The sequence below is a fragment of the Macrosteles quadrilineatus genome, unplaced genomic scaffold (assembly GCF_028750875.1).
Source record: "Macrosteles quadrilineatus isolate MER2022 unplaced genomic scaffold, UCM_ALF_1.0 Scaffold_3__2_contigs__length_128488019, whole genome shotgun sequence".
Taxonomy (NCBI): Eukaryota; Metazoa; Arthropoda; class Insecta; order Hemiptera; family Cicadellidae; genus Macrosteles; species Macrosteles quadrilineatus.
The window spans coordinates 118,813,034-118,885,122 of NW_026542596.1; the positions used below are offsets into that span (position 1 = coordinate 118,813,034).

The 72,089-nt window shown below is 34.3% G+C and overlaps 1 protein-coding gene across 2 annotated transcripts; it reads right to left on the reverse strand.

Annotated features, from left to right (window-relative positions):
• Positions 1-3,554: 3,554 nt before the first annotated feature.
• On the reverse strand, positions 3,555-54,663 carry LOC128991105 (zinc finger CCCH domain-containing protein 13-like). Of its 2 annotated transcripts, none has more exons than XM_054413834.1 (13): positions 54,531-54,663; positions 39,371-39,538; positions 38,428-38,538; positions 38,173-38,283; positions 37,527-37,726; positions 32,712-32,924; positions 18,668-18,778; positions 16,817-16,997; positions 11,282-11,395; positions 10,844-10,998; positions 10,236-10,438; positions 9,437-9,623; positions 3,555-4,049 (listed from the first exon to the last, which is right to left on the reverse strand). In XM_054413834.1, exons 2-13 carry the CDS (start codon positions 39,529-39,531, stop codon positions 4,030-4,032), a joined length of 1,767 nt encoding a protein of 588 aa, XP_054269809.1. In that variant the 5' UTR covers positions 39,532-39,538; positions 54,531-54,663; the 3' UTR covers positions 3,555-4,029. The 2 variants fall into 2 exon arrangements, with proteins under 2 accessions (XP_054269809.1, XP_054269810.1); XM_054413835.1 differs by lacking the exon at positions 32,712-32,924 and adding an exon at positions 35,738-35,785.
• Positions 54,664-72,089: the final 17,426 nt, after the last annotated feature.

Consider the following 72,089-nt stretch of genomic DNA (forward strand, 5'->3'; position numbering starts at 1 on the left):
CTTACCACATAACAAATTTAATCAAAGTCGGACCTAAGGTGTAGTCTGTGGAGCCACACACACATACATATCACTCCAACCTCAAGGGATGTTTCCAAACATCAATACATGATCCAGACTTTTGGAAATTTTGGTTTTCCAATCAAGTAACAGAAAAATCGGATTAAAACAATGGCTCAAACGGTTTTGAAATTTAAAATTTTATAGTCCTCTTAACCTTGAAAAAATTGCACAACGCCCAACGGTTTGAATTGTAAAATTACTTTCTCCCCCTATACATAGTATATGGAGAAAGTATTGTTTTGGTCAAAATGTTTGTTTTGAGTGGATATCCGTTTTGGATCCCCTGAACTGAACTCGAAAAGTAGTTTTCAAAATGATGTATGGGTGTGTGGATGTGTATACTATAGAGCTACAGACCACACCTGTTGTCTGATTTTGATTAAATTTGGTATGTAGGTACCAATCCATGGTATCTCCAGGAGTTTTTAAAATAATTTTGATTTTTAATGGTGATTTTTTTCTCTTAAAACCCATAAAATGACAGAAAAAAATCGGATTTTATAAAAGTGGCCCGAGATTTAGTATGTTATAGTCCTTACAATTCTGAACAAAATAATACAAACTATAAAAAAAATTGATTTTTGAAAAAAAAGTTAGTACGTTACATTCCTTTTAATTTTGAACAAAATGCTTAAAGTCCCATTTCTGTAAAAAAATACAGTTCAAAAGTTATTCTAACAAAAAAAAAATATTCCAATTTTTGTATTTACCTTTAAAAATAGTTTGTTGATACTATTTGTTTTAAAATAAGAATTTAGCCAGATTGTGTCCAGTACAACACTCTTTAACCCAGGCACTCATTGGATGAATCAATTACAATTTTTGCCCAAAAAGTATGCAAGTGAAGAGTAAACAAGAGTATCACAAGGTGAAAGTGTGATGGTAATTAATTAATGTAAACATCAAGCCGCGGACAGCTGAACCTCTGAGAGATAAGTGTCTGGCTCATGGCTCCTGCTGATAGTGAGCGTGAGCCGTGTACCATACATGCCACTGGCACGTGCTTCTACAGTATTATGACTTTCCAGCACGATCAATCAAACATCCAGTTTATTTAACTACTTTCATCTCCTATACTTAAGTGTTATTTTCGTCAAAATCTTTTGTTTGAATTTTGGGTCCCCCCCATGAACTCAACAAAGTGATGTCTTTATGTGTGTGAGTGTGGATGTGTACAAAGCTACAGAAAACACTCTTAGGTCATTTTGGAAAAAAATGATATATGCGTACTCAATGGTACTACGTACACGGTACATCCAGGAGTTTTTAATTTTAAATGGCGATTTTCCATAAAATAACAGAAACATACAATTTTTACAAAAACGGCTTGAACTTAGGAGGATTTTGGAACTTAGTATGTATATGGTCCTTTTAATTTTAAACAAAGTGGTACAGCTCTCAAATCTGTGTAAATTGTGGTTCAAAAGTTGTTGCAACTTTTGGGTTTTTCCCATAAAATATCATATAGTCATCCCTACTGCTTATAAAGAAGGGTCGGGAGAAAATATCTGTCAGAATGCTGAACTGTTTATTACTCTCCTCCTATACATGGTAGTCCTATGGTAATAGTGATGGACAAGACCCGAAACTTTGAGATTTTTTATCTCAAAGCTTCTGGCCGGATTGAAATACTAATGAGATATTTTCAAAACAAGATTAAACAAAATTTTTTTTAACATTTTCAAAATTTAATTTTTTTTTTCAACTTTTAAAATAAAAAAAAAAGTTTGCGAAGGCATTTATATTTAATTATTTATTCTTTACACGGAAATATTGCTTCAATTGTTTTAAAAATTTTTTGACATAGCAAATGAAAAGTTTTGTTAGTGTAAGCAGTGCGAGAATTGTTTTACTACTGTAAACATAGCCAAAATAAGTCACTCCAAAATCATTCTAAAAATAAGACAAGACTTTAAATTTTCAAAGTTGAACTATATACTAACTGATATCTCCTATGCCGAAGAATTATTTTTAAACAGTTAGGCCTTATTAATATTTTTTTATATACTGGTGTTTTTATTTATGTTTTTTAATAAAAGATTTTAAATATTTTTGTCTATTTTTTTAAGTTTTTAAAACTTGTAAAATATTTCTGAACTTAAAAAGTAGATATTAATTTTTTTTTTACTTTTTATTTAAACTCGACAAGAAAAAAAATCCTGTCCCGCCGGGATTAAAAAAGTCTCGTCTCGAAGTGAAAAATCTAGTCTCGTCCATCACTATTATGCAATATGGTAAAAGTTTTCGTCTAAATGTTCAAGTCCGACTTTTGGATCCCACTGAATCCAACAGTGATTTTGGAAGTGATGAATTTTGCTGAAAGTTTGAAAATAAGGGATTAGGCCAAAGCTTCCTGGCATCATAGGCCTAAATGATAGTCAACTTCAGAGGGTTTGATATTGCATCATTAAACCTAAAATTCTGCAAAGACGATGTATTAACAGTTATCGCTATAAATTATGAAGTCTTTATGATTGTAATATAACGTAGAAAGTAGTAGCGGAGGAGCAAAGGCATAATTAAAGATAGTTTTCCTGAAAAGGAACAAATCAGAATAAACAATCAGATCAAAACAAGGGGGACAGGGAGATATTATAATAAACCAATATTACAGAATCTTTTTAATGTACACAATCACATTATAAAAATGGTTGGTTCCTTTAGGAATAAGTTCTTAGATGGTAAAATTACAAAATCAAACCAAAATGATACCACTTCCAAAAAAACTTCATTTTTGAATTTTGGTAACAAAAAATTACAGCTTGAACAACTATTAAACCTTAACTTATAATAGTCAACATATACAGACAAAAACAACATTTTTGTTCCATAATAAAAAAAAAAACATTAAATAAAAAAACAACAAATAAATATATTCTAGGAACAAAATGAGGAAATGTTCAATGTGAAGATTATTTAAATATTAAATATTGTTTTCACAATGCAACTCAGAATAAAAAAATAACAAAAATTTTTTTAATATTAAATAGCTGTTTTAATAAACAAAAGTACATTTGAGTGAGATGAACTACAGCAATAATCGCAAGGAATAAACAGAAAAACAAACTTATCTTGAATATGAAGAACAAGGATAACCTTATGACGGCTTACATTGTTTCATTAAAATAATCATTAAATAAAATGCACACAACTATTTTATGCATTTTGCAGATTTGATGAATTGCGTATCGAGCATAGTAATTTTGTCGTTTGAATAAAAACAAGCTACTTATTTATATATTATCCCTGCATTTCCTGTTAAAATACACGTCAAAAATTTATTTCCCAATATTGGGGCGAAGATTTTTTTTTTAAATTCAAGAAGGGTCAGCACAAATTTACAAGTATGAAAATAATGGTTTTGCATAACACGTCATTTAAGGGTCAATATTAACAGTAGCTTATTTTTATCAAGGATTACATCACACAAAGTATTGATCTATTCTAACAGCATTAGAAAACTTCAAATGTTCACAAAAAACATACAAGCATTTTATAAAACAAGACTATTATAATAAAACAACGTACCATGAATATCATTTAGGCGATTCCCAGGGTAAAATCTTAATAATATAATTTAATTAAACAATCGGAAGCCTAATATTAAACAGATTCTGTTTATAAACAATTAACAGTTATGGAACAATTTGTTTACCTTTTTTCTGTTTTTTTTTTATTTTTGTTTTTTAACATAATTTAAGAACATATAGATGGATAAAACAGCTATCCAAATAGTGTTGCAAAGGTTAATTTTCAACCTTCATAATCATAAACTATATATTTTTATATATTGTATATTTTTTTGTCCAGAGCATTTGGAATATTTAGGTTTGTCAGTCTGTCAGCATTGACTCTTTTAACAGCAACTTATTTTGTTTTATATAGTATTTAACAATTTGTTAAGTGATGATAGAAAATGATTTAACCACCGTTGCTGTTGCTAGACGAATGTGGTCCGACCCTACTTCAGTAGGGAGGGAAAAAGCCTGCAAAAGTAAATTAACAATGAAAATATTTTGTTAGCAGATGTTGGACAGTGTTTAATCATAAATAAAAGTTTAAATTTGTTGATAATTGCCTGTAGAGTGTGTAAATGTAAAAGGGTTGCCTGTAAATGAGGGTCTTGTGAGCTCCTGTTGCATCCAAGCAAGCCCCAGCAAGCATACATTAAATAGACCTTAAGATCGTGATGCTACTTTTTTGGTAGTTAGGGTATGCACTGAATGTTTACACTGGGCCCCGCACCACTCAAAAAATAGCTCTGTGGTCTTAGTTTTGATCTATCTCGCTAGGCTGCAACAGTGCACTGAGACCTTAATTTAAGGACAAGACTAATATGTTGATGATTACCATGGCCACTATTGATCGTCCTCTGATCGGGGGTCTTATGTGATATTTTTAATTCATGATGCGACTTTTAGAATACCATATTATAGATGTTTATTTGTTCTCAATGGAAACAAACAGAAAATCCTCAGTTTTGATATTTACATTTACTTAGTAAAAAAAAAAAATAAAGTTATAAATTTAGTTGATTTAATTAATCTAAAGAGAAATTAAAAGAAACAGTGGCTTTAAAGAACCACATTATCTTCATGTATTCTGCCGTCGCAAAGCACGGATTAAGTCTGTCTTCTAGTTTTATAAACTCATTACCAACATAGGTCATGCACATGTGGCTGTGTATAAAAAATGTCATCGTAGACCAATATCGCTGATAAAATACAGCAAGATTTTATTTAGAAAGAATATTTATGGAAGCCCTAACACTTTTAATAAATCATATTCTTTGTAAACAAAAAAGAAGTTAGATTTTAAGTTAAAATTGTAAATAGGTATCGAGTTAAAAATGAATAAATAGGTAGGCCTTGTTTGTTTAATTGTTCATTTTGACTTAAGTGTAGCTAGCGAACCGTTTGAAAAACCGTTAGGAAAAGATTGGCAAATTTAAAATTAGCTTGACATTTGAATCAATCGTTGAAAGATATTAGAAGGTTAAAAATGGAGACAAAAGTTACAATATTTTTTTTATCAGAAGCTGTTATAGGCCTCATAGTAAATATTTTTGTGTAGAAAGTGTTGTTGTTAGTATTACCTATTATAACATATACAGGATTAGTAAAAAGTGTGGAGACCCCCTGTTATTTTTTTTTTTTTTGGCGGCCTCTTTTAACCTTACATTTGCCCGTCCACATAGACTAACTGCCTGTGCGTGGAACGTATCCAGAAAAGCAAGGGGCGAGTCGGTACAGTACGAAGGTGATCTGTACTGATAAAATGTTAACAGCAGTGACCAGGATCCGAACCCTCGACCTTGCTGTCTTGGGCTCGAAGTCTGTGACGCTACAGACTGAGCCACCGACTCACCAATTTAAAGAATTCACATGGGCCTTCACTTTGATTATATTATGTTGATGGGTTTTTTGAAAGCAAGCAACTCTTCCAGTAAAATAAGAAAAGGTTAAAATAAAAGATGATCTAGATGATCTTTGAAATTTGTCGAATAGTTTTAAGACCAATTTTGGTGAAGTATACTGATTACAGCAACTACCGTTTAATATATAAATACCCCCGCCCAGGGCAAATGTCTCCGCATACCAGGTCACCTAGATACCACTTATACCACTCACTAGATACCATTCTTTTGTGTCCAACCTCAAATCGAACCCTGACTACAGCACTAGGCCTAATAAGAGAGTATAGATGGAGTGAACAGTCTCGTAAAAAAAAATGAATAAATATGAATTGTTCATTTTGACTTAAGTGTAGCTAGCGAACCGTTTGAAAAACCGTTAGGAAAAGATTGGCAAATTTAAAATTAGCTTGCATTTGAATCAATCGTTGAAAGATAATAGAAGGTTAAAAATGGAGACAAAAGTTACAATATTTTTTTTATCAAGAGCTGTTATAGGCCTCATAGTAAATATTTTTGTGTAGAAAGTGTTGTTGTTAGTATTACCTATTATAACATATACAGGGTTAGTAAAAAGTGTGGAGACCCCCTGTTATTTTTTTAATGGCCCATATAATAGAAAAACTAAACTTGGCACACCTTTATGGCATGTTATGAAGCACTTTTTGGGGATAACCGCCACTTGGTGTACATCTCCAAAATGGGGGATTTTGGGGGAAACTCAAAAATTTCAAATACAGTAGAAAGACCAATTGAGTGACCCCTCATTTTAAAGGTCCTGATAAAAGAAAACCAACATCGCAAATTAGAGGTATCTATCTCAATCCAGTAAAAAATGGCAGCCAATTGAAATTCTCAGAAGTTAAATTTAACTTACAGCTTTCCAAGTCTGGAGACCCCCTGTAAATTTTGTAACGGCTCACACTAGGAAAACTAAACTCTACACACCTTTTTGGCATGTTATGAAGTACTTTTTAAGCCTAATAGCCACTTGTTTCCCAAACCCAAAATGGGGGATTTTGGGGGAAAATACAAAATTTTAATGATAAGCCCCATCGAGTGTCCCCTCATTTTGAAGATCCTGGTAAAAGAGGACTTACAACGCAAACTAGAGGTTTCTATCTCAATCCAGTAAATCATGGAAACTTATTGAAATCTTTAGAAATCAGAAATAGCTTGCAATTTTATATTCAATTGGATGCCATATTTTACTGTGTTAAGATAGAGGCCTCTAGTTTGCGTTGTTAGTTTTCTTTTATTATGGCCTTCAAAATGAGGGGGCTTAACATTCACTCGACGGGACTTAACATTTACAATTTTTAAGTTTCCCCCAAAAATCCCCCATTTTGGGTTTGGGAACCAAGTGGCTATTAGGCTTAAAAAGTACTTCATAACATGCCAAAAAGGTGTGTAGAGTTTAATTTTCCTAGTGTGAGCCGTTACAAAATTTACAGGGGGTCTCCAGACTTGGAAAGCTGTAAGTTAAATTTAACTTCTGAGAATTTCAATTGGCTGCCATATTTTACTGGATTGAGATAGAGACCTCTAATTTGCGTTGTTGGTTTTCTTTTACTAGGACCTTCAAAATGAGTTCACTTGATTGGTCTTTATATTTGAAATTTTTGAGTTTCCCCCGAAATCCCCCATTTTGGGGTTGTACACCAAGTGGCGGTTATGCCCAAAAAGTACTTCATAACATGCCATAAAGGTGTGCCGAGTTTAGTTTTTCTAGTATGGGACATTAAAACAATAACAGGGGGTCTCCACACTTTTTACTAACCCTGTATAATAGATATTGATGGACAGATTGCAAGTTAATACTGACAAAATATTACTACAGCAGAACCTCGATAAGAAGTCAACCTTGTAACAATCTTAAATAACCATGAGACACTTGTTATTGAGGTTTTACTGATAAAAAAATGGTTGAAATTGTATTCTTCATGCTGGCTATAAAGTCAAGAAAAGTTTAGAGGACACATAAGAAGTTCTGCATCCCTTGGAAAATCTGTGTCCGGCTTTGATAAATAGAAAAAGAAAAGGATATAAAACTGACCAAGAAAACCAATATTTCACTTGAAAATAAAAAAAAACAAACAAAAAACTTACATCTATCAGCTTCAAGAAAACTTCATTTGTCAATAAATGTTGTACCTAACGAATAATACAATATCATACCGGTAAAAAATAGGTAAAAGAAATTAACGAGTTAAATTTTTCTAATTGAGAAACCAATAAAAGACTTTTAGCTTTTTGACTTTCTATACTCATTTAAAGAATATCAAAACAAATTGAATAAAAATTAAAATGAACATTAAAATTCTTAAAAAAAAATATTAGTGATCCAAACAGAGGGAAGAAGAGAACGGTTCAAATGAGTAACTCTAGGGGGATTCTGTAAAGAAGAAAATATAACTTATTCCTAACATAAGAGCAAGTAACAAATACTGGCTCAAAAAAGTAAAAGTTATGTTAATGACCAAAAACTTGATCATGGGTACCAAAGTCCACATAGGTACCAGCAATGGGCATACAACTCATTTAGGTACAATAGATTACCTTTAAGCTACGATTAATTTAATTTAAATGGTCATCAGAATGATCATATTCATACCAGCAATTTAAGTAAGTGACCATTATTATTTAGAAATCAAATTATCAGGATTTGTAAAGACCTGAAACAAGATAGTTTATTCTTTTTGTTCTGAAAAAGTGGAACATAGACTTTTAACACTTTTACCAAAACACCAGTCTGACAGGCCCACGGGAATTTTCACAAACATGTTGGCAACACTGTTTACTTGGGGGATTCCATTCCCCAATACCTTCCCCCCTTTTCCTCCCCTACCTGTTGATATATTGTTTGTTCATTTTGCGTGAGTGCCGTGACCTTGACAGGTTGTCTGTTCATAACATGCCCATCTCAGAAGCCCAGTGTTAGTGTATATTAAAGCTGGGTCTCATAGGCCAAGGGGTTCGGTTTGTGTGTGGGGTTCATTATTTTCCAATGGGGTCTCACAGACCGAGGTTTTAGGTTAGTGTCAGCCTGGGTAGTGTTTTGGTATTAGTGTTAAAAAAGAATTTAGCTTTATCCAATCAATTTATGAATCTTAAAAAAAGGACAATTAAAAGGAATCAACTTTAAAATACCCACCTGTCATTTATGGTGTAAACCAGGATTCCAAGATGGAATAAGACGAAACCACAAGAGGAAGCCGATTTTGATTATTCATAGTTTAGTTGGGATCATTTCTAACATTATTAGCCTTGATTGTTTAGGCAACAAGTAAAATAAATGGCAGCAGGAAACCTCTTGGCCATTTAGTAAAACTTATTACTACATCTGGAATCCCAAGTTCCACTATGGGTTTAAGTCTTTTTCACTGATAAACCAATCAATTTTTGTAGTAATGACACACAATTTCAAATCCATGTGTAAACACCAGAGTAGATAAAATAATAATAAATTAAAACTGAAATCCTTAAAAATTAAAAGGCTAAGAGAAATTATATTTATTGTATCAAAACAAACGTTGACACTTAACATGCATTTTTTCTACCTTAGTCAGTAACTAAGAAAAAGAAACTGTAAAATATTGATCAGTAGACTTAATTTACAGAAATTCCAACACAAGACAATCTAAGATTATATATTTGGTAAACGTGCATAACATGTCATAAAGTTTAAACCTCATTGAATACAAACAGAATTTCAGTTTGTAAAATTCCCCCCCCCCCCATTCCTCCACAGAAAATAACAGAACACAAGGCAGTATTGAAAATAACTGACTTTAAAACTAATAAATTAAAATACAATAAAGAAGAAAATCAAAAATCCGTCATTATGGTTAAGTGGCTTAAAACTAAAAAATCACCAAGGTCCATAAATCATAACAGATGTTGAAGAGCGTTGTTGTTGCGAGGCGATTGCTCAGTCGGTGTATTAGTATGCTGACTTACGTGGAGGAAATCCCCGCGGGATGAACGGTCCGCCGCGCGGGAGTCGAGGAACCATCACTGCACCTCGGAACCCTCGACTCATGCCTCGAACGATTCCTCCTCGACCTCGCATGATCGGAGGAACCCCTCGACGCATGGGCATGCCTCTTCCTCTTACCGGAGGAGGAATAAACTCCTTTGGTTCATACTGCAATCATTGTGATATTGGGGTAAATAAGTGTATTGTTAGAAAAAAACCAGGCTTACATCCAACCAGAAACATGAAACCCTAAAAACTTACTTTAAGGTTTAGTTTAATTCAAGGCTAGGCCAGGATTTTGATCTTGACGAACAGAAGACACATATCAAACAAACAATATTTAGTCTCCTGGTAGACTTTTTCAAGTTTAAAAAAGATTTCACAAAATCCTTTCTATTCCATTTTGTGTGAACTCTCTCTGCCTACACATGAAAAAGTCAGCTTAAGTAAGAAATATTGTGTGTTTTATGTGTCTTCTGTCCGTGTGTTCTATAGGCTACATGTAATTCAACAATCCTTTTAATTTACAAATCTAAAATCCTTATTTTATACATTAAATATGAGTATTTTTCACTGTCACTGACATAGAACCAAATAAGAAAATAGTTTTCCCATTTGGATAAACATATTTTATAAAATCCTTAAAAGTTAGACACAAATGCCCATGTCAGATTCTTAACCTCAAAGTTATACCTTCAGATTTAAAATGCATGTTTTTTTACATCTTAACCATCCCACTGGCAAAAAAAAAAAAAAAAAAAATTATTTACATACACTTACAGTCTTATAAAACTTCTTAGGCTCGTACTCTCCCTTAGGTGGACGACGGGAGTCTTCGTAGTGGTTGTCCGAGTGTTCCCGAGGTTCACGTTCACGACTGTGACGACGTCTGCCTTCTCTCTCCCTCCCCTCTCTGTCTCTTTCCCTGTCCCTCTCCCAAGCCTCTCTTCGATCCCGAGACCCCTCGTGTCTTTCTGACGATGCTGTTGATCACAATATCAATCAAACTCTACACTATACGTTTGTTGGATTAGAAGATTAGAGGTTTTTAAATATTTTGAAAAAAAAACATTTATTTAATTAAATTAATTAGAAAAAGTTAGGCAGCAGAGGACTACATAGATCTTATCCTATGATTGAGATTATTTCAGATATAAAGACAACATAGTATATATAGTATTAACTCTATTAACCGTCACCCTCAGGACCGGAAGTGTGACGGTTAAACGAATAGATGGATAACAGATATCCTGTTATAAATAACAGACATCCTGTTATTAATCTATACAGTAGTTTAAAAATGCATTTTTCAATAGGATTTGTTTTAGTTTTCAAATTAAAACTGGATAAAATTTCTGTTAGATGGCAATACTGATTCAGTCCCTTACCAGGTCTTCTACGTTCTCTAGGTGGAGAAGAGTGATGTGGTCTCCCATGTCTTTCACCTCTCTCTCTGTCACTCTCGTACCTTCTCTCTCGCTCTCTCTCGTCTACACGAGGATGAGGATCACTGCGCTTCTCATTGATACGACTTCTTAGATCACTGTGGTCAAATAAACACATTTCAGCAAACCATAAGGAGAAATTGGAACCTAATGTGTACAATTGAAAATTCCACTTTCAGTACTGTAATAAAATATACTATTTCTAATTTCATTGTACCTGTCAACTAGCCAACATGTTATTTTACCTTTATAAAACGAAGGCTTGTCGATACCACTTTGATTTGTCAAAATTATACGGCATTTTTAGTTCTCTACATCACCTCTAGATTAACTAGAACTTTAAAAACTTGTTAACAACTTATGATAGTTATAGTACGGTACCTTTCTCTCTGATCTCTTTCATAGCTCAGTCTTCTTTCAGGTGAATACCTGCGTTCTTCTTTTTTCCTTACAACAAAATCTGCTCGTTTAACATCTTCTCTACTACCACCTCTCCTGTAAATAAAACATCAAGAATAAGATATCAATTGTTTTTAAACACAGTTGGTTCTAGTACTTTATTTTAGACAATGAGTCTGCCATTAAGAAATTTGTAAGGGTAGTTTCTGCACCATCAACCCTATGTTGGAAAAAAAACGTTTTTCTTCACAATAGGCTAATCCTTTAAATAAGCTTTTGTATTTATATACAGGACGTGCTTGAACAATTTTTGTTGTAAAGCAAAATAATAACTCAAGCAAAACAGGACAAAAAAGGGAAAGTTAACTGTAACAAACTGACAACAAATAGATAGACCAATTTACATAAGGATAAGAAATCCTTGCAACCTGTTGTTCTTCGTTATTACACATTTTTGTCTCCAGCTGATTATGTAAGACTAGATTAGGTTAGTTTAGTTTTGGAATCTGATTACATAATTTAAATCACAATGACAAAATATCTGAATAAATTGATGTTCCTACTACACACCATCTAGTCCAGCTTTGTCAAACCAAATTTGAAATCTTTAAACATCCATATTTAATTTAAATGTAGTTTTGTTTTGAGTCAAATAATTTAATCATAACTTTTAGTTTTAAAGATACAATAGTTTAACCTCAGACCGGCCTCGGTTTATCTGGCCACTTCTCAGACAGGGTGTCCACCAGGCCAACCAGAAAAAATTCATGAGTGAAAAAAAATTCCAGGTAGTTCAGGTTGTACTTTTCATACTAAAATTTCCAACATGTTTTGCGCCAACCCCGCAATGCTGTTTTAGCGCTATCACAGCTCGCTATTTTAGCTATCAGAAAGAGCATTTTCAGTTAAGAAAAAAAAAATTATGATTGCTGTAATATTGCCTGACAAAAGTATTCAATTTTTATATATTACTGATTAAATAATCCAAAAATTAAAAACTAATCCTTAAACCTGCAATTTATTAATAACTTCCTAAAAATAGTGATATGTCGATACCAAAATTTATCGAATCTCTGTACAAAAACTTGAAAAATAGATTCTTAAAACTGATCATTTCAATTTTACCAAATTTTTTGAAGGATTACTACACCAACCTCTGGCTTTATTTACTTTCATATACTATAATTTTGGAGTAATGGGTTGTTTTCCAAGTGGCCTACACAAATAATAATTTAGAAATAACAAAAACTGCACGTAGCCAATTTAGGTTTTAAACCCTTCTAAACACATTAAATACATACCATGTTAAAGGAAGATGAAGATATTACAAAAAATATTTCCAAACTTGAGGCTATATTGTAATCATCTAACACAGTCGTAGAGACAATCAATCAATCAATCAATCAAATATTCTTTATTCACAAAGTTTAGACAATATGTCTTGAATAGCGTCATTAAACTAACATAAACAAAAAATTATAAACTAAACAATTAAAATCATTCACAAAGGATTTATACAGTAAAACTAAAAATGAGTGCTATAACTTAAAAAAAAAACACAAAATCTTAGAAGCTTATGTCAGAGTAAAACTAGGTAGTATCTGGAATTCAAATGGTCGTTTTGAGATTACAATTTAAAAATTCTTTGATGGAATAAAATGGGTTTCTTATCAACAAGTCTTTTAGTGTATTATTTTCTTTTTTAAGTGAAATTGGTAATTTTTGAAGAAATTTTAAGCCTGCATATGAAGGTTTTTTGGTAGGCTATAGAATTCTAAATTATGTCTAGGAAGGTTAATTTGAAAGCGTTTGTTATATTTACTTGCAGTGGATAATAAATTAAATTGTTTTGCGTAAATTATTGTCTCATAAATATACAAACTGTAAACTGGTAATACACCCAATTCATCCATTCATACACCATTCATCGTTTTCTGCAATAACTGAAAAATCCTGAATATCTCACTCAGTAACAGAAACAACTTCACCATTGTCTTCCGTGGTCGTGAAAAATTCCAGATATTGTTCAGCAATAACGGAAACATTATAATCGTCTCCCGCGATCACAATAAAGTTATCATAATCTTCCTCGATCGTAGCTTAATTAAAATAATTTCCCGTCATCATCATTGTCAAGCAATATTTTTGGACATCATCATTGTTTCCCGCAGTCACGGAAACGTCGTCATCGTCTCCCGCGGTCACGGAAACATCATCGTCATCTTCCGCGATAACGGAAACATCGTTGTCGTCTCCCGCGGTCATTGAAACATCATTGTCTTCACCCACGATCACGGAAACGTCATCGTCGTCTCCCGCGGTCACGGGAACGTCATCGTCATCTCCCGCGGTCACGGACACGTCATCGTCGTTTCCCGTGGTCACGGAAATGTCAACGTCGTCTCCCGTGGCAACGGGAACGTCATCGTCGTCTCCCGCGGTCACGGAAATATCATCGTTGTCTCCCATGGTCACGGAAACGCCATCATCGTCTCCTGCGGTCACGGAAACGTCATCGTCGTCTCCCGCGGTCACGGAAACGTCATCGTCATCTCCCGCGGTCACGGACACGTCATCGTCGTTTCCCGTGGTCACGGAAATGTCAACGTCGTCTCCCGTGGCCACGGGAACGTCATCGTCGTCTCCCGCGGTCACGGAAATATCATCGTTGTCTCCCATGGTCACGGAAACGCCATCATCGTCTCCTGCGGTCACGGAAACGTCATCGTCGTCTCCCGCGGTCACGGAAACGTCATCGTCATCTCCCGTGGTCACGGAAATGTCAACGTCGTCTCCCGTGGCCACGGGAACGTCATCGTCGTCTCCCGCGGTCACGGAAATATCATCGTTGTCTCCCATGGTCACGGAAACGCCATCATCGTCTCCTGCGGTCACGGAAACGTCATCGTCGTCTCCCGCGGTCACGGAAACGTCATCGTCATCTCCCGCGGTCACGGAAACGTCATCATCTCCCGCGGTCATGGAAACGTCATCGTCATCTCCCGCGGTCATGGAAACGTCATCGTCATCTCCCACGGTCACGGATACGTCATCGTTGTCTCCCACGGTCACGGGAACGTAATCGTCATCTCCCGCGGTCACGGAAACGTCATCGTCGTTTCCCGTGGTCACGGAAATGACAACGTCGTCTCCCGCGGTCACGGAAACGTCGTCGTCGTCTCCCGCGGTCACGGAAACGTCGTCGTCGTCTCCCGCGGTCAAGGAAACGTCGTCGTCGTCTCCCGCGGTCACGGAAACGTCTTCGTCGTCTCCCGCGGTCACGGATACGTCATCGTCGTCTCCCGCGGTCACGGATACGTCATCGTCGTCTCTCGCGGTAACGGCTAAAAATTTCCGGTTAAATACAAAATTCACACGTAATTACCGGTTTTTACCCAGTTCAAAAAAATCACGCATGATTCCCGATTTTCCCGGTCGGTTGACACCTTTTCGGATGTTATTACTTCTCAATTAAGCTACTGTCAGGGAAATAAATATGTGCACTCGAGTTTGAGCCTAAATTTCTCTGAGATTAATTATCCGATCTATTTGAAACAAATACTAAATATAAGCTTGTTTAAATACATTTTACGTGGTAACAATAAAAAAATTCTGTTTACCAGACAAATTTTTATAGTTGAAAGATCCTAAAAAGTACCGGGTTTTAAGAAACTCTGCACTAACACTGAAGTTTAAAATTTAACTGTAAGCAAACCACTCAGCCAATCCTTCTGAAATTTTTATGGCTTTTTGGTAGGTTTATTGTTAACATTTCCATGCATTTTAAAATTTTTACTTACAAGTGTTTTTATGCTGCAGTTAATTTTAAAAACGTATGCTGACAATGTAATAAGACGCTAAAAATGTCGTTCAAAGTACCATCGTGTTTGTTGTGACCCAAGAAATAACACCAATATGACAGATTTATAATGGGAACAAATGTGTTTTTAAAACAGATTTATATTTGTAAACAAAAATTTCTCCCGCCACTCGCAGCAGGCTGCCTGGTGTTTATACGATATTTCCCAGCCGGGTGGGAGCGCGTGCGAATCTGCAACGTTGCCGATGTGTACCTGGCCACCACACTGACATTGCTTCGGTATTCACTCAAGGCAAACTACTGTGAAAATCATTCTATCATCTGTATTTTACCATCGGAAAAATTCCGGCGAGGAGGCATTTTCGAATAGATGTTACCAGTGTAAAAATCTAAGACGAACTGGTTAGCTTGGTTAGTCATCTCTCATAGCGACCATAGTTCAAGAAAGAGGGGGAGCTTATGTGTACATTCCATTACTCACCGGATGTTCCAGCTTAACACAACACACTGCCCGGAAAGGGTGATGACTGCTACAATTTCTACTTTCAGTGGTTTATTTAAAAGTGGAAAATTAAAGAAACCATTAAATAAATACTGGAGGAAAATATTTACCTGGCATTTAGCTGTTTTTTTAACAAGCTCAATCAACACAAAAGAAATTCGCTTGGTATTCGTAATACAAAGTAGATTTTTCCTACCACCATAGTTAACTTATTATAATGTACTAGGTGGTTACTGTCAAGGCTTAGCCAACGCTAATTCATCGACGGAAAGTTAGGTGAAGTGGAAGAAGTGAAGTTGGCTTTTATTCTTGGACTGTTAGGTACCTCCTCTTTTATATGGTTGTGCACCTTCATTGGCAACAAATAATGCAAATTTCATAGCAATGTGGCATTTCCAAAAAGCAAAAAATACTGTAAATTGGCTGTTACGTAAATATTGACGTTTACATGCATTGTTAAACAACGTATCTTATAAAAGGATGATGTGATCTAGTTTAAAAGGAATATGACCTTTCTGTCATGACAGTAGCTGCTTAAATAGTATTTACTCTTTGTGCCTTTTTTACAGACAAAATGTTGTGTTATTTTCAATATGTTAACAACCCAGTGGGCCATGGTCCGTAATACAGGCCACTGCAAATAATTTGTCAAGATAGGTTTCCATAGGTACCATTTTGGGCAAGGTTTCTGTGTTTGGATGCCTAATGCACTAAGAGCACAATGAACTTCTTCTGCAAATTAATAATCTGTTGGTTCAGAGAAATATAAGCCAAATTATAAGTGTCACAATCCAAGTGCATTTATTTCCCCGACAGTAGTTAGATGATTGTAGGCTTAGCATGGGAAAATGTTTTGTTTTGTACAGTGTATAACCTGACTTGACACGGCTCCATTCGGAAGACCGAGTATTCAGTTAGATGATTATTTCCAGTGCGGTTCGTACAGTACAATAATTGTTTCGTTTTGTAGAAAAAACAATGAGCAAGAAAGTTCAGCAAAACATTACAGACAATATTAAGGTTTAATATGACAGAGGCTTAAAACACTACTTTTAACACCATTTATTGACTACACATATTATATATTAATTCAGCCTACTGCTTTTCAATAGGTTGGTTTGTTTGGGCAAACTGTAGTCCGGCCAGTGGCTCGGTCTTGTGGAGGCCAACAAGAGTTAAGAGACCTCTAACTTACCGTTCTCTGTGTTTGTCCACATATTCGTCTCTGTGAGGTGAGCGATGCCTGGCTTCGTAGGGACTGTGGCCGCGTTCTCTCTCATTATAGTATGGCCTACGACTGTCCTCGTAGTGACTTGGACCTGGGGCAGGGGAGTATCTAGGAGGCGGCCTCTCCCGGGAGTGGCCCCTGTCATGACCTGTCCAACAAAGTCAACAATTTACTGGGGTTTACTGGTACAGTCTAACCTTGATATAACGAACCTCGATACAACGAATTCCTTGATATAACGATTTTTTTTAAATCCCCTAGAACCCTCCATAAGACACAATGTATATTTTACCATAACACCGACCTTGATTTAACGAATTTTTCGTGATTTTGACTAAAATAAGACACCTCAATATAGCGAATTTATCATTGTCAGAACCTCTACATTGCGAATTTCACCTCTGCATAACGAATTGTCTACGTCTTTCCCTCGATATAACAAATCCCCCACCCCATTATTGTTTTTGAAAAATCTGTTTCTTTATCAAATGAAATGGAAAGGTGACGTCATCGCTTGCGCTAACATTCGTCTGCTCCGTTTTACACATCTCTGTCTGCTGTCGCTGCGCGCGCTAGTTGCAACTGAGAACTGATTTCATTCACTGAGGACTGATGACGACGTAATGTTTAGTAAGCTGAGATTGGGCGAGAAGTAACTATGGTGAATTGTACAATTTTTGGATAAAGAGAAACCTAAGAAAGAATATAAAAACAAAACCAAAGAGAAAGAATAGCAACATCGTTATTTTAACATTCCTTTTTCGAGTGTTTTTATTATCTTTAAGTTGGCTATTGATTATACACTTTTATAATGACTTATCTAATAATTTACTGTATTGTTTTCAATACGACTTGTTTCTACTAGCAACACCAATGCTATAGTAAATGATAATTATTGACATTCCTCTGTTGTGATAAATCAGTACCGGTACTGTACTGTAAGTAGCCTACCGGCCTATCACGAGCAGTAGCTTACAAAACTTTCTACATACTACTGTTTTGTTTTGTTCTTTACATGGTTAATGACTACGCAATACAGTGTTTTGCTAGGTTTTAGGAGGGTTAGAACAAGCTGTGATTTTAAACTTACAGTTTCTTAACCTGTACCAAGGTCAATGCCATCATTGTCATGATTGCGCAATCTTCAAGATCTCTCCCCTTTATTATGCCGGATAATTTAGGTTCTACTGTACAATGTAAACACTGTACTGTAAAGTATTGTAGCCTATGCTACTTTAATTGTAGATGTATAAAACACGGGTCACACTAGGCTGGCATCAGCGGCGAATTGAAAGAAGCCGCGACTGTAAGCTTAATGTGACCACAAAATTCACAGCTGATACTGAGCTGGCTCAGCCTGGATTGGTGAACCGGTGATGCTGGTGCCAGCTGCTGATCACCAGCGGCTGGCGAACAGCCTAGTGTGACCCGTGCTTAATCCCGACCTATATTGACCGACGCTGGTTCTGAACCTCGACTTAGCGAAAATCCTGCAAACATAACCTCTATATAACGAACCTCGTTTTAACGAAATCCTTGATATAACGAATATTCAGATCGGTCCCTTCAGATTCGTTATACTAAGGTTGGACTGTACCAGGCCAACGGTTGGCCCTAGAGATTAGTTTTGCCTATGCAACAATATGCAATTGAAGTTATGTCCTGGTTCTAACCTAACCTAACCCAAGATTTGTCCATAATAACATTTAAACCTAAATAAACAAGTAGCGATTTATATATTTAAAACAAGTTAACTACACTTTCTTTTAGCCTTTTTACTCCAAATAAATATATATGGATACGTTTGCTTTAAATTACCTGAACCTCGGGAATTGTCAATTGCCACGATCCTTTGGTATTCTTCAGTATTGGACTTGTCCTTACTGGCAGCGACATCACCTCTTCTAAACAAGGGCCGAGACCCTTCACCTATATTAGGGAAATGACCAACTTTAGTGGAACACTCAAGAAGTTAATATTCATATAAAATTATTTCTAAATTTGAAATATTCAATTAAAAATGCAAACTTTCCTTCAAATTCAATGATTGTCTTCAAACAAAATGAATTTATCTAAAGTTAAAGTTAAATTATTTTTTAGAAGCAGAATCTTGTCAGAGCTTTGAGTAAAAAGTTTAGAAAAATGTTTTTACTAATTAATTTTATTATTAACACATAATGAAACTTTTGGTTTACTTCAATTTTACTATACTTACCTGAAATGATAGTTTATAAATGTATTAAGTAGCAAATGCAGCGTTTAGTGCCAATATTTTATTCTCATAGCTGTGTAGAAGATATTTTACACATGGTTCTGGTTGACTTGGGTTTTTGTGATGTGAATCGGTCAAGTCTTTACTGTGTATGCAATATAAGAACAAGTATTTGAGTAAAGCCATACAATAAAGTAGGGAAAATCAGGACTATACAAAGCATAGGAACAAGATTATAAAATAATAGCTTCAAAGATTGAAGGAAGAAACAATAGAGAAGTTATAAAGAGAACCATTAAGTGTATACATATTGATAGAAATACAGAATTCAAAGAAAGTCAATTACTTTTAAAGAAGCATAGAGTTGAAGAGCTTAGGGACTAGACATGAATTAATGAAAAAATATTGAGGAAAACTAAATACAGACATAGGTAAAATAAGCAAAGAAGTACAAGAAATGTAAAAAAGAACATGAAGAGTAGAAAGTAAAGTTTGTGAAATATCACAGGATAAAAAAATAAAAGCTTTTGGAAAGTGGAGGCTTTTATAGAGCAAGAAGAGAGGGGAAAAGTCAGAAATATCTGAACACAGAAACATTTTTGAAATTTTAATGTAATAGCAAATTGAAATTTTTTTAAGGATTGAAAATCCCCCAGACACTGCATTTGCTCCTTGCCATTTACTTCCTCTTCAGCCGTAGAGACAACTAACAAAGATGTAATAACTGTCTGTAATATTACCTGCTACTGACTGGACAATCTTTGAGCACTACCCAACGTTCGGAGGAAAGGCCACTCCTGGAATCGGCAACAAGAAAACCATACTCTGTGTCGATTAATGTCATCATTACTGTCAATGGTGGTGGTGAAACAACACTATGTACATTCTAAAACATATCACTTAGTTCTAAAGTACAAACTAATAACCCTTACCATCAAAAAACCAAACAGAACTAAAAGTAACTTAATAGTAAAAGTAACTATTTCAGAGAAAGGAATTATTAATGGCTGAGTCATCTTTCTAGGATTAGGGATGTATTGGGTCAAGAAAAGATTAAGCTTAACTATTTTAATCAATAATTTTTAAACATTGTCCATAGCGTACTGATATAGTTAGTTTTAATATTGATTTTAGAGGTCAAATTAAGTAGAATAAGCAAAACACTTCACCACCAAATTTCAGATGGAATTTTCTAAATCTAAATAAAGGGAACTTGAAAACTAGTATGCCCCACTCTTTTGCTCTTAAAACTGAAGTAGACACCTAGTTGTCTATAAACAATAATTTATTGTAATAGCATCACAAAAATAATATAACGGGTGAAAAAAACAATGGGTTAGAGTATGCAAATAGAGAAAGAGAAGTATTTGGGTGATCATTTTTAAGTTCTTGGTGAAATAAAAAAAATGTAAGGACTTTTTTATACAAATGTAGTGGTATTAAACATAAAGTTAAACTAAGTGTTAAAATTTAATTCTTACTAGTAGAAATAAATAAATAAGGATTTTAAACTAAATTTTAAACCATTTTTTTATTTTCTGCCAAATTTGTTATTTAGAAAAACATTCAAAATGTTTGGGTTAGTGATTAGAAGTAGTAGACAAGAGACAAAAATGTTAGAGACAAAATGTTTAGAGATTAAAAGGATGACACGAAATTAAAAATTTCATTCAAATTAAATTAAAATTTTCATTAAAATGATTTCATGAATTGAAATTATCAGCGTTAAAAAAGTTTTTATTTGACAACACAAAACTTTATATCATCAAAATCATAGAATATCAGCTATCAACTTGTCTGATTTTAACTAGTACTTTAGGGAATAGTTCTTGAAATTAACATGATTCATTGTTGATAATCATATGAATTAGTCTTATTAAATTATCTGAGACATTAACCAATCACCTACAGAAATTCTGAAAGTAACTATTTTAGTAAAGCCAGACAATAAATGTGTGCTTCAATTGAATATACAATATTTACAAAGTGAGTTAATGAGTCCAACAATTACATATTATTATATGAAAATAGGTGTGTAAAAGGATTATTTTCAATTTAGTTTTAATTTGCCATACTGCAGTTGTATCCTTATTTTGATGATTTAAAACAGCCAAAAGGTTGTAATCTTTTTGAGTTAATTTCTGGGCAAAAAAAGAGGAGAGTGACACACGGGGAAAATATGAAGTAATGTTGGACAGTGGGAAGCATAGTTATGAACACATTTCCTTGACGACAATATACTTGCAACATTGTCAAAAGCAGTTTTGAGAAAAGATATGTACGACACTCATACAGAGGAGGTTGATGTTGGTAAAATTGGTGTCCATGACAGGATTGATACCAGAATGTATTCTGTGCCTTTCAGGTCCATTCAGAAAGTAAGGAAAACTTGTGACGCTGCTGGGATCTCGCCAATTGTACACAGACAATTTTGCCTTCTCAGTGACTGTCCAGCCGGCGCTATTTGGTTGCGCAATTGAAAATCACACATGTGAGGTACGGTTTTTCCCACGAGCCTAAAACCTGTAGAAATTTATCGTCCACTTGTGAACTACGGAAACAAGGTAATGAATGAAGTTCTGACCAAAATGGTGCATGCAGTTTAAAAACGGATGAACAAACTAACGTTCATGACAGAGAAGAGTGGATGCCCAAGCATTGTCAATGATGAACCGGTTGCTTAAGTTGATGAGAAGACTCGTAAAAACTGCTGTGTCGGTAAAACTAAGTTCTGTCTTTGTTTCCAACAGGTTCCATGGACTCGATGGTTAAAATTGTCACACTAAAGTAGGCTGCTACATATTTTGTTCATGATAGGTGCTGCAAATGATTTACTGACCACCACAATAGACCAGCCAATGGGGGCAGCTGACATTTTTGGACGCCTATCATCAATATGGTGTTTGGTTATTGGATTGTTACTGGTGATTGATTGAACGTAGGTGGAACATGTCAATTTGGAGACAAAATTACAGTCAATGCACACAAAATCTCAAAAAGGAATTGCTTGCAAACCTTGTATTTTACTTGCTCTTTGGTAATCATATCAGAAAACAAGTAACAGTTTCAGGATAACAAGAAGATTATGGAAATTGTGGTATGGTGTGCTTCTGTGACTATCTTCAATGTGATGAAACCATGAACTTTGGAGCAGCCAAACTTTGTTCAGCCTCAAAAGATCATTCAAATAAACGCAGAGCAAAGTTGAAATCCAAAGTTTTGTTTATGTATCAATGCCTGATGTGCCACCGCAAACTGCACACAAGATCTCTTTCATTCATTCAAACAGGAGATTTCTTTCTCATCCAACCTTCGGTCCAGACCTTGCGTTGAGTGACTCTCATACGTTAAGACAAAAATGTAGTCTTGGTTAACAGAACAGAGCTTTGATGATGAGGAGCTCCAGTTGCATATTACAGAGTGACTGAGATCGCAGACAGCATAATTCTGCAATTAAGGAATTTTGACCGCTATAAGTGCCTTTATTTGTTTCGCGATAAAGTAGAAATGTTGTATTTTGTTGCTATTTTAAATATTGCAGAAATGTAGTGTTTAGTCCCTGCACAATGGAATACATAGCACAGTTTTAGATGCACTTGTTGTTGGAAGTACGAACAGTTCAAAAAGTTTCTGCCATTCATTCTGTTATCTTAATTCATACTAAGTTAGGTTTCGATAAAAGTTTTGCATTGTAAATCATGAATTAGGATTCAAACTCAATTTTGAAGACGTACATGTAAGTATAATTTAAATGACAAATAATGAGATTTGATAACTCAACAAAATACCAATTGTTTAATTGTATAAATTTAACTTAAAAGCCATCTCCCGTGTGTCACCCTTATCACTAATATTTTTTCCTCATTATTTCCTGACTCGTTCCTTATATTTTATTGCTGCAAACAAACTTTCAAATACTATGGAAACTGGTACGATGAGGTTTTTAGGATTGTAGGTTAGTTTCAAGCTGTTGCTAGCTTTTTTCAACTGTTTCAGCTACAGAAATTGATTGGTTAATCACTTGACAGCAGATTTAGTAGATCAACCGGAAGATGCAACCATATAAGATTAGATTGGCTTAAAACTTAAGACAGTAAAAAAAGAATTAAATTATATTCAGAGCTTTTATGTACATAAAACAGAACGAGGCTTTGGACACTCTTTATTATCTACATAAATTTGTTTATTTTTAAGAAATATGTCCATGGTTGCTTATGTTGGTGTACATTGTTTTACTGCTTTTGGTTGCGCTATTTGGATATGTTTTTATGCAGATGAAATGGGGACAGGATGAAGATATCAAGTCATAACTCCTGTTAGGTTTCAGTGTATCAAATCCGAGAAATCAACCACTATTTACAGGTATTATGATTTTAGAACAACACTACAGAGGAATTTATGATTAAAACATGTACTTGTATCTATTTACTTCAAAGCCTACTGTAGTATTCAGAACTGTACCAGTATTGGTAATTAAAAAGAAAATAAACCATCATTGGTAGTTTTAAAATTAAACAGTATTGGTAACTTAAAAAAATTAAACCAGTATTAGTAATTTAAATAAAATTAAAATTAATTTTAATTATTTTAGTCAGAGTTGAATCCTGATGAATATTAGCCGGACTTGTGTTAAAGCATCCCACGAAAACTGAACAATATACAACGCTGCGATTAAGGTTTTCCTTACAGAGTTTTTAGAGAGTACTAAACATAAATTCATTAAACAAAAATTATGGTTATAAAAAATTAATTTTTAATTATAAAAAAGGTTTTAATTCCCAAAGTAATAAATAACTTCTTATAGCCAATGTTAATTATTGTAGTAAACAAGATTGAGGTAACATTTTTAGAGTACTTTATCATGAATTGTAGACTCATTGATACTTTTGAATTTTGATTCCAGGTAAACTGTATTTAAGTGAGTTATTGTATAACTTTAGTTGTCCAATTGAGAAGGAAACCATAATTAATTGCGTTGACATTTAAAAATGATTTAATCACAATATAAAAAAAAAAAAAAAAAAATCTTTGACAAACAGCACCTCGAAAAAGATCCAGTAGTTATGAAAATTGTATAAAGGTCTGTATAAAGATCTGAATTCTGTGATAATTTCTTGCAATCACAGCTAAATAGGTGATGCTTTTGATGATAGCGAAATCTGTGATGGTTCCCCACAATCGCGGCAACATACATGATGATTTTCTGCGATTACAACAGCATCCATGATCTTTTGTAATCATCGCAACATCCATGATGATTTGTTGCGATGTTGCATACGTCCGTGATCATAATATCTTGAAATCGCCCCAAAATTTGTGATGATTTCCCATGATTGCAGCAGTTCTTTGATCATTACTTTCGATCGCAGCAAAACCCGTGGTAATTTCTTGAGATCCAAGCAAAATCTGTGATCTCAACCCCTGTGACTTTTTTGGCGATCTTGACCGCATCTGTAATAATTTTGCAATTTCGGCAAAATTTGTGATGATTTTCCGTAACCGCGACAAAGCCTGTTAATTGTGATAGTTTTCCATAATTGGAATTTTCAACTAAGTAAAACGAGAAAAATCGGTGATTACTGACGGATATTTTGGCTACTTTTATTTTAATTTTCCCAATTTTTTACAAAACTCACGGTTAAATAAGCATTTTTTCCGGTCATAAAAATTCACGTATATTTCCTAGTTTTTGAGGTGTTCAGGTCAGCTTGCCAGAAACATCTCTGTTGTGACAAATCTTAACATCACTTTTAACAACTATATAATTTATTACACAATAATAGTTTACAACTACAATGAATATATCTATCCTTTGTTAAACATAATTCCTATTTATTAACAGTAACGTAATTTATCTTGTAACAAAATTATTATGAAGAATCCAAGAATCCATATCAATTGGTGACAACACAGCTTTGTGTTCCAAGTGAGGGAAAAACATCTTGTTTACCCCACGGATGTAATACCACATAGTGAAGCTTGGTCAGACATATCATCTTGTTCCTCATGATAATATTTCCAACTGCGTTATAAAAACATTATTTTATAATAATTAAACTTTTGTTTTAATTACTGCATATCAACTTTATTTTACTTTTACTTTTACTCTAAATGTCCAGGTAATCTAGATCAAATAATACAAAGCTAGTTCTTCTATTTAATTTAATTGCACATTCAAATTTTTATCCAAGTGTATCAGGGTGGTTTTAAATCAAACACAGTATCAAAAATGTTACAATTTTTTTCCATACAGTATTTATGTAAAAACATTTGGCCAGTTTTATCTACCAAGCACCTGTGTAATCAAATCCAGCATAATTGCAACCCAACCAAGTCAAAAAGCTTGCGACAATTCCCGTCGATAGTTAAAGGATAGGTTAGGATAGGATAGGATAGGTCTTTGGTGGATAGGTTCATCCGGGTGGGACCCACTTCTATTCCTGCCTCCTTTTGGGAAACCCTGATGGCCTGGCAGTGATGTTGGGCTGGACGGGCAAATGAAGTAGATCGGGTGCTGGGTTCAAGCCCGCTAGAGGTGTTCAGGGATCTATCGCCTTGGTCACCTCTGGTTTCCCAGCAACTGGGTAAGGCCTCGATCGGGTAGTGGTGTAAATAGGTGGTTGGGGTTCCCCCCATCAGCTTGCTGGTGGTCCCCTTCTTCCTGGCTTTGATGGCGGGCTCTGCCTGTCAGGGATTGGATAGGTCCCGAGTGTTGCTTGCACTAAATGCGTCAGGGCATTCCATTATGGTCCTTCTGGGTTTCGTACCTGGGGGAGCCCAGGTGGAGTGACGCTTAAACAAGTAGCCGGTATCCCTGGTTAGGATTGAGGGGAAACCCTCTCTCCGATGGGTTGCTTCGGCAGCCGGTGAGCCTGATGACCTTAAGTCATCCTCCCATGATGTGCCAAAGGTTGGTGCATTAGCTTCAGCCTACATCATGGGGCCCGGGTATGTTTAATTATAGGTACCGGGCTTGCAGTCAGGGAGCTTGCTCTTATGACAAAACAAAATGCGAATGCGATAGTTAAAGGCAATCTTATGGCGACTTATCAATTTCTCTATTCTTATTCAAATAAATTTTAATTGCAGCAAGTAATTTGACCAAGGTATGAAATAATCTTGAACGTCCTGGCACTGCACCTCAAGTTGTTGCCTACCAACACCAGAGAAGCTCCCTGGGTTGTTGAAAATCCTTCCGTTGCCTATAATAGGAGAAGTTTGAAAAACCATCAACTTATCTTCTGATAAATCCCACTTTCATATTGACATCACATTCATCTTCCAACATAGCACACTGTGGTTATTTTCTGTTTTCATATTTGTCATGCACAATATGTCTTGACGAAATCGTGTCTCCTACTATATTCAGAAGCATCTTATTCTTCTTGATCTACTACAGAAATATTCATTAGATGCATTGGATATTCTTTTGAACACGTATAGAAGTACTGTTGTTTTAACTCAACTTGTGCCTGTGTTTTGCTTTTGTTGTACACTTTCACACTTTTAAGTCCTTCCTCGTTCTTCAGTTTTTAAGCTTTAATTTTTCATACTGATTTTTCATACTTTAAGTTTTCATTATTGAAGAAATTTTTATCTCCTGTTGTTTGGACTATTGGTGTTAACACCTAATGCTCATTACCATTCAACGATTCAACACTTTATGGATTCAACAAATAATGAATTTAAAAAAATATATATTGTTGTTTCCTTTTCCAGCATCTCTTGTTACATTGTTAATATAAAAACTATAACTATAAAACTATATATAGAGAGCATTAATGGTTAATGCATAAGGTATAAGACGATAAAACCCTATATTTTAGTAAGCAAGTCTTCCTATAGTTTTTCGGTTCAGATAAGATAATTGTCTTATGAATTTTTCGCCAACAGGTTTTTTCAAAAGATTTTCATTCAACATTTCAGCTATTTTTCAGAAAGAAAAATATTTGACAACACCGTTCCTGCTCCGGAACTGATTTATTTTCAGTTAGTAAAATAAAAATGCTTCCAAAGCGAAGTGAGTTTACATTGCTGGACTCTTGAACTTGTAGTTCGGGTACCTTGAATAAAACTCTATTCTTTGATGTATTTACTCTGACCCAAGCTTCACTATGATAACATACTCAACCATTTTGACAACAGTCATGCCTGTTGAATACAATACATCCACAACACATCCTAAGATGTATCAAGAACAAGTGGATCAAAATCTAAAATACTCATCCTGTTTAAGACCCAAGCCTGAAAACCATTTTCAACAAACATTTCACCACCACACAAATGAAAGCAATGAGACGAGATTTTAGTACACAATAAAATAGTGATGAAACTAAAATCTCAACATTAAACATCAATTAACACAGAATACAATTTGACAAAACAATTGATGTTAAAAAAATATATAAGGGGCTATTACATCTTTGTAGTTTCTCGTGATTAAGGCCGCAGCTGCAAAGAAAAACATAGTAACAAAACATTGTACAAACTAAGTTCACAGACAGAGTGAACGGACTCATGCTCAACAGAATGAATCTGGGGAAGGTCGACTTTAACCATCTTCATCTTTCAAACAAAATGTACAGAGAAAGTGAAGGGGAAATATCTTCTGACAGGACAGTCCTCCTCGTTTCTTCTTTCCAAATTGGAAGAATTTGAAGCAAGATTCACATTATGTTGAAATCAACAAAGATGTTTACACAGTAACAATGTCAACTAATTTCATGACTTGAAGTTAAGATAAGAACTTAGTTGTTGACTAAAAAGAATTCCAACATTTAAATAAAATCAATTTATTACATTTAACTAGTTTGCAAATGTGAAATAACTATCATGACTGCTGCTTTTGAATACAATCCTGCTTCATTTCAAAGAATTCTTTTGCCTGCTTTTCTTCTTTGTTTTAACTTTATGGCAATACATTTTATTTTACAATTGTTGTTTCTAGAGGAATTCTTGGTTTTTCTAGTGACATCAGTCCGCACGCTTTCCTTCTTAGTTTTAACAAACAAATTATTTTACAATTGTTGTTTTAAGACGAATTCTTGAAGTTCCAGTGACATCATTAACAGGCTTTGCTTTTCTTCTCAGTTAAACAAACAAATAGTTTTCTATAATAGTAATGAAGCTTTGAGTAATAAATTTTATTGGTTAAATTGTTGCTTTCGGATGAAATCTGTCTTCCTGCGGTTCCATTCGTACTTCTTTGGTATGAGTTAGCTTCAATTTCAAGAAAAGAAAATACTTATTGAAAATATTGGTTTTATCCTTGCAAAAAAGTTTGTTAACAAAATTACTAGTTAAAGATATTTAATTCCTTTGTTAATATAAGCTTTCATTGATAATCAAGTAAGTATGGTACTTAAGTGATACTACTAGTGAATGAAATTTAATTCAACTTTACCGTTTTGAAAGAGAAATGCAGCTCTGCTTTAAGCTCTAATTCAGTTTGGAAAATTTATTTTTTTTAAAAGAAAACTCAAAAGGTAAAGTAAAAAATGGCAATCAATTGTTAAACAATTGCTTCAAACTCAAATATTTGTATGGAAAGTTAAGAAAAAGTCTTAATTGCTTTGCTATAATAAGTTGACCAATAATTCTTCTTCGTTATCATTAAATTAAATAATTAATTTAAAACTGATAATACTCAAACGTTGGCATGAAATTAAAAATTCTCACATGATGTCTCTTCTGTTTGCCTTCAAATTTACTGTGGTAAAATATATTCATGTAGCAAATCTTCATTTTTAACTAATTAACTGAAAATGTATGTCTATGAATTCTCTTCACACAAAGGTCCACTATACGACATTTATAAATCTTTTTGTAGTATTACTTTTAACTATTAAAACAAAATTGATAGTCGTGGAATAAGTATTAATACATTTACTGAGCAATTTAGTAAAAGGTGATTTTTTCGGTTTCCAGCCGATGACAATGGGATATTTTTAGTTTTCTCAAATTACACATGCCTGCAATTCCTAAAAGTTATCAGTATAACGCTATACTTGTTTTTATATACTCCAGTTTTTATTGAATAGTTAGATTTGTCTACTCAACTTTTATTAAATCTTTAGATTTGTCTACTCCATTTCCTTGAAACTTCAGATTCATCCACATTATTTGAAACTTCAGATTTATCTCATTTTCTTAAATCTTTAGATGTATTTACTTCCCTTGAATCTTCAGATTAATCTACCTACTTTTCTTGGAACTTCAGATTTGTCTACTCTATTTCCTCGAAACTTCAGATCTAATTCTCTCGAATCTTCAGATTTGTCTAATCCATTCCTTGAAACTTCAGATTTATCTTCTATCAAATCTTCGGTACTTACGTATTAAACGGAGGCCACCTAACCTACAGATTCGATTCGATTAGTAAACCTTCACCATCAGCAAGTTTGGTTGGTTAGGTTAGGTTAAGATAGTTTAATTTGATAAAACAACATATATTTATGATAACCCAACCTAACATAACCGCTGCAGCGCGCCGAAAAATATGTGGCCTCCGTATAATACGTAAGTACCAAATCTTCATATTTGTCTACTCCATTTACTTGAAACTTCATATTTATCTAATTTCTTTGAATCTTCAGTTGTATCTCAATCTCTCCAATCTTCAGATTTGTCTACTGAATTTCCTTGAAACTTCAGATTTATCTACTTTCCTTGAAACTTCAAATGTATCTATTTCTCTCGAATCTTCTGATTAATCAACTTCCTTTTCCTTTAACTTCAGATTAATCTACTCCACTTTCCTTGAAACTTCAGATTTATCTAATTTGAATTTATCTACTTTGAATCTTCAGACTTATCTTCTTCCCTTGAATCTTCAGTTTTATCTACATTCCTTGAAACTTCAAATGTATCTATTTCTCACGATCTTCTGATTAATCAACTCAATTTTCTTGAAACTTCAGATTAATCTACCCCACTTTCCTTGAAACTTCAGATCTATCTATTTCTCTTGAATCTTCAGATTTATCTTCTTCCCTTGAATCTTCAAATTTATCATCTTCCCTTGAATCTTCATATTTATCTACTTTCCTTGAAACTTCAAATGTATCTATTTCTCACGATCTGCTGATTAATCAACTCCATTTTCCTTGAATCTTCAGATTTATCTTCTTTCCTTGAATCTTCAGATTTATCTAATTTCCTTTAAACTTCAGATTTATCTATTTCTCTTGAATCTTCAGAATTATCTTCTTTCCTTGACTCTTCAGATTTATCTACTTTCCTTGAAACTTCAGATTTATCTATTCATCTTGAATCTTCAGATTTATCTTCTTTCCTTGAATCTCCAGATTTATCTATTTCTCTTGAATCTTCAGATTTTTCTTCTTTTCTTTTTCCCTTGAATCTTCAGTTCTATCTACTTCCCTAGAATCTTCATATTTATCTTAAGTGTTTTTATTTAAATCAACAGAGACTACTTTCTTTGAAACATAAGATTTGATCCATTCCACCTCCTTTGAAATGTCAGATTTTATCCAGTCTTCTTTCTTTTTATCAATCAACTCCATTTTCCTTAAACTTCAGATTAATCTACTCCACTTTCCTTGAAACTTCAGATCTATCTATTTCTCTTAATCGTTCAGATTTATCTTCTTTCCTTGAATCTTCATATTGATCTACTTTTGTTGAAACTTCAAATGTATCTACTTCTCTAAAATCTTCAAATTTGTCTTTTCCATTTCCTTGAAAATTCAGATTTGTCTGATTTTCTTGAATCTTCAGATTTATCTAATTCTCTTGAATCTTCAGATTAATCTATTCTACTTTCCTGGAATCTTCTGATTAATCAACTCCATTTTCCTTGAAGCTTCAGATCAATCTACTCCACTTTCCTTGAAGCTTCAGATCAATCCTCTTTCCTTGAAACTTCAGATTTATCTATTTCTCTTGAATCTCAAAAGATTTATCTACTTCCCTTGAATCTTCAGATTTATCTACTTTCCTTAAAACTTCAAATGTATCTACTTCTCTCGATTCTCCTAATTAATCAACTCCATTTTCCTTGAAACTTCAGATCAATCTACTTCACTTTCCTTGAAACTTCAGATTTATCTATTTATCTTGAATCTTCAGATTCATCTACTTCCCTTGAATCTTCAGTTCTATCTTCTTCCCTAGAATCTTCAGATTTAACTAAAGTGTTTTTATTTCAATCAACAGACACTACTTTCTTTGAAATATTAGGTTTTATCCACTCCACTTTCTTTAAAACGTCACATTTTACCCACTCAATGTTCTTTGATCTCCAGATTTATCTACTTCACTTGCCTTGAAACTTCAGCTTAAGTTGTATCCTGGTTCATTTATACAATCTATATCCTGACTCATTCCATCTTCCAGTTAATTAATTATGGTGCAGGTAAGTTAATTTTCTAGCTTTTTAGCAGACACAAGGAAACATTTTTTAAAATTTATTTTCCTTTTTGTAAAAAAAAATTGCAGTTTATTTTTCATCAGAGATGATAAATATTAGTTTTGTAAATTTAAGAATAGTACAAACTATTTGCTGATGATTTAAAATATGAAGTTTTAAAATTATAACTGAGTCGAGCAGTTTCAACATTTCAAATCTTGATCTTCTTTGCATTTTTATTCTATTTTGGAATATTGTTTTACATATCTTTAGATTCAGTTCTTGCGTGTGGGTGAAGACGAATAAAATCTTAGTCTTGAAGCAGTAGTATTCTGTGGTTCTGACGATAAATTGTATAAGCCAATCAATGGAAAATTGACTTTAAATTTACTATAATAATGTTAGTCTCCTTTAGATATTATGACAAAATATTCAAATTATGTTAACAAGAAATCTCAGATTGTATTCTGCTTAATGTTAAGCTGCACATTTGCGACTCCTTTTTTTTACCGTACTTTATTCTTGATAATTAAATGCAGCATTAAATATAAAAAATATTATTAGAAATTATTTTATGATACTAATGACCTTTTTTGATGCTTCAAACGCACACATTTTCCACTTGCATGGTCCTTTGAATAAACGTGGCTTGTTAATGTAAAAATTGAAGTAAACCAAAGGTTTTTGATGAAATAACTGTAAAGATAAGGTATTATAATATCTAATTGAGTGAGTCGGATGAATGTTCATAATTATGTTCTACAGCAACAGTAAATTTAACACTTTAAACTTGCATTTCAAAACAGTTTGCTGGAATAAATTACAATTTACAGCTCGAAAAATTGTGTGATCTCAAAATGTAAATAAGGGTTCAAAGGTATAAGTACTTTCAGCGGGAATCTCTGACGTCGGCAGTGGCCATCCAAAAGAGGGTGGGTTAAGTGTCTCCAACCCCAATGGACCGAGGGTCATTCAATCGCTGGTGCATATCTGGCTACTGCTCTCAGAAGAAATATTTTTTCACCCTTATGAAGTACTAATGTTTCAGATTGTATTATTTTCTTTCTTTAACTACTCAAAACAACTGTCCAACTTTTAGCCTTAAAATTGTCCCAATGCAGATAGTTCCTCGTGGTATGTTACAGACATGAAATTGGACTTTTCTTTCCACATTCTATGAAATTCAACAAAAATTCTACAATCAAAAAAAGCACAATATATTCTACTTATGAAACATTAACCCGACTCACAAAAAGATTTGGCCAAAAATAAATACAAACTTTGAGCATTGAAGCTATAAGAATCTTCTTCCTCTTCATAATTTTTCCATTTTTGAGATTCTTGATTGTTTTTCCATTTTGGTGGCTCTTGGTTATTTTTCCACTTTTGTGGCTGTGAGTAGTGATTGTTGCTATAGCCTCCTCTGACATTGAAATTTCCTCTGTTATTATAATATCCTCTAAACTTTTGTCCATCCACTCCCCCTCTCATGCCTGAAGATGTAAACATTGCTAGTTACTTAACACAAAAATTTAGTAGAAAAATAAAAAAAACTCTGCAAAACCTCCAGATGAAAAACTGCTCACACTCCTTCAGCATTTGTTTCCTGAAAATATATTAATTTTATCCTAGGAAAAAATTAGAGTCCCAAAATAAAAAAAAACCTTGAAATCGAGATAAAGAATTTAATAAACAAAAGATGAATTGTTTTAACTTTACATAAGGTTTCTTCACTTTTACAATTAAATTTTTAAAAGCTCTCCTCTTGCCTTTTCATAATTATTCCGATCCATTGTAATCTTCAATGATGATGCAGGGGTTGCTTCACTGGTTTAGTGTTGCTCCAATAAGGACATAATCAAGCGCTTGAACCAGCTTAATATATTTATGTTAACAATAGATGTTAAGACGTAAAATCTTCTTCTTATGAGGATATTGTCTTGTTGTTTGGTTGGAATATTCAAATTGGTATTGGCTATTTCACTTTCAAAAATAAGGAATTTTCTCATATAATATGATCAATATTTGTCTGTAATATCTCTCTTTTTAAGTACAATTCAATCTTTCTGAGCTTAGAACAGTTTCAAGGAAATAGTGCTACTTCAGTTAGTAGTTTATGATCGTATTAAACAATTCTGAATATGAACCTTGTAAAGAAAACATGAAATTATTTGTACTACCCCATGTTAAAATTTGCATCTGCGATCTAACTGCTAAAGTATGTACCTCTTAAAGCCTGTTTACATCAAATCCTCTACTGCCACAAGTAAATCAAACTTTCTTTTAAGGGTAAACTTGCCCACGTTCTAGTTATCCTTTTATTTTTCAAACAATTCTTTTTACAATGAATATTTTTCTTTTCTTATTGAATGTGTCTTAAATCAGCAGTTGAAAGGTTTTTAGAGCACTCATGTTGAATTTTTTTTATCAAAATATCTAATATCCAATTGCTGAGAATTAGAAAAGACTGTGGTCACTGTCCAATTGTTTTATTCCATGGTGTTGTATTTTAAGGTTAATCAAGTTGTATTTTTGAACGTTTTCAAATACAAATTTGTCAATAAAATATATCAAACACTTTTTAAGTGTTATAAACTTTTGTTAATGTTTCAAGGTCTGTTCACAAAGTATGTTATAAGCTAAAAGCAAGCAGTTGGACAATTATATTGAACATTTCCAGTTTCTATATGGTCCAGTCTCATAACTAGTTGAATGGATCCCAAGCTTGTCAAATGCTCTTGAAATCGAGACTTTATCTTCTCCCAGTTCAGTCTTTTCTACTTCTCTTTCTTTCTGTAATAACCTGAAGAACACGTCCTGTGTTTCCTTATTTCCCCCTAAACAATAGGCAAACTTTCCAACATCAATTATTATGGTTGATTCCTCTTAACTGTATCTTGAATTTATCTCTTCTTGAATCTCTTCATTTTCATGTTTCCTGGATATGATATGATGTTGTCTCGAAGCCCTAAATCTTCGGGATTAAAGAAAATACGTCAATCCAAGAATTTTTGTTTATAAGTATCTTGTTTCTTGAGAGAGAAAAAAAACATGTAGATTTTGTGTTCAATGGATTATTCAATCTTCTGAGCTCTTCTTTTTCTTGATCAATTGTATATTGATGAATGTTCAAACATCAACATATTTGTATATTATTCTTGGAGTACTCCAAAAAAAATTCATCTCTTCTTGAAAGTAGTTGGATTTTCTTCATGAACATGTTTTTACCTTAGTCTTGCTTGTAGAGAATTTTACAATGATTATTCTTGCACTATCTTGAAATTTATTAAAAAATTCTATGCTGCACTCTTGAATCATTGCTGTGCTGTTTTGTTGTAACGAAGCCTAATCTTGATCTCTGAAATTCTCAGCTGTTACTTTGTAACTGCTTACATTTAGATTAACGAGGACCCATCTAGATAAATAAATAAACAAAAATACATCCTACAACACATGTTATATGCATTAAAAAAAGAAAAATAAAGATGTCTTTTTCCTTACCAGTAGAAGAGTGCAGCTTTCAACTCTGCTGGTCCAAGCTTTGGTTAACCTGCGTAATCATACCATACAAAATATAGCCTAACCTAGATAATAAATGACAGAAGAAATCCAGAATAAAAGATGTGTTTTAAAACGGAAAGTATTTCAAGTTTTTAAAAAAATATTAAAAAATGCAATAAATTTATGGGCCCTTTAAAAATACATATTAAATCCTTGAGAGTCCAAAAGTCTTCGTTGATATCCCAGTCCAAGATCCATGCAATCCAAAATGTGTTTTTGCCAGAATATTATAAGTAGAGCAGTCCTTTACATTTAAATTTCTTTAAAAAAATGAAAAATTTCTTAATAAAATTCCTTTAATTCTTATTTTTTATTCAATGATATTACTTTTAGGATTGAAATGTTTTTAAAAGTATTTTTTTGTAAAAATTACAGTTAATATTGGATCAAATAGAACATTATTTTTAAATAATTCATAAAACTGGCATATTCTTTTAATTTAGTTGTTTCGGTCAATTTTAGTGAAGTAAATCACAAAAAGCTCTTGCAATAGCATTGCTCTTTAAGTTCAACAAATTATTTAAATTTATTTCATGAATATTTTTTACAATTTCATCAAATCCTCCAATCTCCAGAGTATCCAGGTTTCTTTTTTTGCCAATAGGTACTTGTTATTCCAAAAAATTGTTTATTCAAATTAATTTAAACTTTGCATTTTTAAAACATAAAAATTTTAATCTGTAATATAAATTTAATATTGAAAATGATAGAATCCGTGGAAAGCCGGGTCCAGATGTTAAGGTACCTTTGTCTCGTCCATTGTCGTAATAGCGATATGCTCTCTCGTACTCGTCTATTGGGGAAGGACCAAAAAAATTAAAAACTGTAAAGGTTAGTCTGGAAGTAAAACTTATATGGACCAACTACTGCATTTAGGTCCACTTTTGAACCAAACAAATTCTGAGCACTGTGGTTTCAAAAACTTAATCCTAATACACATGCAATAAACTTTTCTTTCTACTGTAAACATTTCAGGTTTTTTATAAAAGTAACTGGATTATTTTAGCTTAGAATTAGCAGTTTCCTCAGACAATATGTGAATAATTATTCAATATATTTGGAAAATAAAATATGTACAATAAAACATGAGTACTGTTAGTAAATCTAAGGTTACCTTCGTCAATCTCATAGAAGTTGTAACATTGTTACGGCCGTTTCAGCATATCCATGCCATCATCAGACGTTCAGCCTTAGTGGCATCGTTAATATACAAAAACACAAACTGTCTCACGCGACGTACACATACTTAAACATAAACGGGGTTTTTGACTAAACAGGCCTGTTGATTACACATATCCTGTACTTGCTCTTGTGCGGATATGTGTAATCAACAGGCCTGTTTAGTCAAAAACCCCCGTTTATGTTTATGTATGTGTACATCGCGTGTGACAGTTTGTGTTTTTGTATATTAACGACGCCACTAAGGCTGAACGTCTGATGATGGCATGGATATGCTGATGTAACAATGTTACAACTTCTATGAGCTGATTGACGAAGGTAACCTTATTTATTGATTTAGTCACAAGATCAGCTCAGGGGCTAAAAAATATGGATTTTAAGTACTTTTAGACTGACACCTAGAAAAAATTTATAGAATTAGCTTAATCGAGTTACTTTTACTTGGACCCATGTTTGAAAATTACAAACAATGAGGTTTAATAGGCCTATAAGACTTTAAAGGGGAAAAGGAATTGTTTAATGACACAGCTTTCAAAGTAAGTAAAAACAATTTATTTTTTGAAACAGAGAAATATTGTTAATGTCCAAAAAATATATTATGCGTGATAATCTATTAGAGATAAAATATGACATTGTCGATTCATAGTAGATCCGACAAACATGTATTACATAACTTTTAAAATATTTACTACAAATTTGTCAATAAGCAGAATAAATCAAGTAAGCTGAAGAATATAATTTTATTTTTCAGAACCCTTGAAGAGGAAACTAAGTTATTTCAAAACATCAGTATTAATTAAACCTCATTGTTTAACATAAAAATAAATACACGAGATACTAGCATGCTCAAAAATCACATCCCACCAATGTTTCCTACAATTTATAATGTTTTCTGGTGGATAACAAAAAAAATGGGGTTTCAGAAAATCAAGAGCATTTTAAGACGTGGACATAAAAAAAAATTTAGGAGGTAAAACAGATTATTGAAGGAACAAATTAGGATAAGATATTTGAAACAGAAAAATTATGAGTTTACTTGTAATTGGTTTTTTCATCAAATTGCTATAGAATATAGCGATGGGTGTCACATTCAAGACAAAGGAAGATTTAAAGACATATCAATAATAAAATAATAAAAAACAAAACTGTTCTGGTGGAATGGTTACAGTAGCAATAAGCATGCAAATGAATCAGAATATAACATTGCTGACTGATAAAGTAGCACTAGGCTATAAAACCATTTTTCCAAAGTAAAGGTGTTTGATTTTAATTAGTTTAGTAGCAAATAAAAGTATGGAAATTGATCAGTCAACAATGTTGTAGTTCATCAAGCAACTTAGATCGAATAGGCTCACCAGGGCGGCGAACTGGGGCTATATCTTCGGGATTTATAATACTCCTGTTAATAGTAGTGTCTCCATGATTACTGCTCGGCTTCCTCACAATTTCTATTGTGAACTTTTTCAAATCATTAATATTATAGTCCACAGGGTTTTCAGGGCCTCTGAACTTGGGTGCGCCGCCATCGTTGTCTTCATAATCTCTTTCTCTGAATCTAAAAAAGGAAATATTGAAGTAGTAGAAGTTGTCTAAACTATTATTGATAATTCTTTACTTGAATACATTAAAAATGGAATGGATGGTGCAGCAAACAAAGAGTTTTTATGTTACAAGTATCACTCAAAAAATTTTCATATTGCATAAAAATAACTATTATTTACGACTGGTTCAATCCAGTTGTTTTCACAGTGGACAAATTCACAGCTCATTGAAGGTTATAAACTTTTTATGGTTGAATAGGTATCGTGTCTTAGTTAATTGGCATAACATAGCTCACCCATAGCAAAACATTGGTATTTTTAAATTACACAACTCATATACATTATAGGTAACCTTAAGAGACAAGTCTCTGTAAAACCTGAAAATCATATTAACATGATAGTTTGACAGCAATATACTACAATATAGAATTAAAGAACATGTCAAATTAATGGTGCCTACCTTTCTGAGCTAGAAACGTTTCTAACTGGTCTTGGTTCTGGGTCTACAGCTGAATTGTAACGCAATTCTGGTGCTCCTCGTGATTCACCTCTTGAGCCAACTGGACTTTTGCTGAAACAAACATTCACGTTAGAAGCTGCTGACATCAATTAAACAGGGCAGCCAGTGTTCTATCAAATTAAAATTCAAGGACAATTCCATGTTCAATATTTCAATAGAGAATACAAGTTAGGTGTGTTTTTACTGTTAACATACCTGATTTTTGGTCTCCTGGATAACTCTCTTTCTGGAATTGGTGAAGCCTTCCTTTTTATAGGAGGAGGGCTGTATGAACGCCGTTTAGGAGGAACTGGAGATCTGCTCCTCCTAAAACAAAACATTGATCTTGATCCCAGTTTTAAACACTAGTAAATTTTAAAGACTGGCGTGAGCCCCCGTCCAAGTTCAAGTAGGTCTACAGAATTTTTTAATGCACATAAATAGTCAGGTTCAGGCTTATATATCCTAAATATCATTACACATAAAGACCTAATGGAGTACCTATTGTTTTTGTAAGTTAGCTAAACCCTTGATACCTAAGTGTGTGTAATGGATTCTCAACCTAATGTTAATTTCATTTCCGAAAATGTATTGCCAGATTTGTGATGTTTACAGCAAAGGTGTGATAAGGATGGCTGCAGGAGACAGTGATGGAGGAGACAGTGATACCTACTTTAACTTTAAAAATAGCTATCTTTCACAATTAGGAGACTGTAATGTTAGGCCTAGTCAAGTGTCTGAAAACTGATAGGAAAATCAGCACAAAATCCATATAAATAATTCACAATAATTACAGCTTGCAGTTTTACAGTTTTCCCAAAATTAACTGAGGTTGGCTCACTAACCTGTTAAAATAGCTAGCTGGTTACCAACAATTGTAGATCTTAATAGATTATGACGAATTATAACAGAAACTTATTGCAATAGGCCTACTAATAGGCTTAAATTCCTGAAAGAATGAAAAAAAAAGTGTTAACCACTTTTTAAGTTAATTAACCACAAACAATTAATAAGAAAGTTTATAACAAAATGCATTACCAATAAAATTCACAACTAGGCTCTATCTATACCAGATGTAAAAGTCTGGTAGGTATACACCTGGATACGCTGGTGTGAACAGGCCTTTTGCCTACTGTATGTGAAGATGCACTTAATTTACCTGATGGATGGCCTGTATTCCCTCCTATCTCTGCCACGACTAGACGACGCCATCTCTATACGCTGTCTCGCAGGACTGTGGGCTCGACTTCTCTCAGACGAGTGGTGAGATATGAGCGGAGGTGGCGGCGGAGACCGGCGATGAGGTGATCTACCTGGCATGTCAAACCTACAAATTATAATTTATCTCCAATTTATAACATTTTAAATAATTGTGGTAGGCCTAGAGTTAGTTAATTTGTGGGCTGGGTTGATAAAAAAATGGGAAGTTACTGAAACAACTGGAACATATTGCCTTCGATAGTGTTTACATAGACAAAGAGGTGCCTCACAGGAACACTATTCCAAGTTCTTTTAACAAACTTGTTTACACTGGACAGTCCAACAGTCTTCAATAAACCGCCATCCATCCAAAGGTCTAAAAAATTGTTTTATGCAGTATTATGCCATTTTAGCCTTAGCAACGTCATAGGCAATCGTCAGACGTCAGGAGTCAGTACCAAGCAGACATCGAGAATGGTCATTCTGATAGCGGAAGCCTTAGTTTAATTATTTCCGCTAGTCTCACAATAACGGCTGTTTTAGCACAAATTCAGTAACCCTGCACTTAAAATAAACCTACATCACATTGGTACGGCACATTCCTACGGCATCTTCAAATTCCTAAATGGGCTGGATTAGCAATTGCCTAACAATGGTGTGCCTTAACACGCTGTATTTATTTATTTACCAATGGCAATACACCAATTTACAAAGATAATCAGTTAAGTTACAAGTTAAGCTATAGAAAAATACTCAGCGGAATTCCCTTTGCTCAAAACGCTATGGACGACTAAGTTATTATACTCGCCTTTTAATAAGTTATAAAGTGCATTAACTGGTCTTGGTAGTTGTTACCAGATTTGCCGATAGAGTGCGGCAGCTATTGGCAAATGTCTCTTGTGATAAAAAAATCACAATAACAACGTTCCCCGCCCTCTGATTGTTCAAAACGGTGGGGTGCTACACTCACTGGCCTCTGCTATGAGAGACGCCAGCGCTATGGAAGGACTAACATGCAAGTATTTAGTTAACTCGCAGACTCTGCGGGAAACTTTGTTCTCTGCTGCGTTCGCTTGGTTTTACTGTTGTTACAAAAATCATTAATCATAAATCTTTATTGTCATTTGAATAGTCATAGTTATAGTCACAGTCAAATTTCTTTATTTATCTTGTATATACATACATAAATAGTGTCACAGTAAAGTAACATAATTATAATCTTATGGTAAACTACATCAAAGCTCTCTCAAAGCTATTTAAAAATTAATTGAAATAATCCATTAATCAACTTACTAGATTTAACTTACTGAAAAAAATAACAATACTTAAAAATTTGTATATGCTAAGTTAAATTACATGAAGTATAGGCCTATACATTTACATATACCTCTGAACATCTCAAATAATCAACTAGAATCGAAAAATTCTTCCTTTGAATAACAGCTTTTTTTTAACAAATAACTTTTAACCAGATACCGTACTTAAAGTTTTGGTTATTAATTTTGCTTTTTAAATTTTCAGGTAAATGATTTAAACATTTAGAGCCAAAATGAGTAGCTTTTTTATTAAAAAAACTAAGCCTATGTTGGGTTAAGTTTAAATTGTTCTTATGTCTAGTATTACGAGAATGTATAGGCCTACTACTGCGCAGATCTAATTCATTACTGTATATTTATTTCTAACACACATTATACATTCAAGGATATATTGGTCATAAACTGTCAAAATATTAAGCTCAGAAAATTTATTTTTCACTGATACTTTGTCTTCTAGATTTAATATAATTCTCAAAGCTTCCTTCTGAAATATCAAGATTGTATCTAAGTTGCCTTTACTTGTACCACCATAAACAACTACATACACCATAAGATATGTGAGAGTGGATATGTGCGAAATAAATAGTTTTTAAAGTTTCAAGACGACATAACAAAGACATTTTTCTAAGAACATATATACCTGTTGCAATTTTGTTAGCCAATTTTAGTGTATGTTGGTCCCAACTAAGACTATTGTCAACTTCAACTCCTAAAAATCTGGTAATTTTAGGCTAATTGATTCTAAGTTATTTTACTTCCCCCCACTAAAATATCTATTTCTCGAGCATTTTTATTTTGTTTTGTAGAAAAAAATCATTTGATTAGTTTTATTGCCGTTAAGAAATAAATTATTCTGTATAAAAAAGTTTTCAATACCGGTAATTTTTAATTGCTCTTGACACGCTTTTTCAAGGTCAGGGTAAGATTTAGCAGTGGTTATCAAGTTTGCATCATCAGCATAAAGTACTAACTGACTTTCTGTTCCTAAAATTGTTTTTAAAATTGAAGGCATTCCTTGGACATAACACAAAAATAATAAAGGCCCCAGAATGGAGCCTTGAGGAACTCCATGTTTAATAGTTAAATTTTCTTATCTATACCTGGTTAGTGTAGGCCTATTTTGTTTTTTTGACATTATTTCTACTTAGGCCTATTGCATTCTTTCTGAAAGATATGACCTAAACCAATTTAAAGTAGTGTTAAAAATACCTAAAGATTTTAATTTATGTAAAAGAACTAATTAATATAAAAATTACAATAGACAAGGTCACATTTGTTACATGTTTTGTTACATATGTTATATAAAATATTAAATATGCCACAGAAAATGTTAAAATAAAGTTAAATGAATCTTAAAAGGAGAAAGCATCAGTAATAATAAAAACTTTGAAATTAACAGGGGAAAAACCATAACAAGAACAAAGAATCATCAAGACTGCTTGGCCTCACATTTAAAGCGGTGTTTACACTGTCGTGGGGCCATGTCCACAACAGGCGTGGTCGCCAATGGACAGCCGTACGCAAATGCCGTGGCGGCTCGGTACCGTCCCACGGCCACTAGCAGCCGTGTAGTGTAAACAGTTTTCTGGTAAAAGCGTATCCATTAAAGGCGTGTTCATTTTTATTTACGGGTGCGTTGTGGATTGTGCCAAAAGATTAATTATTGAACGTTGTGCTACAACGAGTGTTATTTTAGCCGATGAAATAGCACGGCATTTAAGTGTTATTAAAAAAAGAACGAAACCAAACTGTAGCTTTCAATATTTATATCAAATCAAATAAACAAGGTTCACTTTGATACAGTTCAAGCATTCAAATTGTTTGAACTTCCGCTAATTTTAAAGATTGCTTTGTTTTCACCGGTTTTAATTGATTCGACTTGTGTCAATGTTATAGACTTTTTTGTTTTCGTCATGGTACTTAAAAACTAAGACGACAACCACTGACTTTAAAGTATAATAGTTAAAACTCGTAGTACACACAACGACGAGACGAAAGACAATGACTCCTCACCACGTCTACCCACGCCTGCAACAGGTGCAACCAAACACGGTTTGGTTAGTTCCAAAGGGCGTGGGGAACAGGCGTATTGGGTTGCCACGTCTGTAGCTCCCACGTCTTCACTGTTTACACGAAGCGTGGCCACTCTTGTCAAGAAAGTGAGAAAATTTCTCACCTACACGCCTGACTTTAGCCGTGGCCCCACGACAGTGTAAACACCGCTTAAGGGTTGAAAAATCTGCATTCTGCAAAAACTCCTCGACTGAATAAAAAGCACGACTTGTAAGCCAATCTGATTATTTTGACCTATACGAATGAATGCTTTCCTGATTTCTAAAATATATTGGAAGTTTATTAAATAGTTTTATTTGCAAATATTTATAACTTTTGATAAATTTTGTTAGCCTGGCTTGAGGAATATATAAATCTTTTGATTGTCTGGTGATATACCCATGGATTGAGTTGCAACAAACAAATTTATTTAGATTCTCTTTAACGGAAACTAAATTGTCAAAAATGAAAATATTAGAGTGTCATGATTCTATTTTCAGCAAAAAAATGCTTTGCAACCAACCCTATCTGGAATTTCAAACATAATTCTGAGAGCCTTCTTTTGCCATGTAAAGACCCGATTATATTATATTATAATTAATTAGGTTATAACAAAATCTGCTTTGACTTTTGGGAAAATATATTTTTAGGTGGGCCTATATGTAGCTTTATGGTTTAAGCCACACAACATATCTTTAAGCACGGTAAGGGTTAAGAAGAAATGCTAAAACTTAGGGACCAGGATAAATAAGTTAAATTAGGCTATTCAAAATAAAATTAATGCCATGATTTGCATTTCTACATCAAAATAAGTTAAGTTACAAAACTGCGCAAACATGATATTTTAGGCCTTTTACCCTAAGTTGTTGTAGTAGAAAACTATTGTTTTGTAAACATAGGTCTAGGCCTATAAAAGATTAGATACCTAGGCCTAACTCAAAAAGATAACGTCATTATTCTTTTTTGTTCTTCCTTTCTTTCTTAGGATTCCTTTCATCTACGCATTCAAAAAGTTGCCGTGGTTGCTAATTAAATCACCCTTTTAGCTTCCTGCGGCTCTTGGAGCAACTAAGAACATTTTCATAAGAGATCCAGAGGTCTTATCCTACTACAATAGACTCCTTCTTATTCGGACTCCTCGCGACCGAGGCCAGTCCGGATAACGGGATTTTCTGGCTAAACCAACGTCCCCAGAAACTCGTTAAAACAGACTGCTTACTGTGATATTTGACTTGGATTTATGAGATAATTGTATTAAGACACGTGATCACTGGTCTCAAATCCTTCCCACGAGAACTGTCGTTTCAGTACTGCCCCCTTCTTGCCGATCTAGTCCGGTTAAACCAATGTGCTGATAAAAGTTGTCTGATTACATCCTTCTCTAAAAATTAACATTTTATGGTCTAAGTGGGGTGGAGCCAACGATGTAAATAACTACTGGATTGCGCTCTCAGTGGCGTATCGGGCACTGTTTTCGGTCTCGCTCCCCCCACTCTCTTCTGGCAAGATAACGGCGGCGTTCCTCACGTGAATGCTAACTGTCACCCATTTCAACACTTGTTTGATGTAACAACAGTGTGCGGTTTTTTAAAACTGTGATTAAAGTTTATCATTATCTTTAATTGTACGCTAAGTATGTGTTTAAAATGGTTGTGTCTTGTTCCGCTTACAGCTGCACCAACAGAGTACAGAAAGGCAGTGGCATTTGGTTTCACGTGTAACAATAGATCTAATAAATTAATCTAATCTAATAGATTATAAACAAGGTGTCTTAGAGTAAGTGATTCCTTAACTCGTTACAGCATGTTTAACTTGGCCTAACTGAAATTTTGTTTTGTTTTCATTTTGTTGATAGTGTTAAACTAATACTGTACATTGTAAAACATTCACAATGAAATAAATTCGTCCGGGCTTATTTTCTCAGAGGTCAGTCAACACTATGGGTTATGATGGTACAGTATGTCGGGTTGATATTCATTAGGTATAATCACTCAACTGGCTGATTATGTAACTAAAGGTAAGCTCATTAGGGCACACAAAGAAGTTTTTAAGGTAGTTAAGTACATTTACAATGTATTAACTTTTCAGCTTCGACATAAAGTGAAACTTTAACACAAAAAGACTATTTGTAGCCGCGTGTTCCCATTTTGTGGACACTATTTTTAAGGGGCACGTCGTGAATATTTCTTTTGGGGAAGACACCCATGAATTGCAATTAATTAAGTTTGTTTGTGACCTTTTTATTAAAATGTAGGCTATTGGCACCACTCAGCTAACTGAAAAAGTATCACGTTTACGCCTAACATACCATAAGTCTGCGACAGAAACTCACCAAAATAATTTTATTCAAACATATTTAATGTTGTTTTCATTAATAAATCGAGTGTGAAATGACAAACTCTGTAGGCCTACTTACTATCCTTTTTTTGCAATTACTTGTTATTTTACCATGAATAGTTTTGAACTAGGTAGTCATTTCAGTTGTGTGAAAAAACATCTAAAATCAAGTTTAGTGAATGTGTTATTCAAGTTCAAATGGGTTATTCTATGCAAGAAACAAAACATACATTATGTTTTTAATTGTAAAAAGAGTTTGACATACATTAGCAATTTTTAATCTCTATATATTTAAACAGAGCAGCATCTAAAAAGGTGCGTTTTATACGGTGAGTGTATGGGCTGCGTCAGCTTCTGGCAGTAGAGAGTGGTGGAGCGCCAGACCGCGCGGCCAACACTGAGCCAGCAACTGCCAGCATGAGTTGTTGATATCGTTGGGTGGAGCTCAGTTTTTTTAAATCCTATCTGATTAACCGACCTCAAAAAGTTAGTTTTAATAATCAGCTTTCTGAGACAGCAGTAGTTGAGAGCGGCGTGCCGCAAGGATCGGTGCTGGGTCCTACCTTGTTTTAAATAATTAATGATTTGCCTGATAGTAAAGTTGTAATTCTGTAATCTTTGCCGATGCCACCACTCTGTACAGTAGTGGGGAGCGAGCTGGCGTAGTGGCTAGAGCGCGGGACTTCGGTCCGTGAGGTCCCGGGTTCGATCCCCGCCAAGTCACCAATGGATTTTATCTAAGTGATAATGCCGCAACCCCTAGGTCTAGCCTGAAGTAATGTGAAAAACAATCCCAGGCTCGTGCCTAGCGTCCTAGGACAAAAAAAAAAAAAAAAAAAAAAAAAAAAACTCTGTACAGTAGTAGGCCTAATAGCGAATTATAACAGCTAAGTTTAACAATGTCTAAAGCCTTGCTCGAAAGCACTGACTGGTTTAATTCAAACGGTTTGTCACATAACAATAATAAAACTCAAAGTTTGCTTTTCTCTTTGTCTAAAGTTACCCCCAGCTTTGAACACTGTAACATGGGCCATGCAAAACGTTTAGGCATTGTTCTAGACTCCACATTAAACTGGAACCCACATATCCAATCTGTCTGTACTAGGTTAAATAGGGTAATTTGCTTGTTGAGGCATTTACAAAACTTGTTACCTAAACACTTTCTCAGGGGTGCCTACTTTGCTTTTTTCGCAGTATTTTGATGTATGGTATTAGCCTGTGGGGCAACAGTAATCATGTGTCATGTGTCCTAAAACTGCAAAAAAAAGGCCATTAGAGTCATGAACAGATCATCTATTTGTTGCTGAGGAAATCTTGACTGTAGTAAATGTAGCCTATACATTTATGTTTGTCTCTGTAGAGTTAAGAACAATTTAGGCCTAAATGATTTTAAACTTAGAAGTGATGGCCACCACCACAGCACAAGACACAAGTGTCAGATGGATGAATCCTTTAATAGGCTAGAAGCTTGACCCATTGTTGGTTAGACAATATAAGTGTAAAAATATTTAATAGGCTACCAGAAAATGCTAGACAAATGTGTTTCAGCATATATAAAAGCACTCTTTACAGGTTCTTAGTATCTAGGCCATTTTTTTAATCAAAGATTTTTTTGACGTAGGCTACCTTCTTCCGAACTAAAATCTGTTTTCTGTTAAAATAAGCAGGCCTACTGTAAGCTATAGTTTTCCACATGTTTATTGTTTGTGTCTAGTAACCTTTATGTTTTTATTCCTTTGTGTAGTATTTGCAGCTTAAATGTTCCTACTAAATCTAGTCACCAAAAATGTCCATTCACTATGTACCTGTAGGGTACTGTAGGCTATGCAATATTTCAATTTATATGTATTTGTAGCCTAACTCAACAATTTGACGTGGTCTATACCTGTATTTCTGTTCAATCGACCAAATAAAGAATCTTGTATCTTGTATTAAAGAGATGTTATTTCCGCCAAAAGTAGTCCGGTTAAACAGATGTCCGGTTAAAAGGTGTCCAGATAAGAGGGAGTCTACTGTGCCTTCCATCATCGTGGCAATATATGAACATATCCCACGGACGTGAGGACATTATCATTGTCTACCGCGAATGAGACAAAATTCTGATCACCCCCGTGGCCGTGTAGACATCGTAACTGTCTCCCCCGATTGAGGCAAAATTCTGACTATCTTCCATGGTTGTGTAGACATAATTATAATTAATTATCCCGAGGTCATGGATGGGTTTTAAGAGTTAATTTGCATTGTGAGGAGGACAATCCTTCATTGCGGAGGACATTATCATCGTCTACCACGAATGAAACAAAATTCTGATCACCCCTCGCGGCCGTAAAGACATCATTTTATCCTCCCCCGAAGTCGTAAGTACATAGCAAAGGCCAACCGCAATTGCGGAAAAATGGTGATCCCTCGGCCATGTAGCCTATTGTATAGATCATCTTACGCGAATGAGGCAAAATTCTGATCTTTTCCCACGGTGATGTGGGAACCACATTATCATCGTCTTGACCGATCGGGGCATAATTCTGATCATCCCTCGTGTAGTCCGGTTAAAACGATGTCCGGTTAAAAGGTGTCCGGATAAGAGGGAGTCTACTGTAAAGGAAAAGTTGAAGTTATTACTTAAGGGTATTACGAGATCTATTTAAATTATCTCGTTAATTTATTAGCAAATTTCCCTATAGGGAAGTAGCTATTACCGTACGTCTCATGGTAAGACCTAGGCCCGGGACTGATTTACTTTTTTCATTTTGATGTCCCCAGAGGCCAAAAACACCATTCGTTCAAATTTTTATGTACCTATGTATCTATAAGTATAAAAGAGGATGGTTGTATATATATATAGATATATATATTTGTTTGGCAGTGATAAACTCAGACACCGCTGAACCGATTGCCACGAAACTTGGTACATACGTGTAGAATTTCATGGAATAGGTTTATACGCCATCAATTTCGTGATCCGTCCAATCGGCTCCACCCCAGTGGCTCTGGAGTTTCCCATGTTAACCTTATGAGAAATGGAATTAATGAATCTTACCAGCTGTTTCAATTAAACAAGTTGGTTTTGTTCTATGATGTTCAATAGCATTAAAGTTACAAGGATTACCAACAGGGTGCAGCACTATTATTTCTTTTACATTTATGACAACAACTAATTTGCAACCAAAAGGTGAGTGAGCGTAGCGAACGAACTTCAACCTGGAGTCGAGTTAGCGTAGCGAACGAGCTAACCTGAAGGCAAGTGAGCGTAGCGAACGAGCTAACCTGAAGGCAAGTGAGCGCAGCGAACGAGCTTCAACCTAAAGGTGAGTGAGCGTAGCGAACGAGCTCCAACCTAAAGGTGAGTGAGCGTAGTGAATGAACTTCAACCAGGACTTGATTGAGCCATGCGAACGAGATCATCTTGAAAATTAAGAAGTTAACCCTCCGAGTGTCACTCGTCGAAAAATCGACGCACGACACACTTTGTGTAGTGTCACGCGTCGATTTTTCGACGCACGAACATCGTTTACGGCGAAGGCTCTATGACTGACTGAATCGTATTGAACTGGATCGAGTTAGGTATCGTTCTTTTCCCTAGATTCTAAGCTTTCTCCAGAGGTATGTCTCTAAGCGCTTTATGTTCTCCGAGCCGATCGTAATTGTAGCAGACAGCTGACGTGCGTATTTGTAAACAGCTAGGTTACCCTCCGACCGATGACTGATGTGTTTTATTACGTTTATCATTGTTTTAGTGTTAAAAATCAAAAGTAGTGATATACGTGGTGCATTATAAGAAGATTTAAGTGATTTTGAAGGGCTGGTTGATGATCCTGAAGAAGTAGGTAGTGATATTGATGTAAATTATCAGCCAGATTCCTAGCTATGGTTAGGCTATGCATTCTTAGCTAAACGCTATGATGTACTGAAATCTGTTTTTTGCCCATAACTTATATTTGTAATCCTCATAAAATTTAGAACAAAGTGGCTATTTTAAAATATTTTTAGGCCTATAAATTATACAATTTCATTGAGCGCGAACTTATTTTTTTTTTTGAAAATTTTCCAAAATATTTTTTTTTTACTTACTACTTACTGCCATGGCCACTTGTACCCTAGCTGGTACTTGGCCTCGCCAACATGCTGTCGCCAATAGTCTCGGTCCCATGCATCTTCCTCTACAAGCCTCATCCTTTCCAAATCTTTTCGTACTTGACCCCACCACCTGGCTTTCGGTCTACCTATTGGTCTTCTTCCCCTCGGATTTCCTCTGAGTGCTATCTTCAGTAGACTCTCCTCCTTTCTCCTTAGGATATGGCCAACCCACCTTAATCTTCTACTCTTAACTTCTCCAATGATATCAGGGTCTTGAAATAATTCTCTTAGCTCTCGGTTGTGGCGGATTCTCCATACTCCATCTTCAAATACTGGCCCATATATAGTTCTCAAAACTTTGTTCTAAAAAGTTATTATTTTCTTTTCTGAGTTCTTGCTCAGGATCCAATTTTCCCCTCCATATAAAAGTACAGGTCTTACTATAGTTTTGTAGATTCTAATTTTTGTCTTTCTCGTTAAAAGTTTTGATTTCATTAGTTTACTGCATGCGTACCAACTCTTATTTGCTAAATTTATCCTATTCTGAATTTCCATGTCTTCCGTATTTTTGTCAGATAGTAGAACGCCTAGATAGGTGAAATTATTTACTCTTTGGAATTCATGGTTGTTGACTTGAAAAAACTCTTCATTATTTCCAGCTTCTCCTCTTGTTACTATCATGAATTTTTTTTACCAAAAAATTTTTTTTGAAACAAATGTCCCTTATGTTTTTTATGTATAATATTGAAGCCCATGATTTTCCAAACAAAATGGTATATAGAACAGTAGAATTAACATTGTTTTAAGCTTCTCAGATCCGTTTTAATAAAACCTTGCAAATGCGCCAAAAATAGGCGGACATTAAGGCCTAAACTATGGACACTCGGAGGGTTAAATGGGGCAAAGCCCGCGGGTTTACAGCTAGTGATAAAAGCATTAAAAAGTTATAAGATTTACCAACAAGGTGCAGCACTATAAATTTTTTTTCATTCATGTAAACAGCTAATTTGAACCAAGCAGCAGCAAACAACTGTGATAGGTATGCAATGAGAATTGTCAAAGTAGGATTGCTTACAGTTATATTTAGGCTATGTTTTAATGTCAAAAATAATTTGTGATTTTTTGTGAATTCGTAATAATGTATTTCTCTTTATTGTTTAGGTGAAGTGGTAGAAAATTATGGCTTTGGTAGATGTGTAATACCATTAGTATACCGACAATTTAAAGAAGCAAATTTGATCAAACTTTGTCCTCTCCCATTGCAAACGCAAAGCTTGAGTATAACTGCAATACGCATTTTAAACTTATATGCCAACTCCGTACGAAGGACGGGTACTTTGCTTAGTATATCTATATATATATATATATATATATACTAGCTGACCCGGCGAACTTCGTATCGCCTAAGTTATAGGTTTCCCCTAAGACAGACCGATGGAAAGAAAGTACCGTTACGTTTAATTTTCAAGATGATCTCGTTCGCATCGCTCAATCACGTCCTGGTTGAAGTTCGTTCGCTACGCTCACTCACCTTTGGGTTGGAGCTCGTTTGCTACGCTCACTCACCTTTAGGTTGGAGCTCGTTCGCTGCGCTCACTTGCCTTCAGGTTAGCTCGTTCGCTACGCTAACTCGCCTCCAGGTTGAAGTTCGTTCGCTACGCTCACTCACCTTTGGGTTAGAGCTCGTTCGCTACGCTCACTCACCTTTAGGTTGGAGCTCGTTCGCTGCGCTCACTTGCCTTCAGGTTAGATCGTTCGCTACGCTAACTCGCCTCCAGGTTGAAGTTCGTTCGCTACGCTCACTCACCTTTTGGTTGCAAATTAGCTGTTGTCATAAATGTAAAAGAAATAATAGTGCTGCACCCTGTTGGTAATCCTTGTAACTTTAATGCTATTGAACATCATAGAACAGAACCAACTTGTTTAATTGAAACAGCTGTTAAGATTCATTAATTCCACTTCTCAAAAGGTTAACATGGGAAACTCCAGAGCCACTGGGGCGGAGCCCTTTTAAGAATTTCGAAACGGGAAATAGTTTACGTCCGATTCGCATACCTACAGAATTTACACACCAAATTTCATAACGATCGGTGAAGTCGTTCCGGAGGAGTTTGCAGACAAACACTGTGACACGAGAATTTTATATATTAGATATATATATATATGTGTGTGTCCATCCGCACAATAACTTGAGTAATTTTTGTCCGATTTTAATAAAATTTGGTTTGAAGGTGTAAGTTGTGATAAACTTGAATGAGTTCGGGAACCAGCATGATCGGACCTTGGGAACGGGGTTTAACGGGGGGTTTTATGGGGTAAAAATGGGGTTTTCTCATTTTTACCCTTAAAACACACAATTTATCAATTTTTTTCCAGACCTTTTTAAAGAGCTAAAAAAAAACAAATAGGCAATTTAGTAGGCCTATATTAAAGTATTTTTGTACCATAATTGGTTACAGAGAAAATTAAAAAAAAAAATTAATTTAAAATTCCCATGTTATTCTTACGTAGAATATTATAATAGCCTATGTTGTAGTTGGCTTGTTTAAGGATAAATTTTGATCGTAAAATACATTGCTCTTGACGTAAAATACATGTTTAAATGTTGTTCCATGAAAAACAATTATAACGATATAACCATGAAACACCATTAGTTCAACAAATCCTTTCCTATTTTCTAGGGTTAAATGTTTAATAGATAGGCTAATAGCCTATTGGTACAAGGAAAGAAGAAAAGGCGAAAACAGAGCTCCACTTACGGTACTGGACTGTAGGCCTAAATTTGATACAAATTCATTGAAATAGCTTCTAGCGTAGTCAGTGGGACTGCACATCACTTGAGGTTATGTTTGGTGCACATTTTGACTGCCCACCCAACTTTGTTTTTTACAATTTTTTTTTGAAATATTTAAGAAAAATGACCTAACTTAAACCCATGCTTAGGTTAACAAAGTACCAAAAATTGCCGATTTTGGGTAGCCTTTAAGTTAAACCAAGGTTAAGTTACAGTTTGTAGGTTAGTAATAACTTACGTTATTTGACACAAAAAAGTGTGCCAACATTTAACTTAGGCCTCTGAGAGATTTTAAACCCTTTTCAAAAGTTTTTGAAAATAAGTATTTTAGGCCTACCGGTAAGATGTGTAGGCTAAGCCGAAAAAGTGGAAGAGGAAAAAGTGTTTGAAATCGCCAAGAAATAGGACTAAAGTAAATGAGATAAATACCATTTAAGTTACCGGTACTTAAATTAAAAAAGAAGTTTGGTCCCACAGTTTCTTTTAACTGGGCTAACTTAACTTGATTAACTTAAGTTAATTACCGATTATAACTATCGATTCGATCAGGCACAAGTTAGTAAACCTTGAGGGTAGCCTACACTTCCATATCTGATAGATCAAACAACCGAATGAAAATATTGAATGATATATCTAACGATCGATATCGGCCTAAGTAAGTTTAATTAACCCTTTGGGTGCCAGAAATTTATTTTGGTACTTTTCGAAAAGTGCCAGAGTTTTTTACTAGGTACCCGGTAGCCTACTTATGTCTGAAAAGTGCCAGGTTTTCTTTCTTGGAGGCAAAGCGTAGGCCTGGTGCGCAAGAATAAAAATCGGTGAAAGTATAAATTTTCATCCCAAAAGTGCCATGGAATGATATAACTTATCGTGACTCGATAAAGAAATAGATTGAAATCATCGATGTTTTTTTATAAGTTAACCCTCCAAGTGTCCATAGTTTAGGCCACCTATTTTTGGCGCATTTGCAAGGTTTTATTAAAACGGATCTGAGAAGCTTAAAACAATGTTAATTCTAATGTTCTATATACCATTTTGTTTGGAAAATCATGGGCTTCAATATTATATATAAAACATAAGGAACATTTTTTCAACAAAAAATTTTTTAGGTAAAAAAAAAATATAATTTCAAAAATTTAAAAAAAAAAATAAGTTCGCGCTCAATGAAATTGTATAAATTATAGGCCTATAAATATTTGAAAATAGCCACTTTGTTCTAAATTTTATGAGGAGTACAAATATATAATAATATAAGGAAGTAGATTTGCAAATAAATAAGTTATGGGCAAAAAACAGATTTCAGTACATAGCGTTTAGCTAAGAATGCATAGCCTAACCATAGCTAGGAATCTGGCTGATAATTTACATCAATATCACTTCTTCAGGATCATCAACCAGCACTTCAAAACCACTTAAATCTTCTTATAATGCAACACGTATATCACTACTTTTGATTTTTAACACTAAAACAATGATAAACGTAATAAAACACATCAGTTATCGGTCGGAGGGTAACCTAGCTGTTTACAAATACACGCACGTCAGCTGTCTGCTACATATTACGATCGGCTCAGATAACGTACAGCGCTGAGACAGACCTCTGGAGAAAGCTTAGAATGAAACGGAAAGAACGATACCTAACTCGATCCAGTTCGATCCGATTCAGTCAGTTATAGAGCCTTCGCCGTAAACGATGTCTGCTTGTCGAAAAATCGTCAAGTAACACTACACAAAGTGTGCTGCTTGTTGAATTTTCGTCAAGTAACACTGGGAGGGTTAATAACAAACGAGTCAACCGATATGCCCATTAGGCCTAAAATTCACATGACCAATGTATTTTTCGGGTAAGACTACCGACGACGATATATCATTGTGAAGTTTTTTACAGATGTGTTGTGCAAAACGTTGTAAGTTGCCTAAGTTAGTTATTGTTGCGTGGCTCAAAGGGTTAAACAATCGAATAATCATTAACTTAACTTACTCATTGGGTTGTTTGTGCCAACAGATAAGTTATGGAAGTGTACCCAACCTTGATTCAATTATTTCACTATCAGCAAGTTTGGTTAGTTAGGTTAGGTATTGAGAGTTTAATTTTATAATTGATAGGCCTAGGGGACTTAGACCTAGGCCTAGGCCTAAGTTAGTAAAAATGATTAATATTTTCCACAATTCGATAGTTTCAATCGATATTAGCATAGAACAGTTAAGAAACTGTACCGGAGATGGTTTTCATGCCCTAAAATCGCAGATTTCTAGCATTGTTCCTGATCTTCAGGGTGAAATAGCATAAGTTAAGTAGGCATTTCCACCAAAAGTGCCAATGGTAAAAAGTGCTTAAAATTGTATAATTTTGGTAGATACCTAAGGCAAAACATGTAATATGACATAGGTAGAATAAGTTCAGTATTACCGGCATTTCATACCCTAGGCCTAGGCAGTTCGGCGACTTACAAGCGGGCATAGATTTACAACTTTCGCTGAGGCTTATTTCAGCTATATTTCTTGAACAGACAAGTTAATCAAAAGATCACTAACTACATATTTACCTGAGGAATTGAAATTCTTTCCTTAGAAAGCTGAGAGTCACTGAAATTAATTTACAAAAGTAACAACACTGATCGAAGAAAGAACTATGTCATCCACAACACAAAATGGCGGATCGGATCAGATGGCGATGGCGATCATGGCATGGCGTTCAGTCGTTGAGTCGATGGCGATGCAATTCGGGGAATTGAATTAGATAGACTGGACTGGAGTAGAGGCAGACTGACTAGACTGGACTGGGTTCACCGAAACGAAGTGAGTGAAAGAGGAAGACGAATAAATTGGACCGGATCTTCCTCCGTGGAAATGGAGTTTTCTTTCCATTTCCCGTACATCATAATCGACAGATTTGGTAGAAAATAATCCAATAAACCAGATAGGGTTAAAAAATACATGTATGAAATTCAAATTACTACAAGCAGCACATGTCCGTATTGGTGGCATTTCTATTATACTCTGTTCACAAAATATATGTGTTTTGAGGGGAAGTTCCCTCACCACTTTTTTGTGCTTAATGTTTGTTGCTTGATCAGGTGTAGAGCTATTATTTTAAGGCAAAATGTCAAGTAGAGTGGATAGATTTGATTTATCCCCCCCCCCCCCGTCAAAGGTTTGCCAAATGGATTGACAACTGCGCCAGCTGATGATCAATTTAGCATTGTTTATTGATTAATTTTTACAGCAAACACCATTATTACACTCGTTTTACATTGTGATACATGATACATACATGCGAAAAACATGTTCAATGAAAATTACATGCAGTTGTAAAACAATTGAAGAGTGAAAGTTAAATTAACTTGGTTTTTATTGTTGCTAACTTGTTTTTAGTACATTAAGTGCCTACAAGCACGCTATTTTGAATTGTTTGCTCGAAATACAGGAATGCGGAAAAGTCAAACTAGTGAGATAAAGTGGACTTAAGTAGGTTAAATCACTGTTAAATGCAGGAATCAACTATGAGTGCTATGTAGAAAGTCCGTTTTTTCATGTAACTGTAGGAAAATTATATTTTATAATAAAAAAACGGACTATATTTTTAGATTATATATTCTAAAATTATATACTTAGTAAAAGGTATGAATACAGAATTTTACTTTTTGTAAACCATTATAATTTTATGTCCCTGTCAGCAACGTAATGGAAACCTTAAATAGAATAATATTCAGTTATAAGTTATAGTAGTAGTCTCTTTTAAGTGATACATTAAATTTCTTATGGCTCATCCTTATTCATTTGCTTCCCTAACAAAATTTCAGATATTATCTGTTCTACATATTCTTTAACGAAATCAAGAGAGTTATCAGGATCACTTTTCTTGATTTCGTTGTCGATATATAACTCTTTTTGTGGAAAGTCGCTTTCCTCCATGACTTTGAGTCCTTGCTAAAGGCTCTTAATATGATTTCTCAGATAAGACTTGTTGACCAAAGGATGGTGAATCCCACCAAGATCTCTGCTCTGTAGGTCAGACTTATTACCCCTTTGTAGAAAGTTGCTTCTCTCCATGACTTTGAGTCCTTACTGAAGGCTCAAAATGATGTCTCAGCTAAGACTTGACCAAAGGATAGGATGGTGAATCCCACCAAGATCTCTGCTCTGTGGGTCAGACTTATTTTCGTTTCGTCCCAATACGTGAAGAATGAGCGTACGCCTAGTAATACAGTTTTATATGACGTGATGACGGACCTACACTGTCATTCTGAAGACGTCAGTATGTTGACCAAACAAGCCACAACTTTGCAGTGAATATATGAGCGACAGAAGATGAAAAAAATATATTCATTGACGTTCCAGTAGCAGGACATTAACTCATATTGCGTTATGTTATTGGATTACTGTTGGGTTCTATCATTCGATGAACGATGAACCCACGGGGAAGTAAGGAAGTTCGTTACTTCTCTGTGATGAATCAGAGCTAAGAATCATTTTTGATAAGTGATCTATGATGAACGGTATTGAAATCAAGCTGCTGAATATGGACCCTCCCCCTCCCCTTTGGACTAGGTAAATACACAGTACACACCCTGTTACCGACTCCACACGGAGATGAGTGACGGGTCAGAGCTCCAAGCGAATGGAGAAAGCAGGAGGAAGAACTAAGGAGTCTGCTATTAGCTTATAACGATCGATTGGCGGTAATTAGCTATTGCGCAACTCACAAGACCTGGGGACATCGGTGAATTCAGCATTGCCCATGAACAACAATTGGTTGTATATCATGAGTGTTTACGTTTACAGTGCTCACCTAACAAGAGGTTTCCGAATCGATCCTGAGAAAATAAGCTTTTTGATGGTTCGAAACTGGACCCAACTGTCCCTGGTCGTTTGGGCTTTAATGATACTGGCTAGTAAAACAGTTGATCAGTATCTAAAGCTACACAGATCATCTTACTCCAGTCTACACTATTCCTTGAATCATATTCGGGTTAAAATGTGCACCTACTACTATTTAGATTAAAAATTAAAAATTATGAACATCCCAGACTACAAATTAGGATTTATAAACATTAAGGTATAATTAACATTAAGGATTAATTAAGGTGTTAACCTATTTTTATACTGTCAAAAAATCAATCTTGGTGTCAACGATGAATAAAAAAGATGAACACCTATTATTGAATCATAAAACCGAAACCATCCAACAAATATTTGGCATTTTTATCCAGATAGACATAAATCTGACTAATCTGTTCCCAGAGAACAAGTGAATTTTTAACATCGTGGTTTACAGGCATCAAGTGATAGCCATTCTTGAATGAACGGCTGACACAACACTGTCTTGTACTTCAGTTTTCCCACAGAAATATATCATTTCAAAAAAATAGCGGCATCGGAAGTAAGCGTAAGTGGTCGGGGATTCCATGTCTTCCTCCCATTGTCCAAATGTGGACGGGAAGTTTATAATTATGGTAATTTCAGGTTCGACCTCTACAAATGGCGCTACTTTCTTCTCCATTTTGTCAGTTCTCGCACTAATAAACACGTAATGTGTTTACAATCTACTTCCGGACCAGCACAGCTGACGTAACAGCTGAGCTAAAGGTTATCAGGTTCATCTGCTTGTAGTGTGGTAGCTCTAGTGGTATACCTAGTGGTTCCGCAAATTAAATTAGCTACGGTTGAGTTAGGTTTGTTTTCACTCAGTCCCATCTCTTCCACAATAAGGCCACTCGTGGACGTGCTTTGTAAACAGCTGGAGTTGGATGATCTTAGGAAAAAGTGGAATATTTTGCCGCCTCACTAAAAAAATACCATAAAATACATATTACAAATTATTCTTTGGAAATTGATCATCCACAGTTATCAGCTGATAACAATTGAAATGTAGACTTTTGGTGTGCTTTAATGCGTTGATGTCTTATATTATTAAAACGTTTTTTAATAATTAAAACGTTTTTATTAGCTCGCTTTCTTGTCCGGTACAAATTTTGAAATCAATTTTATACTAACTTCCCGATGAGCTAGAGACTTGAAACTTGAAACATAGCTCACAAAAATGGAAGACAATGCAATATTAAATCGGTACTTACGTATTATACGGAGGCCACTTATTTTACAGCGCGCTGCGGCGGTTGGGTTAAGTTGGGTTATCATAAATATGTTTGTAGAACTTTCCTAGTTTCGTTATGAATCGAACTATACGAGATGAGTCATAAAAACTTATGATAACCCAACCTAACCTAACCGCCGCAGCGCGCTGTAAAATAAGTGGCCTCCGTATAATACGTAAGTACCATTAAATAATTTAATTTTCATATTTCCCTCGGGCTATGCCCCATGGCCTTATTTTTATTAAATCGCTTTCTTGCAAATTTGGATACTTCCCGATGAGCTAGAGACTTGAAACTTGAAACATAGCTCACAAATGGATGACAATGCAATATTATATAATTCAATTTTCATATTTCCCTTGGGTTACGCCCCATTGGCTTCTTTTTATTAGCTTGCTTTCCTACAAATTTTGATATCAATTTCAAACTAAGTTCCCGATGAACTAGAGACTTGAAATTTGAAACAAGTACAGCTCACAAATGGATGAAAATGCAATATTGTATCATTTAATTTCCATATTTCCCTTGGGCTACGAACTATGGGGCTCAAAATTTTCCATGTTAATTAATTAATTTGAATTGTTTAATTTGTTGTTAATTAATTTAAGTCAGCTGTAAATACTTAAATTTGACAGTTCGGAGAGCAGAGGTTAAGAGGTACAGGTTATGCTCCCAAGAGATTATTTATACAAACAAACATTTCAAAATAAAGATAAACAATCCGATGCAGATATAAAGATGTTAGTTAATAATGTCAATTTTTATTTATTTTGTATTCTATAAAGTAAACAATAAATTAAATAGATTGATATATTTATAGTTAGAAGGTACATTCAATACTATACATTCAATCTAATACATAATTATATGAAAGAAACTCAAATAAACCTTTGATTTCTCACATGCCTCTGTCTTAATCTGATATAGATGATTGAAATAGATTTAACACCCACATATACATTAAAAAATTAAAAAGAAGAAAATAATTTATAAATAAAATATCTTTTAAAACAAAACGTTTTCAAACGCACTAAAAAGTTGAAAATAATTTACAAATATGTTTAGAGTATAAATACTTGTAATATTTCAAACGAAAAATGTGGGATGCATGCAATAGATAATTTACAATTACCTTCACCTATTGAACTAATGTATTATTACTAAGTATTTATACTCTAAACATATTTATTAATTTGTTTTCTATTTTTTAGTCCGTTTAAAAACGTTTTGTTTTAAAAGATTTTTTATTTATAAATTATTTATCTATTAGCTTATAGCTTTTAATCTATTTGCAAGCTGTTGCTTACCCTCTGTTATCCTAGACAAAGACAAAATGTACAAATCTCTGTTACACTTCTTTTTTAGCCGTCCTACTTATACGATCTTTACGTTTGAGAATGGCTTTCACGTTTATCTATTATTGTTTTAAACGAAACAATAACATTTAACAAACAAAAAACTTAAAACAGAATAAAATATGTTACTGGCCTAGTTATTAAGTAAAGCTAACCAAACAATATCATTATCTCCACACAATTCACAGTAAACCAGAGAGAGAGATTGTTCGTACGAAAGTCCATGGTGCAATCTAAGTTACATTATCTGAGGTTGTAGGATGTACCATTCCCCTCCCCCCCCATCTGTGTAAAAGACTTACTCAGTCTGGAAGATAAATAGTCATTTATCTCAATAAAGATTGAATCTATAAGCGATTGTGATCAATGGCTTGCATGCCAACAATCGATACTATCTTCGATGACCAGCGGTGTCGGTGTTGTGAGATTAGAGATTGTGAGTCTTCATATTCCTGTCCGCCGTATTTGGTTGTCTTTGCATCTTTAACATGTACACGTTTCATAACCATCATCGCTTGACGTTTATGGGAATTGGGAAACATTGATTCCGTAACTAAATATGCCAAAAGACTTCTTGTAGGGGAGTGGTTTGTATTGTTATGGGTCTTTGAGATGAATTCAAATTTTGTTTGGTTGTAAGAAATCATGTGTGTTCTAGAAGATCCCTAAAAGCATAGTTATTGCTGGTGAGGAACGCATACATTGGTATCTTATGTAATTAACGCTATGTTTCAACATTATAAGAGAATAAATACATTATAGCATCTCTCCTCTCAGGGTATAAACTGCTTGTACATTGCTTGCTAAATATTCCCTCATTGATTATGCATCTCACCAAGATATAAAAAAGAGTAATTTCGTTTCGTTCAATACACTTTCGTAGTAGTGGCCTAGTTTAGTATTTCTATAAACCTAAATAATGAGATGGGATAGTGATTATTTAATTTTTTTAAGCAGGATTGGAATATTTCATTCGGAATGAAATAAAATCTAATTTCTAATCTTCCCTTTGAGTTATACATACTTTATGAATGTAAAATTACCTAAAAAAATAAGTATTGATATTAATTCATGTAAAACAGTGCTGCGATTTAGACACATTTCAAGAATTTTTTTCTCTATGTAAGACGGTAGATTTGCATGAAATACAAAATAATTTCGCTTTGTTAGATATTGTACCTTTATTTTAATTTTCAGTTTTTTTGCTGATCAAATAAAATCTGTAAAGATGTTGTATACAAGTTATGAGTTTGTTCATTCTGTGGCCTCGAGGTTCACTTCATAACTATTCACTGTTATTTGAATACCCAATACAATAACGCTGAATTTAAGTTTTGGTCCGGAACAATAATTATATTTTGCTTCTAAGCTTGCCCCAGCTTTATCATTATTTGTAGATAATACAGAAAATCGGTCTGCAAACTATTGAGAATGTTTCAACTTCCAAGGGTAATATTTATCGAGACGTCTACTACGCGGTCGCTTCTGGCACGTAATCTACTACGATACGCCAAAAATCTCTTAGCCCTTCAAAAGGGACTTTCTCCAAAGGGTGGCCTTCAAGTAGGTCATGGCGGCCGCACACGACGGGGCGTCAACGCACTCTATCGGGGTGAAGAGACAATATTTGAACAGGGCTATTGGACTTTGGAATTCTCTGTCCCAGAATGTAAACTTCGGCGATGACCCAGATGAGAAAGAAAGGGCTGAAGCTGAAATTCTAGAATTTGATAATGTAAGCTGCCATTCGACAAAATAGAATTACTGCCAGTGGTATTTGCTTTTATAGCTATTGGTGTAAGCTACTTTTAGAGAATTTACCATAAGGAATACATAAGAAGAAAAAAACAGGTGCATGTGGTTTCATTAGGTTCAGGAAAAAAATTGTCCGATTTTGATTAAATTTGGTGAAACGTGTAAACATACGTACAAACGGTACAATCTGACTGTAGCAACGGGAATTTATGGGGGTTTAATAGGTTACACATCGGGTTTTCTCACTTTTACTGAGCTTGTTTTGTATTTAACGTAGCATAAATCTTAGAACTGGCTTTGCGTTGCCAAATTTTGCCTCAACCTCGCAAAACTTAACGTCAATTTATAACAGAGCATATGTGCAAGATTTTGCCTATTAATTTGTAAACTGCCTATCAGTTTGCAAGCGAATAATTTTATGAGCAAGTTATGTTCTAGGGTGTGGATATAACTGACAATCTTCGAACTGTGATGCGAGAATGTGTTTAAATTTGTGTAATGATAGAGTAAATTGGTTTATTACATTTAATTAGGAGGAGCCAAACGTTACAGTGAAATTATTAGAAACGTCGATTTATACTTAGACTTAGGCCTATTTAAAAATTACAACTGTTATATTGTTTTTATGATGATAAACTAAACTAAAATAAGCTAACCTAACCTATTCTAATGGCAGGAGGGCATTGTAAAAATAATCCCGCCGCAGCCAACCAGCAGACTAAGCGAATTTCTATTTACCAGTATTGGATTTTCATTAAAATCTATTTAAATATCATTAGGTTTAACAAGTACCTAGATTTGCTGCTACAGGGAGGGTAATAAAATGCGTTTTTTAGTAAAACCTGAATAGCTTAGTATAAAACAAATATATTTACCAAGTTTGATCAAAATATAACCATAAACGAGCAAACTACAACAATTCAATTATTCTCCATAAGAATAACATGGAATTTTTAAATTCATATTTTATTCAATTTATCCGTAACCAATTACCGCACACAAAAACTCCAATATACTAAATTATTTGTTTTTTTTTAATTCTTTGAAATAAGTGTAAAGATAAATTGGGAAATTTTATGTTTTGAGTTTCAAAAATTAGCAAAATTTATTTTTACCCCATAAAACACCCCATAACACCCTGTTCCCATTGTCCGAATATGCGAGTTCGTGAACTCATTCAAGTGTATCCCGCCTTACACCTTCAAGCCGGAGTTTCATCAAAATCGGACAAAAATTACTCAAGTTAACGTGTTCAAATAAATTTGAACAAAAAGTGTTTTTGGCCAAAATTAAAAAAAAGGGATATTGGTCCCGGGCCTAGGTCTTATTACCGTGCCACCTACGGTAATAGCTACTTACCTATAGGGAAAATCGCTAAAAGGATAACCTTCTTGAAAATACCTCAATTTGGATTCAACACTAAAGTCACTACATTTTAAGTTTGTTGTTTTAAATTCTTAGCCACGGAATGACACAAACACAACTTATTCTAGAAGATAAAATAAACAAAACAGCAGGTTCTTTCCTGTTTTCAATTATTTTATCTTCTTGTGCTCTTACTAGTAAGTATGACATAGTAACAATAAGTACAAATAAGTGTACATAGTAAGTATGACCTTTTGACTACATTTTTACAACACATTATGCACGTATCGAAAATGTGCAATTTGACAACTGACAGCCCAGTAAGTATGGGGTGTTTGGATTCGGTAATATCAAAGAAATACCGGTTACATTAAATGACAATAAATGTTAAGATTACGAAAATACCAGGTACAATCTCCAGGGAAGAGAGGTGTCGGTCTGCTTGAATGCCTTGACATAGAGTACACAAACACATTCACTCCATAACTTACTCTATGTGTTCACCGGTAAACACAGGAGACTCATACTGTAATACGTGTAGGGTTTAGTTTATTTTGTTTCAATACTTTTTATATATAACAAAATCTAATGATTTTATTTATTTAAGCCAAATTCTGCTTACAAATTAGTTTAAACATTGACTATACACGGTTTAAGGTAACCTCCATGACTATTTGTTTTTGTTAAAATCCATCAAAATTTTGCTATAGACTGTTGTACCATTGAAATTAAGTCCAAGCAAAATTATTCAAACAATCATTTGAATTTAGATATATCTATGGAATAATTATTCCCATGACTGTGCTATGGAATAAACATAGACTATTTCTGTTTCTATATCTATTCTATTTCTATACATATCATTTTAGATTAATCATTAGTCTTAGAGATAAACTGAAGACTTTAAAGAATTGTTTTTTGTCAGGTATATACAGCATTTTTGAAGTTTACTAAGGATGTATTTAAACATTTTCAATTCCTGTAAATATTGATAACGAAATAAAATGGTACATTTATACAATATATCTTGTAATCTGGTATTAAAACCAAGCAGTAAAGCACAAACTGTACATATTTGCCAAAAAATAAGTCATACGGAATTTAATTTAAAAACAAAACAACAAAACCTGATTTCGACTTTGCTAGAAGATGATAAATCCACTTTTTTACAAAGTTTTTTTACACTTATTTAGTATTATAGTTGGTAATATTTTCACTCGTAGATACTGTAGTTGTAGTTTATACAATATACAAATTACACGGCGCCTGCAATATTAGTGTAGGCAGTTTCTCAACTGTACTGAATGACGAAATGTCAGGAAATGGAAGGCGTCCTATAGCTTAAAATACGTAACAATGTACACTGAGCCATATCATTGAAATTGGCCCTACCAATTGACTTCTTATTACTTTACAAATGATTAGCCTATTACATAAATGGATTTTCAAAGGTAAATATAATTAAAAATGTAATGAAATCGTATTTGTTTGTTTGTATTGTTTAATTTGTACCAATAAGCATGCATAACGTTTTAAATGTATTTTGTTAAACATGTATAGTTTATGTGGTAAAGTAGTATTTTTTGCCAGTAATCAAAGTATATAGTAAAAAGATGTAATGCTATTCAAATATTTATCAACATTATAAATGTTATAAGGTTGGTAGGAATACATCTCTCTATTCGTATGATTGATTATTACTACTGTTAATGAGAAGGTTAACGTTATATAGTACAATATATTAAAGGAGTAGACTAATAGTTTCTAGGAGTGTCTACCTGTCTACTATAATTGCAAGCAACTATATAATAGTAAGGAGTCTCTACTCCTTTAATCTAAGATAGTACCAAGGTCCAGGTCTTGTCTTTCTTCATAGGCTTTGCGGCTAGTGACGTTATAGGGATGTACAATAATTTCCGATATTTAAAATATTAATTTTATAGTAGTTAAAATTTAATTTGCGACATCAACCGCGTCTTTAATAATTGTCGATTTATGTCAGACGTTTCACCCTACTGTGAAGCTTGTACCGATGGAAATTAGTTTTAGATTGAAATAACCAAAACAAAATCATATTATAAAACCATTGGCTAGACTAAGATTAAGAAAGAGTGTCCAGCAGTTTAAAAGGTTTAGTTTTGTAGGGTTGGTAGTGGTCATTGATAACCAATTTCAAGTTTTGTCAGTTAAGTTCACTGGAAAAATGGTCTACTAATATGTGGTTGCTGTAGAAATTGTAAGTAGATTTTAATATTGTTTAATAATAAGATTTTAGGTGATTTATTGTAATAGCTTTTGTAGAAATCATTTTTGGTAAAATATGTAAAGTAAAGAATAGTTTTCAAATCAATTTTAATGCATTTTACAAGAAAAGAAAACAAGTAAAGTTTATACAGACCTGTCGAGTTTTGTTCTAGGAGAAGCACATTTTCACAAGGAGTTGTAAGGATCTTAAATCCACTTTTAATTATTAGAATTTGTAGAGAATAGTTTTTATCGGTTTTGTGTGATGTTTTCAGACAGATATCAACGACTTCTTGTTCACCTTCTTATGATTGGTACTACCAGTGCTTGGTCCAGTAGCTTCTTTGTACCAGTTCTAGTTTGCATGGTATCTGCTAGTGCCAGTTCTGACCATTAAACTAGTGTCTCTGATTAAAGTAAGATCTTTCCAGTATTTTATTATTTAGCATAATATTTGGAAGTAACAAGAGCATATTTGATTTTATTTGGAAAGTGTATTTTGAGAAATTTGACATCCATAAAATAAATATATCTTTGGCCTACTTTGTCTTTTAATTTATCTCACTTCTACTACCAGCTTAAAATTAGATTCATCCTAAATTGAAGTATACTACCTAATTGGCTACATGGTAGGGGTATAAGCTGGATCTAGTATTAATTATACAGGGTGGTCCAAAAAGAACTGACACATTTTAACATTTTTTCAATATTGTAACTACATGGTAACATAAACTATGTACAGATAGAAAAACTCAAAACAAGTTTTTTTGAGATAATCAATAAATCTCAATATGGCCACTGTTTAATGTTAATGTTTGGCTGAGGTTGAATTTGGTTACTAAATTTAGTTATTTAGGTTGAATTAGTTATCATCATAAAATATGCGTCTAATTGAAATTCAACCTCAGCCAAACATAGTGTGGTGTGCTTAATTTTTATTTACGCCGTCAGAGTCATAAACGTATAAACGGTGGCCATATTGACATTTATTGAACATCACCAAAACTGTTTTGAGTTTTTCTATCCGTACGTATGTAAATGTTACCATGTAGTTAACATTTTGTAAATAAAAATTCATGTTAAAATTTGTCGTTTTGGACCACCCTATGAACAAATAGTTCACCATTATTTCTATGTTCAAATGTTGTGATTTGGCCAAAACAATTTTATTTTTTTGTATTCTAATTTCTAACTATATAAGTGAAGCAAAACATTAAAATGTAACTTTTATGTGAAATAAAATGTAGAGGCATCAATAGTAGTCACGACTGATGGACAGAGAGTTGTCATTACCGTGTCTCGGGTTCAGAGTGTAGTTTACTATTCGCCACATCGAATTATCAAGGTAAAATACACGTTGCATAAAATTCTGTCGCAAAAAGGAAAGGTTGTGGTGAGTTTATAGAGTTCACAAGTCTATGGTGTCACTCCTCACTAAATACTGATATTGAAAATTTGTGAAAAAATAATGAAGTTTTTTTTGTAAAGTGTAAAAAACGAAAGTTCCCCTCGTATCAGAGACCAAATATTCGAAGAATCGGGTAGCGAGCACCGGGGTTTTGGGTTCAAATCCCGCCAATCAATCACCAATGGATTTTTAGGTATAACACCGCGACCCTCTATGCCTAGCCTGGCTAAGCAATGTGAAACGGTTCCGTGCTAGAACCTAGTCCCCTACTATGTGAAGGTGTGACAGAAAAAAAACAAACCTTAATAATATGGCATTATTAGTATTTCTTGTATAACTGAAAAGCTCTCCTGCTCTGAAAACTTATCCTCTACTATAGTCCGTTCACAAAATCTAGGCGGTTTTATGGGAAGTTTCGTCACCACTTTTTTCTACTTAATGCATATTGCAGCTGATTGACGTTGTGACAAATCTCAACTGTTGAGCTATGTTTTAATGGTAGGATCAAGACTTGGAGGGAATAGATTTCTTCCCCTAAAACCGCCTAAATTTTCTGAACGGAGTATAGTCTGTAGCTCCTCTGAGGTGTGTGTGAATTGGAAAATGTATAAATATAAAAAAAGCGTGCCATTGAAACATTGCTGCGGGATAGTTTAATTTAATTTACTCAAATTAAATTATCCCGGTGTAAAAGCACCATTTGTGCTTTTTTGTCTGCCTGATGGCATTTTTTGTTCTCTTTGCTACTTGGTTGCGTTGGTAATCTTCTCTGGTGCACGAGGTCAGTTGATTAGCTTTCTTCAGGTAGATATTGAAGTAACTTATCGTATAGTATTTTTATTTGGAATTATAGACATTGTAAATTGAAAAGATCTCAATAGACATAAATTTTTTCCTGCGCGTTCTCACTAAAATCAGCGATTAATTTATTAAATCAGCGATGAGAAAAATACAATCCTGAATTCCCCATAGGCATACCATTATATTGTGAACATATCAAATATTTTTAATGTTACACCTTATATTTATTTATAATATATACAACCAAGACAATTAAATACCTATTGAGAAATTTATAAACTTGTGAATGAAATAATTTCCCTCCGATCACTTCAATACTCATATAAAATAACAAAGAAAGCTTTCAAAATAGTTTGAGGTAATTGAATATGGAAAGGCAATCAATTCCATACATTGATTGAGCTGAACAATCACACATTTCATTATTACACAATAAAATCCCAAAGTTAAAACTTCAACGAAATCTAACGTAGAAAAATAACTTGTAGATGTAATGATGCAATTACCTGCTGTCAAGTGATCCTTATGATCTTGAAAGGTGACCAGTTTCAACCCTCACGGGATTGTCTTCCGGCAAACGTCGTTATCTTTATTTCGTTCACGAACACGTCGATTTATAAAATAACCTTTTTTACTTAACTTCTCTCTTTTGCATACATTACATGCATCCATTTAGCTGCTTGTTGGCCAGCTGTTTACGTGGCTTTCCCCGGTATCAGCTGTGTCGGACGGAAGAAGCCGCATGATCAAAGGATGAAGGATGTGTACCATAATGTAACCGTCCGGTGCGCTACTGCAACTGCTAACTACACCTCCAGACATCCACAGCATTATGCAAGGCGATTCCAGTAGTTCCCGACCCGTTATCTAACTAGCAATCAGCTGATTCAGAATCATAAATTTATCGGGAATAGTCTGCTATTTGGAGCATGAGAAAAGTCAGGCATTTGATGGTTTGAAATTGCACTCAGCTGTTCCTGATTGGGCTTTCAATAATTGGTCCTGGCTAAATAAAAAAGCTAGCATCTCATTAAATTAACCCGTCCTTTACCTATATTTGCCTTAAAATACGCATTTTGGTGTGAGGGCGTTTAGAAATTTAATCAAATCCCTGAAGAACTGGTATTTTTATTCTAAAAAGTACATACACTTAATTAAAAAAACACTGAATACAAACCCTTGAACCTACGTACTCTGATGTGTCACAGTCATAGTTCATTAATCAATAACCTTTTCTGCCAACCTCCCCTCCCCCGCAAGGGAGTAGGGAGGGGATAATTACAATAGGTAGTTCTGTAAATTCTGTAATGAGGTGTTATTTTGTAAAAAAATATTACGTGTCATACATCAAAATGTTCAGGAAGAACTGTAGAACACTTGTTGGTAAATAATTGAAATTTGATAAACTTTTTTAGGTGGAGTCCCCCCTTTGTTTGGTCAACTGGGCCCATCTACCCTGGATTATAAAGTTTTTAACATAAATGCTTTTGGCTAGTAACACCACCGAAAGCTTCACAGACCATCTCTCTCAGTTCTACACTAATATTTAATTCATTATTGCAGTTTTGCAATCACCTTAAAAACGCAAGTGGCGTTACCATTAAAAGTAGTAATCAGGATTATGATGAAGCAAAGAAAACTGGACAAAATCTGAGCGAGTAACTGCTAATCTATCTAAAACAAAGACAAACCTAGGCATCCACCCTGACGGAAGCCAATCATTAGGTGTATACACAGCAACGGCACTTTCTCCGACAAATGAGCGTGCGATGTATTTTGGGTAAATGTGTGGGAACAAGTGGTTAGAGGGGAGGGGGACTATTACCATGGCTAGCTGACAGCTGACCCTAGTTACGTCACTCATCTTCCTAGTTGCGCCAAGAGGAACAAAACTTGATAGGCGTCATCCTACAAGACTACAGTTGCATCTTTTGCCCTACAGATGGGTTAGAAGGTGACATGGTTTTTTACTGAACAGGTAATTGTTTAACTAATCCATATACTGCGTCTAGTTACATGTGACAGTGTTATCAATGTGTTACTTCCGGTATATATTTTTTTTATTTCGTGTGGTTTTACGCCAGTGGATTTGGTTTTAGTTTTGAAAGGGAACGGCCCAAACCCTGGCTTGTTACTACCTTAACGTAGACCATTTTGTTAGATAGCATCATTAATTAGCTTAATGACAAATGGTTCTCGGTCTGGAAACGATCTCGCATGGATTTGAACCAGCAACCCTCAGATTTGAAGACAAGCACAATAACCACTCGGCTACCCAGACAATTATTTTGTGCTACTGTATCTCTAGATTTTTATAGTTCAAGAATAACTACTAGCCTACCATCCATACGAAGAAACGTTTAATTTCTTAAACCTAAAAATACTATCCTATTTGTAGAGTACTTTAAGGAGGCTTTCCAAACTAATACATTGGATTTTAATAACCTGTCGGAGATGAAAATGTCCTCATTCACAAGAGGGTGTACTACAGATTTGAACATAAATATCTTGAACCTTACACCTCTATAAAGGTAAATCACACGATTGTCACTGTACCCAAGAACGCCAGGCAGCTTTGCTAACCATGTAGCTGCGCTATGCCCCCTGGACAGATGGCTGGTCACCCATGGCTAAGCCATTGATTATAAACGTAGCTGCATTAACTGCATACCGACGTGATAGTGCAACTATGTCCCGCGCAACAAGGATTGCATCTTCGTCCAGGAATTGTTTAGGTAGCAACTTTCCATAGAAATTAGTCGCAAGCCATATGGTGAAACATTAGCATGTTTAAACATTGAAAATGATTTAATTGACAATAGAGACTATAAGAGATGTAGCAGGTCAGTTAAGTTTCATAATTTAACAACAGATAGGCCTACACATTAATATATAACAATAAGATAATATACGTTGAATAATAAATCTTTAAAATATCATCGGAATTTCGTTTCTGTCAAATTGTTATTACACATTTAAAAAATTTATTTTGATGAAAAGCAAATCATGTTTACCCAAAACTTAAATAGGCTTTAGATGCAATCGAGGTATGATTGAGAACAGTAGGTGTCTTAACATATTTAAACTAACAATTTTAGATACTATATATATATATTATACTACAGCAAAGCGTCGCTGAGTGTGCCCATGGCATGAAAATGCATAAAATAAAATCATAACAAATCCATATATTTGTAACTGTAACACCCAGTACAATATTTATTATAAAACATAATGTTACATAATGTATACAATGTGAATCTGAAACATTTATATACAGAGGTATTCAGTGGCGTCTTATATTGAAATTTGCATACTCAAATCATTATAGTATAGTACTTAAATTTAAAAATTTTAAACTGGTGCGTGAAAGGCTAAACACAAGTAGACTAGCCCTAAGGTGAAAACTATTATGAAATATAACAAAATATCTAGCCATAAAACAAGACGTATTGCCTAAAACAATAAATTTGAATTATTGTGAATGGTAATATATGGTGTAATAACACTACGATATCAAATCGTCACCAAACGCTGACCTTACGTCTTCAATGACAATCCCAAGACAACTTTGAAAACTCATCTGACATTAACTACAATTCTATCTAATAATTCTAATATGTCATATTAAAACACAAACCCCTTCACAAAAAAATAAATAAACAAACATAATTTCTACAAAACAAAAATATCAATTCATTCCCCATAAAACATCGTGGAACAAATCGCAACTAGTGAAACCTACTGTATCCAGTAAATATTTACAGATTAGGCGTGCAGCTAAACACTTGGACAATACGACAAACAGTGGCCATAGTCAATGTTGACCAATGGCAAACCCAAGTGTATTTGGTCACGTTTATTAGTGTTAGTCACATAACACACTTGTGTTGCCCAGTGTATTCTACTCCACACTTGTGGGGACCCACTATGGTAACTGTCGTGTCAGACGATCCAGACTTCTTGTTGACCTCAAGGACGACCCAAGAGAAAGTGAACATCAGCTGGTTATAAGCCTATTATCAGCTGGATGATATACTTAGCTAGTTACCCTATTGTTATTAATGGTGGAAGACTACGGGGTTGTTGTGTGGAGCTTGTGTAAGTTATTATACTTGAGTTACTAGGCAATCTTTGCAATGCTTTCATGGTAGAGCGAAAGGGTCAACTAAGATGTATGGTATACACGTTTTGTGCTTTCAATGGTCTTTAATTTTTGTGGAATAATGTGATGTAGATTCTGTTTAAGAGACTGTTTAGTATGAAACCATTAAATGCATGTTAAATGTTGCTCATTTGATTATTTTGAGAATATTATTACAGGAATGAAGAACATTGTTAATGTCAAAATTCATGTTTTTGGCCCTGGATTATTTTGTTATACGAAGACAAAAGGTTGCGCGCACTTTACCTCCACCAAATAGTTCAACGATTATCTAGATGAATCAGCTTACACGTTTCGTTGTGAAGTTATATCTTATAGCCTACGATTTGTGTGCTTGACGAAGTCGCAAGCTATGAAAAGTCTTCAGAACGAAACATTCTTTCTGATCCACTAATTCATCGGGCTATTTGACTTTTTGTTGTTATAGAATTTAATGTGTTGGGCAGATTTACAACAAAACCTAAAAATCTTCCTAATTCTCTCAAAATATTGAAATGTTGAATTACAAAGATTTAACAAGTACCTAAATAATACCATAATTAACAAAGATTTAGTCAATTACCTAAACAACAAGACCTAAACAACAAGACATTCATATGTTTCAGCGATTTGGGAACAGATGCGGGATATCTTTAAATTACCGGTATTTAACCAAAACTAAACTGCAAGATAATAACTAAATAAACAACAAGGATGGTTTACATGATGCTACAGTTTACAACCACCATATATCATTTTGGGAACTGACACCTGTAACCGACTTGTTGCTTTGATCATTGTTTCTAAAATTGAAGTCAGGTTACTCAACACTGGATTAATAACGAGTTTCAGGAGGGCGGGATGTTATTGAGATTAATCAAACCCACGTACGTTTCCATGACTAATGTGCTCACGGTAGAATCGAACTAGCGTTT

Bases quoted from the DNA above. Each gene is read 5' to 3' on its own strand.
- LOC128991105 (XM_054413834.1), bottom strand. From the start codon at position 39,531: ATGCCAGGTAGATCACCTCATCGCCGGTCTCCGCCGCCACCTCCGCTC. The intron at 37,727-38,172 runs GTAGGCACCATT...TTCCTTTTTTAG, and splicing joins AACGTTTCTAGCTCAGAAAG to ATTCAGAGAAAGAGATTATG. The intron at 16,998-18,667 runs GTAATTTAAAGC...TTTGTTGGACAG, and splicing joins TGACAATTCCCGAGGTTCAG to GTCATGACAGGGGCCACTCC.